The sequence below is a fragment of the Eubalaena glacialis genome, chromosome X, assembly GCF_028564815.1.
Source record: "Eubalaena glacialis isolate mEubGla1 chromosome X, mEubGla1.1.hap2.+ XY, whole genome shotgun sequence".
In the NCBI taxonomy this organism is placed as follows: domain Eukaryota; kingdom Metazoa; phylum Chordata; class Mammalia; order Artiodactyla; family Balaenidae; genus Eubalaena; species Eubalaena glacialis.
This window is the reverse complement of record NC_083736.1, coordinates 26,282,071-26,354,159: the sequence shown is the minus strand read 5'-3', so window position 1 is coordinate 26,354,159 and position 72,089 is coordinate 26,282,071. Positions and strand designations below refer to the sequence as shown.

Sequence of the window (72,089 nt, the reverse complement as noted above, 5' to 3'; positions counted from 1 at the left end):
TTAACAATGAGAAATATTTTCTTTCACTTAAACAACCAAGCCCACATCCAATTGTGACTGAGAAGCTAACATCTGCCTCATTTCACCAAGACATTAATGCTTTGTTTCGAGTGTGTACTATTTCTTAATCTGAGTCACGAATGTTTGGAAAATCTTGCTTTACTTTTCTTATTAGTAGCATGAAACATACAAAGAAATATTTAACACTTAAGTGTTTTAAATATTTAAGCAACAAGGAGCCTAGAAGGCCTTTAAAATACACCATGGAAGACTTCTACTTCTGGAATGGCAAGTATGAGGAGTTGCATAGTCTCACTCCCCAGGAAACAACCAGAACTGGTAAAAAATTATGAAAATGCACACAAAAACCAACTATTTAAATTTTCCTAAGGGCATACAGCAAATTATCTTAAGGGAATATAATACAGCAAATAAAAGAACACTTATTCAAGAAACTCTACTAAATCTCAATAAGAACAGGGACAGTGTGTGGCACTTGAGTTATCACCTGCTCCCTCCTTCCCTCCACCTTCCACATCTCAGCAAGATGATGGAAGCTCAAATCTGGGCAGGTGTTGCCAAAAAAGTAGGGCTCCCTCTCTCCCCAGATCTGAGTCAAGGGCTATGGTATCTTCCCAAGATGGGCAGGACACCAGCATTTCTCATCTGCTGCAGTTCCATGTTGCAGTGGCTAAATTCCTGATGAATGCAACTGAGAAAACGGGGTTCTCTTCCTCTACTCAGCCCCCACTCATAGGCAGAGGCCCTACTCCAGGTGTGATATGCTGAGAATACTGGAGTTGAGGCCTGATCATCCTCACCACATCTCATTCACAGGGCAGAGGTAAGCTAAGAAGACAGAGGCTGTAGATCCTGCTCATAAAGCAGGTGTGCCAGCCCAAGAGAATCAGCCTACTTCCCCTGTTCCCAGTTTGGAAGCAAAGACTCAGAGATTTTGCGCAAGGGAAGAATCAATCAATAAGAGAGACCCAGCATTCTCCACAGGAACAGACTTTATCTGAGAGTATGGGGGAGTTCAAGCCTAAGGGTACTCTTGAAAACAATGGAGAGTTTGGTGGTAAGCAATTAGGAGCAACAAGATAAACCACAGGATAGCTAGTTTACCAGAGAGAATCAAGGAAAGAGACAGCTAAAAGCCCTTCTGAGGTCAGGAATAATTCAAAGATGTGCCTCAAAAACTGCCTGGCAAAGGAGCATGAGTTTAATGGTATCAGATTGTGGAGTGATTTATACCCCCAGGTATCCTCCAAAACAATAGAGCAATCAGCAGACAATTAACGAAGCCAAAAAACTGGGCCTAACACCAGCAAAGGCAAACAGCCTAATAGAAAGATCAGGGAAAGAGAAAGTCAGAGAGCCTTCCTAAAACTTCTATCAACCCAGGGTGGCTATGTGCATGACTAAAGCTGCACCCCTGAGAAGTGGCATCAGAGGCTTCATACTGTGGGGGAAATACACTTCATTAAAACAGTTCAGCCAATCACAAAACAAATAAACAATGAAACAACAACAAGGATCCCCAGAGTGTATATGTGTGTGTGGGGGGTGGAATGTCACTATTCAGAGTTGCTATATTATCAAAAATGTCCAATTTTCAATGAGAAAATTATGAGACATGCAGAAAAACAGAAAAGTGTGTTCCATATAAAGGAAACAAAGCAGGCAACAGAAACTGCCTGTGTAAAGGAATAGATGGCAAATTTAACAAAGTACTCAAAGCAGCCATTATAAATATGTTCAAAACAATAAAGGAAAATATGTTTAAAAAAGTAGAGGGAGCTATGATGACAATGTTGCATCAATTAAAGATATCAATAAAGACAAAGAAATTAGCATAAACAACCAAATGAAAATTCTGGAGTTAAAAATTACAATAAATGAAATTAAAAATTTGCTAGAGTGAATCAATAGTAGGTTTGAACTGGCAGAAGAAAGAATCAATAAACTTTAAGTAGATCAACAGAGAATATGCAATCAGAAGAACAGAGAGAAAAACAAATGAAGAAAAATTAACAAAGCCTCAGAGAAAGTGGGGACACCATTAAGCACACAACATACATGTAGTGGAAGTATCAGAAGTAAAGGAAAGAGAGAAATAAAGGAGAAGAAAAAATATTTGAGGAAACAGTAGCTGAAACTGCCCAAATTTGATTTAAAAAATCAATGTACACATCCAAGAAACTCAACAAACTCCAAGAATGAAAAATACAGAGATCCACACCCAAACACATTATAGTAAAAATGCTAAAAGAGAAAATTTGAAACTAGCAAGAGGAAAATGACTCATCACTTACGAAGGAACTCCAATACATCAACAGTTCACATCTTAACAGAAACCACATAGGCCAGAAGGCATTGGGAAAACATATTTAAAGTGCTGAAAAAAGAAAGCATCAACCAAGAATCTTATATCCAGTAAAAATGTCTTTCAAAAATGATTAAATGTGTCTTCTCTCTTTCTGCCCTATTCCTGGGTATGGGGTAATGATTCTCCATGGAGCTGGTTGAGTATATGTCTTCCCCATTCACTCATCTTTCTATGGGTGGATCTCAAGGATCAGCAGGGCAGGCTGTAGGAAGCCAGACTGTGGCAGTAGTTTCAACATTACAGGGAAATAGGCCTATACAGTAACTTTGGCGTTTACATAGTAAAACATTACCAATGCCTGAAATCCTATCCCCAACTATCTACTTAAATATACATTTTTAAAAAGCATTGGATTTTTAAAAATCCAATAGGGATAAATGCCAAATTTGGGGGGAAATTTCATCATCTAAAGTGTTTACTAGGTTAAACTGAATGCATACAATTTTGGACTATGCATAGTTTATGCCGTCTGGACAGGAACTACCAGGATATTGTCAAGAATGTAAGCTCTATTACTCTGTTATACAGCACTACAATAACTACAAATCCAGCACTTACAGTAGGTCCCTGCTTATCCAAAGAGGATATGTTCCAAGACTGCCAGTGGATGCCTGAAACCATGGACAGTACTGAACCTTATACATACTATTTTTTCCTATACATACTTACAATAAAGCTTAATTTATAAATTAGACACAGTGAGAGATTATCAACAATAACTAATAGTAAAATAGAACAATTATAACAATATAAGCAAAGTTATATGAATGTGGTCTCCCTTGCTCTCTCAAAATATCTCATTGTACAAATTCAATGCCTTTTCCATCTTAACTAAGCAGTTATTATGCACTGTGGCCATAACTTTTGCAGTTTGAGGATGACAGCAAAACTAGAATGAATTTCTTTTTCCTTCTTCACAATTTCACAGACAGAAGATTCATTCCATCTGTGGATCTTAGTAACCTCAGCAGATGATTTTTTTTCTTTTCCTTATTAAGTCCAGAACTTTCACTTTATGACTTCTCTTTGGCATATCCGATTTGCCGGCATCACTGCTCTTCCTCTTTGGGCCTATTATTAAGTAAAAGAAGGGATACTTGAACACAAGCACTGTGATACTAGGACAGTCCATCTGATAACCCAGACAGTGCCATTAAGTGACTAATGGGCAGGATACACTGGACAAAGGCAAGACTGATGTCCTTGGCAGGATGGAGAGGGACAGCATGAGATTTCATCACCCTACTGAGAATAGCACACAATTTTAAAATTATGAATTATTTATTTCTGGAACTTTCCATTTAATATTTTCAGGCCACAGTTGACCATGAGTAACTGAAACCGTGAAAGGTGAAACCACAGGTAAGAGGGGGATTGCTGTACTTCCCTGGTTCACTAGAACTACCAAAGTCTGTCTTAGCTTTTTTTTCCCCCTTTTCTTCCTTTGGCCTTTCCATATTAGCTTCTCTCTTCCTACATTGATTCCAATATTCTAACTCACAGATCAAAATATAGTTGGGGAAAAAAAAAGTGGACAGTCGATCATATTGCATGCTCAGATAGGTAGGTATTTCCAGAAGAGCAGTGTAAGTGGGTGTAGAGAGGAGAATCTAGAACAGGGCATACTGGAGATCAATACTTCCATGTATAAAGCCTGTACAGAAAGTACAAAGATTGGTAAAATGCTTATACTTACTGAGATTTGCTTATGGGTATATGAGCCTTCATTCATTATTCTCTATTTTGTATATATTTCAAAATTTCCATAATAAAAGTTTAAGGTAAAATGTCTAAGTACAGAATGCTTCTGACTTTCTAGTACAGTTAGATGATATGGTAGTTTTATTTGGAGAAAACTCCACATGCATCCAAAAAGCAGCACTGGGTAAAGGCTGACTAGGCACCAGAAACGGGTTTGGATTGTGTACGTGAATCTCCACTCATGAAGACAAAGAAGAGAAGAAGGTCCAACCACACAAGCTGTTACCAAACGCTGGGCCTAAACACTGGGTCTTCGTATTTAAGGTTCAGGGAGCAGTATAAGAAGTTGCCTATAGAAATTTTCCTAATCAATATCAACACACTAATCCTGAAGCTTAGAAAGTGAACAGGTCTTTGGAATTTTTTCCACAGAAACCAGAGAGAATTTTAGAAAACATCCTGATGCCATTCATGAAATACTAAAATGAATGGACATGACAAAAGAATCTGGGGTCAAAGGAATCATAGTAAGAGGATAAAAATGAAGGTAAAAGTTAAGGGGAAGCTCATAGAAATAAAACAAAAATATGGTAAAAATCCTAAATGTAACTGATAAAAGGAAAAACATAATAGGGTTGTAAAGAGAATTTATGCAACATACAATCAAATCAGTATGAATTTTTATTGTTTGAAATTTTATTGCTTTTACTATTTCTTCACATTAAGCACACCTCGGAGTACCGCTGATTATTACTTTAAGAAATGTCTCCACATATTTTGTTTTTGATTTCCTTTGCAATATCCATCCTCTAGAATCTCACCATCTCATAACTGAATCATTGAGGCAACCATTTACCTGGTCTGAGACATTACTGTTTAATTATATACTACCTTGTAGTATTCTTTAACTGATTTATGTTTATCATTACACATAATTTTTCCAGAAGAAATTTCATTATGACACTCTTCAGTGTTAAGAAAAATTATCCAACTTGGAAACAAGGCCTTTGCAGGAAAACAGAATGCAGGCATAGCTATTCCGTGTCACTTCATAACGCCATTCAAGAAGTATTTAATTTTCTAGGAGAATATACCTGTGCTTGACTTTGCACTTTTACTGTTATAGTAAAAAATATTCGAATTACCTATAACCAATCAGGTAAATTGAAGTTTCCTTCTACAATTGAAATGCAGTTCCACATCACTGCCTTCAACTAACTCCAGTGCAATAACATTCTCATGTCTGAAAACATATTAATTCAATATGAATTACATACAAAAAACATACACAGCACAGACTACAGAATGGAAATAATTTTTCCTTATATCACATATCCCTCATATTCAGAATTTCTGCTATTAAATATCTAAACTTCAAAAGGGCTCAATTTTTGAAACTGAAAAAGTTCTAGTACTTGGCTATATCTGAATCCATAATGCTAAAGCTTTGTGCACAGATGAATTTGATTAACTTTCTTTTTATTTTTCTGGTATAGAGTTTAGCTTCAATTTTGAAATGACAACTGAAAAACAACCACACAATACTACCAACAAAAGGCACTACGGTGTCATATCCATTTTCTGAAGGCTAGTTTATAAATAAGATTTAAAATACATGAAATTATACAGTTCCTTCACTGGCAGAAGTAGATATAGCTTAACTACCTTCACTATATGACTTGTAATTGCAAGGATATCCATTAACTCATAACTTTAATGCGGTATATCATCACACCCTGCATCTGTTCAATTTAAAACAAGCATGCTCATTAGACCAGGTGCTATGATTTCCAAATTGATTAGTAAAAGCACTTTATAGTTTGGCACAGTGTTTTATAGTTGGTAAAACATTTTCAGAATTATTGCTCAATAGTTCAGTCAGTAGTAAATAAACGTTTACCTATAGTGTTTGTTAAGTATTATATTCTAGTAATAAAAATATTGTATTAATGAATAAAATTAAAAGTATGGACTACCTTTCTTCAGAGACTAAATTAAACCTGTACGTATTAAAAAGGAGCTGCCCTAGTAAAACATTTCAAATATACAATATAAGGACTTGACATATTTAACTCCATTATAAAAATATGGAACACACTCTGAAATAAGCCACTCTTTTACATTTCATCCTAAGTGAAAATAACCTTATATAATAGCTGTCTATTACAAATAGTTAATTTTTATAAGTAACCACTACCAAACTCATTTTAACAGTAATAGTTAATATACACTATATATTTAATTGAGAAATACCAATAATAGCAGGAGAATGCCAAGGAAACCTACAGCGGCTGACTGTGCGGAGGACACAGAAGAAGGTGGTGACTACAATTTACAGGGACATTACATTTCACAGTTGTATGGTTTTTCTGTGTCATTATTCAGCTTCCAGGGTGTAGGCCTGGACAAGTAAATAAATCCATTTGACTTGGGTTTACACAGACAGGTGCAAGTCCACATGATGGGAAAACACGGGCAACATTTTAGAAAATTTGTTTTGAAGTAGTTGCTCAAATGACAAAGATAACATAGAAAAAAGAACTTGAGACAGTGTCAAAGGCTTTGAGGAATGAAGGCTACCACCAGGAGGTTAGTACACCACAGCAACAAGGAAGAGAAGAGATGTGAAGAAATTCAAAGTAGAATGGGCTACTGCATGCTGGTGGGAAAGAAACCGAAAGGGCAGTGAATAAACCACAGCTCCCAGGCCATTTGAGGACAAGAAAGAATAATAGACGTACACATTATCAAACAGCCTCAGAAGGCGAGGACCGTAAACAACCACCGTTTCATCAGTTGAATATTTTGAAGTATTCCCTGCTTATAAAGAATCGACTTTACCTTTCCATACATCACCTTATTTTTACCCATGCTGGCAGGTCCAAAGATTTAATCATGTGTTACTTCTTTTAGCAAGTTTGGCAAAGTAATTTTACTTCATATTAAGGAACAAAAGCTCATACAGAATTTCATAAGTTTAGACTTGAAAAAAGTCTTTTATTTTTTCCTTACTATAAAATTCTACATTTGATTATATTTTAGCTTGTCCAAAATGTTTCTATAGTTTGTCTCCAAATTTTAAGTGTCTAGCATTTCTCTGAGTTCTAAAAAGTCTTTAATTGTTTTTCATATATTTACAATATCAGTTAGTAAATTTACTTTAATTAAATTTGGAAATTTTACATGATGTCTAGGAGTTGGTATTTTAAAAAAAAGATATCTCAACCTGATGAAAAAAGACAGTTTCCATAGTGATTAATCAAGATATTTAAAAATATATTTATATCATTTTCATCTTCCCTTGCCTAATTATTGTACAGTAATAATACAGGTGCTAGAATTCCTATATTAGGTTTACAAAAATGAAGTATTTTTAAAATGGCTTATTTTTAGATAAAACTCTTAAGTGTTTGTATTATATTTTATTTTTAAAACTAGTTTTTAATTTTGTTCATAATCTTAGATTCAAAACTTCAAACAAATTTAGTAAATATTTTCAAAATATGTTTAATTTAAATAGTTGTGTTGGTTGTCTTGGCACTGTACATGACATTAAAAAATTTAGAATGATGTTAACATCAGTCATGCAGACATATTTATCATGTATACTCAAAAGTAAGCAATTTATAACCACATTTACAAAGAAAATGTACACGCTGGGTAAAGCTGATCAAATTAAAGACATGGTTTTATAATGTTGGTCCAACTACTTCCAACAAAATTATAAATATGAAGAGAAAATTATTTTGGCCAAATACACTGATCATAATTTTGTATGCCTCATGCTATCCATATGATTAGATTTCATACTGAAATCAGTGATAAATGTTTGTAAGTGATTAACGATGCATACACTTTCTCTACATAGTTTTTATTGACAGGCTAAAGTATAACTGCCTGTGAATTTATTTAAACCTACCTCTGAAATATAGTCCGTCAAATGAAATCAATTTGACAAACACATATAGGAATTTCTCCTTTGTAAAAGGAACTTTACTTAGTACTGGGGATAACAACATGAATAAGACCACTGTCCAAGTCATCACATATTTCACAGTCTAGGAGAGGAAACAGCCAAGATATAATTGTTCAAGGCAAACAGTGCACCAGAAGAACAGGCAAAAAGCTGAGACAGCATAGAGAAGGGTATAGACAATTCTGACTTAAGGAATTGGGGCCTCTAAGCTGAAAGAACATTGTATTTTGAATGAGGAGAAGGAAAAGAAAAAAAAAGGAAAGGGGGGCTCTCTCTCAGTAGCATATGCTGAATAACTGTGATATAAAGTAGACTTGTAATGAGGACAAAAGTTATTTAAAAATGAGTATTTCAAACTTTCTCCCATTTCCGACTTTGATAGAGAAGAGCTTTGCTTGTAGCATCAGCTTATGAGTTTTCCTTTATTGTAAAAAACAAACCAAACAAAAAACTGAGTAATGAGTGAGGCAGACAAAATACAAAAGAAAACAGGCTAAATTTATTTACAACTAAAATGTTGAGGCAGGTAGAGTAGAAAAATAAAGCAATTACTGCAGAGTTTCAGAGAGTGGGAAGAGTTGCTGTGGAAGAGAGAATGAGAGACTGTCCTTCCAATCAAGATAGCACCCTGAGGAGACACGAATGGTGGGCAAGAATATTTAAGATGTTAGCTGTGAACTAATAATAGTTCCCCCTACCACCTTGGTGTTTCATTGTGAGATAGATGAAATAATTTTGAAATACTTTTATTTACTCTTTGAATGTCAGATGTTTCCAAGAACTTGATACCATTCAAAAATTGGGCTTCATGAAGCCTGGTGATTATAATGGGTTACATAGATTAGAGAGGCTACAAAGAGGAGGGACAGAGAAAAGGATGAACATGTATGTGTGGAACAGGTTGTACAATTTTGAATGCCTTTTCAAGAAGCTTATATTCTATATGCAATGGGAAATCATGAAAATTGTTTGAGCATTAGTAATCATATGACCAGATACGGGTTTTAAAAAGAGAAATCAAGCAGCAGTGTGTAAGATACTACAGAAATAAGAATGATAATGGAGGTAAATATTAGAAATAAAAGCTGATAGAGATTCTAGATACATTTTAGAGATATAAACAACTGGTTATAGTGACAGGTAAGACTTAGTTGATGAGGGAGAGAGGGAAATAAGAAATGACTATTTCAGTCTCTCCAGGAGTGGAATCTTGCTTTTAAAAATAATAATTAAATAGAAACCTTAATTTCCATTAATAATAGCTCTTGGTTATAGAAAATTATAGATTGAAACTTTAAATCTGGACATATTTCAACATATTCATTTCAGCCATTTCAAGTAGAAATAACTTTATCATGTAAGTTATCTATATGCCCCAACCCTCATGTTCAGAATTTCTAATTCTCAAGAGGTTAAAGACCTAGTTCTTATCAATCACAAAGGTTTCTTTGGTACCACCGGTTAGATTTCCTTCCCCTACTCTATATTAATAAATGTTTACTTTGCATTCTTCCATGCATTCATTTGCTCATTAATTCAGCAGACATTTAACTGCTAATATTTGACACCACCGTGGAGTGTTAGTCATCAAGAAGTCGTATAGTAATGGAAAGACATGTGAATAAATAAGTAAATGCAATTAATTGTGTGAACAAATTAAGAGATGGGATCATAAGATTTGGTGCCCAATTGAAGAGGTCAATGGTGGGGAAAATAAGAGAGACTGAAGTTAAAGAGATTATTAAAATATGCCCAGGATTATTGAGACTGAGAACTTTTAAAATTTTTTTTTTAATTGGGATGAATTATACCATTACCAATTTTCCTGTGATTTTAGGAGATAAATTAGGGTTGAAGTTTCCCAAAAGATATTAAAATCATTAATTTTAATTCTTTGTGAACTTTCAATGCAGAGTAAAACTGATGTAACCAAAATCAGTTTCAAGTTTTTGGGGCATTTCTAGAGAACATTTCTTTTTGAAGTTTATTCCTAAAAATGAAGTAGAATATGATGTAACACAATGAAAAATGAATATTTAAATATGAGAACTTTTTAAATTTTTTTAAAAATTTATTTATTTTTGGCTGCGTTGGGTCTTCGTTGCTGCGCACGGGCTTTCTCTAGTTGTGGCGAGTGGGGGCTGCTCTTTGTTGCAGTGCGCGGGCTTCTTATTGCGGAGCATGGGCTCTAGGTGTGCGGGCTCAGTAGTTGTGGCTCGCGGGCTCTAGAGCACAGGCTCAGTAGTTGTGGTGCACGGGCTTAGTTGCTCCACGGCATGTGGGATCTTCCCCGACCAGGGATCGAACCCGTGTCCCCTTAATTGGCAGGCGGATTCTTAACCACTGCACTACCAGGGAAGACCAAGACTGAGAACTTTTTAAGTGTATGGGTCATTTGTTAATAGATCCATGTTGCTGTAAATGGCACTATTTAGTTCTTTTTTATGGCTAAGTAATATTCCATTGTATATATGTACCACATCTTTATCCCAGAAGGACTTACTTTTGATTGTTATACTTATTAAAAATGAGTGTGTATATTCCTACTTGAATATGGCTTCATGGACTCAAAAAATTACAGCTATAATGAAATGTGCAATGGTTCTTAACTAGTCAAATGGTCAATTGCTTATTCATTCACATTTCCTATCAAGTCTGTAACTACTTTACTTCATCTGCCTCTTCCTTCTTCCATTTCAACAACTAGACATTAGTTTGAAGGTGCAATTCTGTATGGGAAGTTGAAGTATTCCAGTGTTTTTGCCTTTGAGATAAAACATCATCAAGTAACATTTAGATGACTTCTAGGTTTCCACGAACAAGGTAAGTTGCTACCAACAGAGCCATATGAAACTCAAGGGTATAACATACTAAAACCAGGAGTCAAACACCTTTGTTTTTCATGTTAGTTTCTTTTAAAAACCATTCATGCTGTTGGTGATAGGAAATGTTTAAATAACCCTCCCAAATCCATGAGCAGGTACATTGAGGTTTCATTTACACCATTCATGGAGTGGTAACTAGTGTCTTTTGATTTTGGTAGCTATTCTAATTAAAGGCAGAAGCTCAATACTAAAATCTTACCAAATTATGTAAAGGCATCCCAACATCATTCTTTCAACTGGATAATCAAGTTTTTAGATGCTTGATCTTTCCATTGAAATCCTAGAAGTTCACGTTCAAAAGCTTTATTATCTTTCCCCAAAAATGTTTATTCAGCAAGCTTCAGGTGATACTCTACTATTTCTTCAAAGATGTTTTGCTTTATCTTTTTACATTAAGAGCCACAAAAACTCTATATTTTTAGGTATGAATGAATCAGGTTGCCATTTATAGAAATGAAAGTTTCTTGTATTCTGAACCTGTTTTCTCCCATTTTATTTATTCTACATGTTTTCATTACAGTGAAGCTATTGCAGCTAACATTTTGGGTATTGCAGAGGTTCTAAAATACACAGAAAAATTCTGTTGGCTCTGGAGTTAATGTATAATAGCTGTCCTGGCTTTCCATCGTATAATATAATAATACAAGTACATTAACTTGAAAAAATATTTTCCAATATAAAATCTGCAGACTGTAAACCAACCATAGAGAAGAAGAAAAGGCAACCTAACCCTCATTAACATAAAACAAAAAAGACGGTAGCCTTTCATCACTGGGTTGCACAATGAAAACTTCCCTGGAGAAATTTTTTCATAAGTAAAGTTTCTGCCCTATCCCTGCTCTTCAAACAGTTCCTTAGCATCATTATTGATGTAAATACTTCACCCATCAAAACATTCATGGACACAATTTCTCTCATTCTAAAGTTTCCAGATTCAGGACTGGCCACTAGTAATATTCCAAGCCCTAAGGGTCTTGAGCAAATCAAAATATTAAAGGAGCTATCGACTGTCTTTTTGACAGGGACACAAACTATGAGTCAAAGGGAGTCACGTTCTGCCTAGAAAGTGGAACAGCTGTAGGAGACATATGGAGCTGCTGTGGAAGAGAAGCTGCCTGGTTCGTGGAGTGAGACCCTAATCAAAGTGATTGATGCTGGATAAGAATCTGCAGAAATTTAGCAGATTCTCTTCTGAGGAGAGTGGCTCTGCAGATAAGTACAAAATGTCCTAATGAATGGGACAGGCTGTAGTACCTAGAATGCCCCGGGATAAATGTTAATTTTACTTAAATGTTAAATTAGCCACAAATCATTTTCTTCTAGTACTAAACATGAAGCGCAAAGAAAAAATAATTTTTTTAAGTTTGCCATATTCAGAAATGTATACACAGAACTGCAATTCATAATGCTTTCATACAAATAGGCATTTCAATTACAGATGTGACACTGTACCTAGGAATGGTGTGAGTCTACTTTTATTTCATATTTTTACCATTAATATATCGGTAATTTTTCATGGACAGAACATGCTTAATAGCCAGCCACATTCAGGAAGACAATAATAAATATAGCTTAGAAGTACTGGTCATATATATACAATGACCCTGATTAACTAATACGCAATTGTATCAAAGCTAAATAGAGGGGACTTCCCTGGTGGCACAGTGGTTAAGAATCCGCCTGCCAATGCAGGGGACATGGGTTCGAGCCCTGGTCCGGGAAAATCCCACATGCCGCAGAGCAACTAAGCCCGTGCGCCACAACTACTGAGCCCACGTGCCACAACTACTGAGCACGCGTGCCACAACTACTGAAGCCCGCGCGCCTAGAGCCCGTGCTCCGCAACAAGAGGAGCCACTGCAATGAGAAGCCCACGAGCCACAACAAAGACCCAATGCAGCTAAAAATAAAAATAAAAAAAATAAATAAATTTATTGAAAAAACCTTAAATAGAGAATAGAGTTTTGAGAATTATCAGGTAACACCAAATGTTGATTCACAGTGTTTATTTTAAATATTTGTCGGGCTTCTACTCCTATTCCTAGAAGTTACCTCTGCTGATACTCTCCAACTCTCTATTCGAATCTAAGCCATTCTGAACTAGCCATCCAGCAAGGACCTGCTTAATAAATGTGAATCAGTCATAAAATTAGGCTAAACAAACACGATCTGCTTCAAACTATCATAATCCATTCCCAAGACTCTGGGTTTAGCCACTTCATTAGATTATATTGCTACCCTTGCAGTCCATTAGTATAGATTATCAAAAACTAAAAAGTATATAAGCCCAGGAGACTTGACTAAACTGCATTAGGCAAAAATAAGTTATAAATCAAAAGAGAAATGGATAACTGTGCTATGTGAATAACATGATGAGATCATCATTTTTATTTTAATCATTGGATCCTGAACAGATCTCAATAATGTGCCATCAATATCCTTAGACATAATAACCAAGAAATAAAATGAGAATCCTTTGGCACTTTAATTGTCCTAATATGCACACAGCTGTCAGGATAGAAATTACCCCCGGGTGTAATTTTTGGAACTTCAATTACCGTTTTCAGATCAGTAGGGTAACACCTCTTTATACTGACATGATCATTTAGGTAAATGAATCCTACCTGCCTGAAAGAGTTAATGTGATAATTTCATATAATTTATTTTTAAAATGCAAAATAGAACTTTCTACTCATGTGTTTGGCATTTTGGAAATACTTTCACAGCCTAAAAAGTAATGAGTTATTTTTAAGCTTCAAAGTGGTTAAACTGCCATGACTACTAATGTTTCCCCATGTCTGATAATGAAGAACAGGTCACAAAGAGAAGAAAAATTATTTAGTGGAAGTAATGTGCATTCTATTAACAGGTGATATAAACAGTTACTTTTCTGTTAATATAAGTGCCCAGCATTACTCAAAGAAACTTAGTATAAACGCCTATATTAGAAATTTAAACCAAATCAGAACTAGTATTTTATTGACCTGAAAGGTTGCAGTAACTACAAGCTATAGAAGAATGCACATGACAATGCACAAATCTCTTGTTAATATTATATACGACTATATAGATAACTATAGTCATACATAACACACATATTAGTGACAAGATGTCTCCCGTTCTGTCAGTCTGTGATTCAAGATCAACTATAAATTGACCCAAATTTTCAATAAGATTAATTATTCTCAGCTATGAGCCTGAAAAATATAGATAAAAGCAATTATTCTAAGTAGAGACTGATCAAAATTTCATTTCTAATGAACTCATGCCATAGACTCTAATACAGTACTCAATATACTAAAGACCTCGATTAACAGCAAAGAATGACACATAGCTTATCAACAGATTTTCTTCTGGATGGAAAGAAAAAAAGATCTAGGTCAAATGGCAATACAGAGTAGTAAAGGATTCCTTGAGACAAAGGTCTTATTTATGTGACCTAAATTAACTCCTTGAAACACCTAAATTAATTACTCAAGTGAGTTTACTCTAATTTGCCCAATGTAAATCATTTTATGATTAAATCTATCCTAAAACAGACATGGGGGTCATACACATGCATCTAAATTAGAACACCAATTTCCAGTAAGTTAAAAAGTCAATCTAATAGCACAATGATTTCTAAGCTACATATTGTGTGTATATAAAAATATAAGTCTTTAAGCTTAAAATATGTGTCATGTCAGTTTTATTATTTTTCTAATCTTAATCATGTACACAACTTTAAAAAATCATCCTCTTACAAATTTTAGTTGCTTTAAGAAAAGTGAAGAAAAACATGGAAAATATATTTTTCTACTCAAAACAGACTAGGGCATATCTTCGTTTTCTCACTTGTCTAGCCCATGTTTTTTTTTTTCTCCTATTGAATGAAATGACTATTTTTAGCATAGCACAGTCAATACTACATTGTGAAAGAATGTTACTATCAATCTAATACCATTAAGTGTTTTTGCAAGTTCTACTGATATGCATTTGACAATGATGACAGAAGCAAGTAACAGGAACATAGCTACACTTTCACTTCCAAATTTGCATGACATCCATGATAATGTGAACCATAGTCTTTGACAGAGAAAACACATTCTGGAAGATACTGAATTATATAGATAGTATTATAGGCCCTGATCTATACTATAGTTAGACTTTATAAATTAAAAAAAAAACAAGATTTCAAAACTGCGGTAAAATAGTTTTAAAAACTGCACTGAAGAGAATGTTCAATAAGAAAAAGAGATATTAGATCTAGAGAAAAAAACACAATTGATGAATAGTGAAAGTTCCATGTAGTTTCTCAAATGCCAAAGGAGTTAAAATAATTGACATCATTCCCTCCCATAGCACTAAATATTTATAGTTAGGGAATATGAAAATACGTTTGAAGACCAGATTTGAATATGTGTAAATATAAGCCATGCTATATATTCTACTGAAAGTTGATCTATACATGTGTTTGGCCTAGTCCAATTTAATGACAGTTTGTCTTTAAACTATATTCATTCAGTAAGTATTTATTGATCTCGTATATGTGTCATGTACAATTCTACACTTGGTGATAAAGGCAACAAAACGAACAGATGCATCTCTGCTTTCATGGAGCTTATATTCTAATGGGGAGAGACAGAAAATAAAATATGTTAGGTGGTGGCAGGTGATATGGAGACAACGTATAGGAATGACAGAGAGTGAGGAGTGGGTGGGAGGTGGTGGCCTTTGGTTTGAGGTAATCAAGAAGGGCCTCTCTGATGAGTGAAATAGGGAACAGAGGCCATGAAGAAAGTAAGGGAGCAAACCTTGAGGATGGGTATCTTGGAGAGGAGCATTTTGGAAAAGGAAAACAGTAATTTCAAAAGTGCTGAGTGGGAGAGTTATGGTGTGTTCAAATATAGCAAAGCGGGTGGTGTGGCTGGTGTGGAGAGAAGAAAGAGAAGAAATGATGCTGTCGGGTAGATAAAGGAAGAGAGATTTTCTATATTTGGCGTGGAATTTGGATTTTGATCTGAGTGAGATGAAGAGAGACATGATTTGACTTACATTTTAACAGAATCACCGTGGCTACTTACAGAGAACAGAACACAGTTTGGCAAAGCTGGACTCAGGCTAGGTAGAAAGTTCTTAAAATAATCCAAGAAAGAGAAGATGCTGGCTTGGACCAGAATGCTAGTAACAGAGATGTGAGAAGTGACAGGATTCTGGACATATTTTGGAGATAAAGCTAACGGGATTTGCTGATTTGGACGTGGTGCATGAGAGAAAGAGAGGAGTCAAGAATAAGCCTCAAGAGAGGCTTTTGCTCTGACTAACTGAGGAAATGGAATAACTTCTTTGACACAGAGCAGACTGTAGGAGAAGCAGGTTCAGCAGTGAGAAATAAGGAGTTTCAGTTGATTTTACAGAGCAGAAAAATAAACATGCTTGATTTGATATAATCCATCAAAAACATAGAATGAAAGCCTTGTGAAAGATTAATAAAGGGACTAGAATCCCATTTGAATTTGGACATATATTTCCTTCCCCTTGATATGAAGGGAACACAGGGCAGGTAGCTATAGAGTCTCATTCCTTTATAGACATAAAGATATGATTTTATACACATGCAATGAGAAATCCAGGCAAAGAAATAATGCTTTCCACTGCTTGGCATCACTGAGAGAAACCTAAAAATACGAACTGCTGGACAAGTGTCAGCTAATCACAACCACAGGCATTACAGCCACAGATGCAACATCACATGACACCAAGAAGGTGGCAGTTTTGAAAAATCTGAATCAAGCCTACTTACTGATCCTTCCAAAGTATTTTTTAACACTTCCAGCAGGAAGTCTGACTTCCAAATCTTTGAATGATGACAGAGGTTTGTAATCACAATCAGGTAGCTTAACATTAGAAAAACTCAGGATTTTAGAGTTGGAAAGCACAAAAAAACTCACCAAGTCAATATCCCACCCAATGAGGACATCTGCTGTGTGATCCCTGGCCAAACTGCTTTCTATCTCCAATTTGGGCATTTTCTTGTGATTTATGAAGTTTACCTTTCAATACTTTAGCTCAAGAGCATCAGTAGTCTCCTAAGAGAAAATATTCCCTTTGTTACATCTGAAAAATACTTTTCCAAGCATTATAGCCTTTTAGCAGAAAATTCTGTATTAATTGTACTATGTGATCTAGGACATAGCACCAAGGAAAGTGCCCTGCCCATAGCAGGAACTCAATCTATGTGAGATTAGAAATAAGCATGGCACTATTTACAATAGCAAAGACATGGAAGCAACCTAAGTGTCCATCGACAGATGAATGGATAAAGAGGATGTGGCACATATATACAATGGAATATTACTCAGCCAGAAAAAGAAATGAAATTGAGTTATTTGTAGTGAGGTGGATGGACCTAGAGATTGTCATACAGAGTGAAGTAAGTCAGAAAGAGAAAAACAAATACCGTATGCTAACACATATATATGGAATCTAAAAAAAAAAAAAAAAGGTTCTGAAGAACCTAGGGGCAGGACAGGAATAAAGATGCAGACGTAGAGAATGGACTTGAGGACACAGGGAGGGGGAAGTGTAAGCTGGGACGAAGTGAGAGAGTGGCATGGACATACATACACTACCAAATGTAAAACAGATAGCTAGTGGGAAGCAGCCACATAGCACAGGGAGATCATCTCGGTGCTCTGTGACCACCTAGAGGGGTGGGATAGGGAGGGGAGGAGGGAGACGCAAGAGGGAGGAGATATGGGGATATATGTGTATGTATAGCTGATTCACTTTGTTATACAGCAGAAACTAACACACCACTGTAAAGCAATTATACTCCAATAAAGATGTTAAAAAAATAAAAAATAGAATGTGAAAAAAATTTTTAAATAAAATAAAATAAAATAAAGAACTTAGCAGCAAAAATGGAAGCAGTTCATGCATATGAAGTACCAGTATCTCCATTATTGAAAGGTAGATGGTACTTCTCAGTTTACATTTTACAAAAATAAAAGTGCACAGAATGTTAAAAAAAGAAAAGAAAGAAGCATATCTAATTTTAAGTTGATAACACCATTCTGGAGTAATTTTTTTTCATGTTTTCCTCAATAAATGAACACATCTCATAGCTATTTTATTTTCCCTCAATTCTTACTCTAGAGAAAGGCATCCGCATTTTTATACACATGCTAACCTATAAGACATTTTCCAGTTTGAGAGGGAGGGATTTCCATTTAACATTACTGGCATAGAAATTCTGGTACTGCTAAATGCTAGAGTATGAGCTTCCAAAGAACATGCATAAGCATATGTACAGACAGAGTCTGCTAAAATAACATTTTTGGAATTTTCTCCAATGTTATTTTTTTTCTATAGCCTAACTCTGAGAGCCGTCTATTCCTAGAAATTTTAAAAGTTCATTTGGAAAGTGGCCTTATCCTTTTCATCAATTCCCAAACTTGCAGGGACTATTAGAGTACCCACGTTTTCCTCCTCTGTACATGGATTGCTTTGCAGAATTCACAGAGTACTGTCTCCCTACAAATAAGGCACGCAAACAGAGCGCCAGCACACTTCCTTTGAGAAGTGAGATAAAGGGTGGAATCAACAAAACCTATGATTTCAAATCTCCTTCAGGTTCACAGAATTGTGATTATGCAACTAAAAAATTAGACAGAGCCCCCTTCATAAAAAAATAATTGCAATACTAACAGCGAACATGGTCCAGAAACTTAGTAAACCCAAATAATGTGGTGGGCATCAGCATATTAAGTACAATTATTATTATTGTTTCACAGATAATCTGTGATTCACAGTAATCTGAAGCCAAAAAATACTAGAGAGATACTAAGGAAGTAACGATTCCAATTTATAAATCCTGACTCAATATAACATAGTGTTCATGAGTTCAGGGTTTGTAACAAGACTTTCTGCGTTCAAACCCAGACGCTCAAATTACTCAACTGTTCTCTGCCCCAGTCACCTCATCTCTAAAATAGAATCATAACAGTATCATCTTATAGGTTGAGAAAAGTGAATTAGTTACCCATAATCCCAGTCTAATCATGAGAAGAACAGCAGGCCAACCCAAAGTGAGGGACATTCTACAAAATACCCAATGAGTACTCTTCAAAATAGTCACAGTCATCATGCAAAACAAGGAAAGACTGAGAAACTGTCACTGATCAGAGGAGGTTAAGGAGACATGACAACTAAATGCAACTTGGTATCTTGGAATGGATCCTGGAACAGATAAAGGACATGAGTGAATAAACTTGTGAAATCCAAATGAAGTCTAGAACTTAATAGTAATGTATCAATGTTAATTTCTTAATTTCAACAAATGTACCACAGTTGTGTAAGATGTTAACATTTGGGGGAAATGGATGAAGGGTATATGAGAATTCTCTGTACTACATTTTCAACTCTGCTGTAAAACTAAAATTAATTGAAAAGATAAAGGCTATTTTTAAAGTAAATCAGTTAAATTGATTAATATGTGTGAACTATATTCAATATCTTATAATAACCTATAATTGAAAAGAATCTGAAAAAGGATATATATATATAACTGAACCACTTTGCTGTACAGCAGAAACATTGTAAATCAACTATACATACATATATATACATGTATATATATGAATGACAGAATATTGCCAGGCACATGACGATTGCTAAATATATATGAGCTAGTCATAGTAGTAGTGACAGTAGTGGTTGTAGTGGTGGTGGTGGTAGTAGTAGTAGTGGCAGTATATGCTAATCCGCTGCACCCATAGCAGAGATGAAGATAAATACGGGAGATAAAGGAGACAAGAAAGTAATGACAAAGGATCACAGGAGTAGGCTCGAGCAGTTTGCTGTCCTGCAATTGAAGGACTGAAGGTCAAATATGTGTAGAATGGACAACAGCAAGGCCAAGGCCCCCCATCTTCGCTGTCCTATTCCAACACACCCTTCTTACTTCACCCTTCTTATTCTAATTGCTGAGATTTGTACTCATACTCTCTTTGACTGCCATTAAAACGTAGGGGGAGTGTAAGAATATGTTTGTTTTGTTGCTAGCTAATTGAAAGTCATTATACTAATGTTGGTGAAAGTTTTTAATGTTTAAGAATATTTAACTTTCTGTGTACAACAAACTGCTTTGAGTAAGCCTGCCATAGTATAGGCCAAAGAATGCCACAAAAAGTACCTAATAAAAGATGTGAAAACTTCGTGGGATAGATGTTACCTTCTGGAAAGCTGTGGCAACGCACGCTTTAAGTTTGTATGTAAGAATCTGAGAGAGTGAACAGACCTTCACACATCCAGAAATTAGAGTTGCAGTGACAGGTCTTGCAAAGCACACTAGGCTTTAGACAGTTTCCTAGAAGAGTAAGTGTCATGAACACCCTGTGTATCTCCACCCTTCAAAAAAGAAGGTTATCAATGTTGAAAGTATAGAGCATTGAATACACACTATATAACTACTTACTGAAAAAATACCGTATTTCATCTATTCTAAGAACCACACATTTAATCCATTTTAATATCTCTGAAATCAAGATATAGCTTAAAATAACACACATTGTTTAATTTGGCAGCATTTTTTTCTTCCTCCATGGTTCATAAAATAGTGATGCATTTTGAAATCGATGGCATCTTACATTTGAAAAAAACTGGTGACCAATTCTTTGTGTTTTTCATATGTAAGTTGGTACTATTATATTTAGCACTAATACAGAACCACTTGGGAGAAAACAACTGATGCAAATTATACTGTGAATGACTTCCACTTTTGTCCTACACATGGGATTGGCATCCTTCCCTAATTTTCCCCTCTACCTGAATGTTAATAGAGCAGCAAAGTAGGAATTGGTAAGATATTATGTAGAATATATTCAAGAAATGCTATGAACACTCGATTCCCTTAACCAATAGGCTAAGTGACTTGACAGTAAGTAAAAGATCTGTATGCTAAAATTGGAATCACATTGAGAAGCATATGTAAAAGCCTGGGAAAGGCTCCCCGAGCACCAGGACACTAATATTCAACATCTGATACTTACACTTGGAGATTTTGGGTAATTATCATTGAAATAAATCATTGATGAGTGGAAGTTTTGGCATGAAATGCTAACAAAATATACAAAATATCTGGCCAGTAATTCTACCACCTTTATGCAAGAAAAAAAAAACCCATATTATTAGTAGGATGGTGATTTTGATTCAAACTAAAAAACTTAGGGTGGATGGCCTACTTTACTTGGTTCCATGTAGTGAGCTAAACTACATCATCCATTTAATTCACTCCTCATTAACTCATTTCTTCATTCATATAATGAGACACTAATATGAGACAGACCCATTAATATATAACAGTAATATGTGCTAGAGGCTGATGACACACACATATACACATAAAAATTGCATGAGCCCTTCCCTCATGGAAAATACAGTTTTCTTAAGGAATGGGGTAGAGAAGGGAGAGAGGAGTAAATGGGAAAGTATGATACATAAATAGTTCCAATACAAGGGAAGAATATGACAAATATGTAAAAAGATGCAGGGCACATTATGTAACAGATAAGAGGAGAAAAAATAAAAGAGGATGTCCAATTAAGTGAAGGGAAGAAGCTTTAGGAAAAAGGTTGGATTTATATTGAAAAAGGTTAAAATTAAAAGAGGGTGCCTTCATTAAACATGATTCAGGCTCGATGGTCACAAGTAGTGTCAGGTGTTCACTACTCACACCCTGTCTAGTTCAAGAAGTGTTAGCTAACTTTAGTCTTAATCCCAAATTCCTCCTTCCCATCAGAGACTGTTAGCAACAAATGTCCCTGCCATTTGGAAAATGCCAGTAATAGATGCATCTGTAACTCTCAAGTGGTTCATGCTAACAGATCGAGAGCAAATGAGAGGTTTTCATCCATAGCAGCATCTGACAATGTGCTATCTGTGTTATAACACTGTTATAGATCGTTAGTGCACTTTTTAGTCATAAGTACAAGACACGCCAGTGACTATCTAAAAACCTGTAAAGTCAATTAATTAGGAGTAGTGGCAGTTGTGTGATATCGTATTGTCATTCTTCAACCAGCTGTAGTTTGGCTTGAAAAAAACTTCCCTAAAAGGGTTTTTTGTTTTGTTTTGTTTTTCCCTGCCATTCTTCATTAACACATCATGTAGAAACAAGCCTTTACTTAGAATGTCCCTTTTGATGGATTAAGAATGTATCTGAAATGAAAGATATTCTGAAAAATATCCAACCAGTTTTTATTTTCTATTCAAAGGTATTATCAGCCAAGCAACAACTACAAGAGGCTCAGGCCATCTGGACAGGTGGGGATTACACGGCAGTTACCATCAGAGCATGTGGATTAAATTCCAGACTGTGCCACACAAAAGTTGTGTGTGCTTGAGTACACCCCTTGATATCCCTTAACTTCAGTGTGTTTTATAAACTGTGAAGGGATAGGTACTTCTCACCCCCAGCCCCTTATTTCTAAATAGCAGCAATTAGCACGACAGGATGTTGGCTGCGACCATTTTACCCATTCGAGCCTGTGAATGAATGTGAGTCTTCCGTCCACCACCAGCAAGCGTTCCTCCATTTTAGGACAACCAAAATCAAGGATGCTATAATTGCCTTGCTCCAAAGGTGGCGGTGAGACAGAGGATCTGGTGACACCAACTTCCATATCTGACAGTACTGAGCAAAGCTGAGGACAATCACTAGTTCTGGAACTGGAGGTGGAGGACAGGGTTGTGAGGTGACCTGACTCTGTCATCATCGTGCACAAATTCAGATCTCATTTCTGTGGTTATGTGATCCTGGTAAGTTACTTGGCTTCTTCAAGACTTGGTTTTGTCATCTATAAAACGGCGTGATTCGCTGGATTCTTGTTGTGAGAATTAAGTTACTAAGTGCCTGATCTGGCATATAATGAGTACCTGCTGCTGCTGCTGCCCTTTACGCCTGTTCACACCTCTTTCCATCAATACATTACTTCAAATCAAATGGCATGCCACTTGAGAGCAAATTTTTAAAATGACCAGAGGAGTAATTGTATTTCAGGAACATGATACACCAGTATGCAATAAATAGCAAGTTGAAAGCTAACCTTAAAAAAAAAAAAAAGGAAAAAAATCAGCTGGCCTATGGTTTTTAAATGTTTTTGCATATGAATATGCGCATGTAAAAGGAACATAATAAAGAAGAATATTTTTACTTGGCACTCACACACTCTTCCAACAAAAGAACTCGTATTTGTTGGTAATACTATATTTTCATTTATCCATTCAGTTACCATATTTTGAGAGCCTACAGTGAACTAAAAAGTACAGTGAATTTTGAACTAGGTGGCAGGCCCAGAGACCCTAGCAGTTAAAGTATCCAAGTTAAAACAAAACTTGAGCTTCTGTTGCTTCCGATATCCACTGTATGTGGCTATAGCAAAGGCTTTGAGCTCTACCTGCCCCATTGTGATCTGGTCCACTGTGAGACTAGGAGCCTAATGAGATGCCTTTGAACCATTCAAGTTCCCCTGCCAAAGTTTTACCTACCATCTTTCAATCCTTAACATTGAATGATAGTTTCTGCCTCTTCCCTTGAGCTGCCTCTAGAGGGCAAAATAGTCCCAATCTATCAAATACCTAAGTATTTTATTCTTGACATAGACACATCCGTACAGACAGTCTGATGCAAATTGGAAAACCACCATGTGTCAAATACAGTATAGGCAATCTTGTCATTCATGAGAAAAAATGTTCTAGCTAATCATTATGAAAAGTAACAGAGAGTAAGAGCTTTTCTGGTAACATTAGTTCATTTCCACTGCTAAACTTCCACTTTGAGTGTTAACAAGTTTCTAGACTTATTTTGTTTTCATTGCCCCATTTTTTTAAAACTCTATTACATGTGGGTATTGCCAAATACGGCCTACCTAGCCCCTTAGCATTCGTTATGAAGATTAATAAGACAATGCCAGGCAGCATTTTCTATTACTCTGAAGAAATAAGATCTGCAAATACAAAAGGACATTACTAATTTGCATATACCATGGTTTGGCTGAAAGAGTCTCTGTTATTGGCCGCATATTAAACTTGGTTAAAAAAGAGCAACAAGATCTTTCTGGGTTTTTACTTGAAATAGGAAAAGTCATCATTAATATCTTCTAAATGACTTCTGTAACAAAGCCTAACTTCTAAGTCTTTAGGAAAAAAAAAAGAAAGAAAATTCTTTCAAAGTTCCATCTGCTTGTTATTTTAATACCTTGTCTAATTCAGCTTATTCAATTGTCTGAACAGCACTGCATTGCTAAAACCCAGGGGAGCTGTCTGTCAGCAGACACATTCCAAGTTCCAGAAAGATAATACTTAAAACATGATACCCTCTGAGCTCCCCTGAGATGAGCATCCAGTTTGAGAGTTTACAAGATGTTTGGGTTTGTTTCCTCCGCTAACCCTGTCACAAAAACCAAGGGAAGCCTGAAATTAAATAAATAAAAGCCCTATTAAGGCCAAAGCACATCACTTTGAAAGACTAGGTTTTAAGATCCCACTGGGTGCCTTTACATTCATTTTCAATTAGCTATTTTTCCTTTAATGAATTTCAGGAGGGTTCAGATTTATAGATCAGCCAGGCTAATGAAGGCCATTGGCGTTCTGGCACAGTCATGTTTTCATGAGGTAGAGAAGAACACTTGGGGTGAATTTGTAATTCATGCCCAAATGGAGAGATGCCACATAGAGGGAAAGATTTAAAAATAGTGGCGAGCTTTGGCATCTCTGGGGATAGATTCTGGACAGGTAAGCTTTAGATGCATATTAAACAGGTGAAAAGTTCCAAGAGACTAGGTGGACTAGGAAAAAATAATAAGTGGCAACATGATGTGTTGGCCTTTCAAGACATTATTTGCAGGGTTTTAGGACCTGAAAGAAAAGAAGAGCGTATCTGGCCACACCCTTGGTAAGAGACATCGATTACGCTGAACAGATAAAAGAATGGATGGAGTTTGTAAACGAAATCCAGGAAATGTATTTTCAGAAGGGGGCAAAGGAAACTGATTTTACAGAGAAAGAGATCACAAGGTTAAAAAGATCCAAAGTCAATATAAAGCACCATGTCAGCCAGTGAGAAGCGTAAGTATTTTATGCATCATCACCAACAGTGCTGGTTCCCTAGAACAAGGGTTTTATTAGTACTTGGTAACCACCTCTGCTTCCTCTTAATATCATGCCCCTGACTGAATTGCTTTAGGGACAAGGACAGGTGTGTGACAGCCATAAGAATATTTATATCAATTTGCCTACTTCTACCAGGTGGGAAATATATCCTAAGGCAATTTTTCGTTTTAAATTATTCCTAAGCGGTCCTTTTTTTCTTTTTTTTTGCTTTTGCTTGGAATCAAAACACCAATTAAGGTATATTATTTCTGTAAGTTTTCACAGAAAGCTCAAGTAGTTAGTTATGAATTTTCTCCCTAATTTATTAACTTTTATACCTAACAGTAAGATAATCTGTGGAGAAATACCCATTTTTATGTGTCTTCCATAATATATACAAATCTAGAAAGGAAAAGGATAAAAGTCTTATGTCTCTTCTGTTGTTCTCCAGGTCAGTAAAATTTTTCCTGTAATAAAAACAATAATGCGATAATTACAAATATAATGAGGGCTGAAAATGCCCTGGTCACTTTACTAGGCACTATGTGTACATGAGCTCATTAAGTCCTGAAACAGTTCTATTCCCATGTTATAAATGAGAATCTGAGAAAAGAAAGTTTAGGAATCTTGCCTAAAGTTACAGAGTCACTGAACACATTTATGTTTGGCCTCAGAGTCAATATGACAAGAGTCATTCTTACAATGGAAGTTCCAATGGGAATTAGAGAATGGAGCCCAGTCACAGTCAAAAACCTTATGTGCATCATTGGTAGTTGTCTTCCTGCAGGATCAAGTGGAGAGGCAATGGTGTGACACCAAGTTCTATATGGCCTTAGACCCCAAACCCACTGGGTTTTTATGGAGTGAGAACAAGCTGAAACATCTAAATATAGTTTTTTTGCTCATGGCAGAAATGGCCATGTGGGTCTATGTTCTTAGTTCCAGCTATTACTGGTTAACCGGTAAAAGGTTATCTGCTTGGGGGGTGGGTGCGAGGGGGGAATTGGATATTCAATGAGAGACACTGCAAGTCGGGTTTACTTTTGAGACTATCCCAGAAAGTCACTTTAAGCTCCAGCTCATAGTTTTTCCCATCTCCCTTCTCTCTACTTCTTAGAGATTATTTCATAGACAGAAAACCAGAAATCACTTTTCAGCTCATTGCCTTTGGACAGGGAGGATATTATTATCTATTCTTACAAATGAGGGAACAGAATCTCAGTGTTTACGTAAACTGCTCACGGAGACAACATTTTGATACTGTACCTGGAACATACTGTTGTCATAAAACTATGATCTTTTTGGCTGAACCTAGTAGGTGCTCAGTAAATGTTTGAGGAAGGAGGGAAGCACTGATACAGTGTGTGGTTTATTAGAATTCCCAGCACCGCTATCCCAGTGTAGTTCATCTTCTCCTTCAGCACAATCTTTCTTACTTATTGCCTAACCTATACTGTTTCTGTCTTCTCTTTTTTTCCCAGAAATGTGCGTGAAGACAAAAGTGACAATGAATCTTGAAAGTATTTTAAAATATACACATATTATCAACTTTTAACTGGACAATTTTCTGCTCAGCTTCTTGTGTAAATTGAGACCAAATGGACTGCAAGCCCCTTAGGGGCAGGGTGAGAAAGCTCAGGCCTTTAAGGCTGTATCCACGGACACAGCACACTGCCTAGCATGAGTAGAGCCTAGCAAATGTTGAGAAATGTAGGCCGTCATCTACATGCAAATGAAGAATAGCAGATAGAAGTAATAAAGATGAGAGTAAATTCTCCCCAGTGGCTATTTCCCATGGGATCTCAGGGAAAGCAGATTAGGATTTGAAAAAGGTTTACAATTTTCGCTGCATTTATAGGCCTTTTTATAAGTGAAAAAAGAAAGAGAGTTTTTCCTCAGTACTCAAGGGTGCAGACATTCACTGGGCTGCATGAAGACAAACACAGTGACAACATTCACTAAAATATTTTTGCTTTTTGAGGAAACATGGGAACACAGTTATCTCTAAGAAGGATTCATACACTCTGCATTAGAATTCAGTCCAAAATTCACACTTCACTATAAAAGAAAGAATTCCTATCACACTAGAAATGCTGCACCAATGATAATACACTGAAAGAAAGGCAAAACACCCCCATGATGTCCACCATGCTTGTATAGTCATACTAATCAATCATCTACAACATCTACAATTAACAAATAACCCTGAAAAAAATAAGTCACGGGCATTTAGTGACTTGGGCCTTAAGGGGAGATGGATTGCGGGTGGCTAGCTCTATTAGGAATGTAGCTGATCTGATCTCCTCGATTACAGAGAGCTGACCCAGTTCCCGGTATTCACATGCAAAGAGCTGACACCATTAATGGTCTAGCGTGAATACGTCCCACCTCCATTTAAGGTGATTAAAGGGTTTACGTTTCTTTTCTTCTTCTTTCTTTTATTTCTTAGAGAAATAATTCGTGGATGGTAGCAAATAATTTTTAGCAGTTGTAAATGGAAAACAAATATCAGAGAGCACAGACCTAAGGTTTGAATGCCAAGAAGATGCAGCTGTTGAAAACTGGTGGATTAATGTTGCTTAAACTCTGGCTATGCAGAGTGAGCCCTGGACCAGCAGCAGCATCACCAAGGAGCTCACTGGAAATGCACACTCTCAGGCCCCACCTCAGACCTACTGAATCAGCATCTACATTTAACAACCTCTCCCACCCATCCCAGGGGATCCTTATGCACATTAATGTTTTGAGAAGCAGCTGCTTCAAGCAAGAGCCCTCCTTTGGATTCAGAGGGAACAGCAAAGAACCTTGGAGGACAGGCTGCCTGCCTGGTACCCATTCACTGAGCCGACCCCTTTTTTTCCCAAACAGATTTACATCAGAAGGTGTGTTTTTCAGTTTCTGCAATGACTTCATTTGCTGTTGTAGAAGAAATTCCAAACTAAAAGGCACATCCATATGTAAGAAGGAAAACATTTATCATTTAGAAACTCACTTTTCCAAAAATACAACTATGTTTCATATATTTATTCCAGCGACTTTTCAAACTTGGCTGAAAATTGTAATCACCCGTAATGTTTTAAAAACTAATTCCTTCATCTGGGCTCCTGCTCTGGAATATTCCAATTTGGTGATTGTGAGAGATGACCCAGGTTACTGTATTTTCAAAACTCAACAGTTGATTTTGATGTACAATTAGGATGGGGATTTATGGCTTGATTCTTTGGCTGTTAATATACAAGGTGTTGCAGAAGGGTGCCTCCTGAGGTAATGCTTGCCCTGGCAACTTCCATCTCTTGATTTGGTCTGGAAGCAGTGTCCATTAGACTGCCCCCAAGAATTTTTTTCTATAAGGTTTACGAATTCTGGAGCCCCCGCTAGAGTTGATGCTCACAGCTCATCCTGCTTAAGTTGAGCAGCAGCCTCTGAAAACACTCTGTGATAGATTGGGCAATTTACACCATTGAAAAACTAGGCAGGAAAAGAGGTAAAGCAGAGAAACAAGACTGAAGTGAGTTAATTCCCTGGTCTTGTCAGGCTGGTAAATCCCTGGGCAGTCGAGAAGTGACCCTCCTCCTTAATAAATAAGACATGTCAGAGGGCTAAAAATATCCATGGATTCCATTTTTATAGGAAGAAGAAATCAATTCATTCAGGAAGATGGCAATACAGTTGACCATTGAACAATGCAGGAGTTAGAGGCACGGACCCTCTGTGCAGTTGAAAATCCGAGTATAGCTTATAGTCTGCCCTCCATATCGGTGGCTCCCCCTTATCCACAAATTCAATCAACTTTGGATCATGTAATACTGTAATTTTTTACTACTGAAAAACTCTGCATGTAAGCGGACCTACACAGTTCAAATCTGTGTTGTTCAAGGGTCAACTGTATTCAACACGTGGTACTGACTGATTTTAAAACTGTATTTAACAGATGGTATTGACCTCAATCAAGGAAGCAGGTGAATAGAAAAGTAGAGCAAAGGCCAAGGAACTAGGAAGGACTTATCATGAACTCTCGGAAGGAGATTTTGAGATCAAGAATTTTTTTTATAATAGACTTTTTGGATTAAAGGACGTTTCTGTTTCCTCAACACAGTGTATGCTTCCTTATTAAGTCTACTTAATAAGTCTACTGTGTTTGTTCTAGAACCTATGTTTGCTGGTTTACTATATAATGTAATTATGAAATTACAAATTATGCAAAGGGATCAAATGTGAATGCAAAATAAAAAGGTTGTTTCTATAAAAACTAAGTTGAAAATTTTGAAAAGGCTGGAGTCTCTACATATTAGTGAAATCATACAGCAGTTGTCATTCTGCGTCTGGCTTATTTCACTTAGCATAATGTACTACAGGTCCATCCATGTTGTTGCAAATAACAGGATTTCCTTCTTTCTTAAGGTTGTATAACAATCCATGGTACGTATATACCATATTTTCTTTATCCATTCATCTGTCGATGGACATTTACATTTTTTCCACGTCATGGCTATTGTGAATACTTCTGCAAGGAACATGAGAATGCAGGTATCTCTTCAAAACTCTGATTTAAATTTTGCATAAATACCCACAAGTGGGATTGCTGGATCACATTACTAAGAGGATGTATCTCATGTTAAGTGTTTTTACCACACACCAAAAAAAATAATGATGAGGGTGGGAGGAAACTTCAGGAGGCCATGGATTTATTTATGGTCTTGATAGTTGTGAAGGTTTTATGAGTGTGTATTTATCCCCAAACTCATCAAATTGTATATACGTTAAATATTTACAGCTTTTTACATATCAACCATGCTTCAATAAAGGGTTGTTAAAGAATTAAAAATGTCCCTCATCATCTGACCACAAAAAATCCAAAGGTCACTAAAACAAAGTCCTGTTAAATTAGGTGTGGATGAGTCAACTCTTAAAGATAGGAGCAAATAAAAAATACAGGATGATTCTGTAGTTATACTGCTTCACAATTACATTTATGTTTTACTCCCTTTTAAAGAAACTGAAATTGGAAATTGTAGATGATGCACTAAGAATCGAGTTCTTGCCAAAAAGACTTAGATTTCAAATAAGGAAACTGATATTTAAGGAAAAGGTCTGGCCCTACATGGAAAGATTAATAAATGAATGTACTTGTATTTTTATTTTAAAAAATGTTTATTTCTTTTACATGTAGCTGTCCAGTTTTCCAAGCACCACTTATTGAAGAGGCTGTCTTTTCACCATTGTATATTCTTGCCTCCTTTATCAAAAATAAGGTGACCATATGTGCGTGGGTTTCTCTCTGGGCTTTCTATCCTGTTCCATTGATCTATATTTCTGTTTTTGTGCCAGTACCATACTGTCTTGATTACTGTAGCTTTCTAGTATAGTCTGAAGTCAGGGAGCCTGATTCCTCCAGCTCCGTTTTTCTTTCTCAAGATTGCTTTGGCTATTCGGGGTCTTTTGTGTTTAAGACCTAAATAGACATTTCTCCAAAGAAGACATACAGATTGCCAACAAACACATGAAAGAATGCTCAACATCATCAATCATTAGAGAAATGCAAATCAAAACTAAAATGAGATATCATCTCACACCGGTCAGAATGGCCATCGTCAAAAAATCTACAAACAACAAATGCCGGAGAGGGTGTGGAGAAAAGGGAACCCTCTTGCACTGTTGGTGGGAATGTAAATTGATACAGCCACTATGGAGAACAGTATGGAGGTTCCTTAAAAAACTAAAAATAGAACTACCATACGACCCAACAATCCCACTACTGGGCATATACCCTGAGAAAACCATAATTCAAAAAGAGTCACGTACCACAATGTTCACTGCAGCTCTATTTACAATAGCCAGGACATGGAAGCAACCTAAGTGCCCATCGACAGATGAATGGATAAAGAAGATGTGACACATATATACAATGGAATATTACTCAGCCATAAAAAGAAATGAAATTGAGTTATTTGTAGTGAGGTGGATGGTCCTAGAGTCTGTCATACAGAGTGAAGTAAGTCAGAAAGAGAAAAACAAATACCATATGCTAACACATATATATGGAATCTTAAAAAAAAAAAAAAAGGTCATGAAGAACCTAGGGGCAGGACGGGAATAATGATGCAGACCTACTAGAGAATGGACTTGAGGACACGGGGAGGGGGAAGGGTAAGCTGGGACGAAGTGAGAGAGTGGCATGGACATATATACACTACCAAACGTAAAATAGATAGCTAGTGGGAAGCAGCCGCATAGCACAGGGAGATCAGCTTGGTGCTTTGTGACCACCTAGAGGGGTGGGATAGGGAGGGTGGGAGGGAGACGCAAGAGGGAGGAGATATGGGGACATATGTATAACTGATTCACTTTGTTATAAAGCAGAAACTAACACACCATTGTAAAGCAATTATACTCCAATAAAGATGTTAAAAAATGTTTATATCAAGTGTATAATCTATTTTTATGGTACCTGCTTTAGCCTAATAACCATCTGTCTTGATTATGCCAGATAAGTCAACTCCACTTGGAAAAAGCTTCAACAACATGTTTTCAAACTCCATCTCCCCCCCACCCCCCGCAAAGATTGGTGCCAATGGCCCTCATTCCAGAAGCACAGTTTGTAGAGAGAGTATTACTGATAGGAATGTGCTGAGTCATGGGTATTGTGTTGAGGAATAAAACAGTGTTGAGAACCATTAATTTAAAGACAAATACATGCTTATTTCATGCATGCATTTTATAAAATTCTATTACTATCTGTACCAAATTTAAATACCAATATATGTTATAAAGCAGAAACTAACACACCATTGTAAAGCAATTATACTCCAATAAAGATGTCTAAAACTAAATAAATACCAACATATGTAGTTTACCATTTAATTGTGACACGCATCCAGAACATGTTTTCTAATTGCAGCTATTTAACTATATTTATGAGGACACACTCAGCAAATTACAAAATCTACAAAGAGTATATATAAAAGTGAACAGGTTTTCATCTAGACTTGTCTCATGCTGCCCACAAACATAGAGCTCTAGATTAAAATGTTACTTTCCATAAATTGTCACAAGAACCTCTCACCTGTATTACTTCAAATTTGTGTACCTGACAGGCCGTGAAGTCTCCAAGTATCTAAAACATTGCCCCTCTAAGAAAAAAAAGGCACCATGTGAACATCTTTTTTGCAGAGCAGCTCTGCCCGGATCTTGTGGAATGTGAACAGAGAGAAACTATCCTAGGGGCTGTCCTCCACTAACGGGGCCTGGGCTGAATTTGTGCACAAGCCAAAGGGAAGTCAGGGCACTAGGAGGCCAACTGCCTTTCTGAGATACCTTGATTTGAAACCTTGTTTATCAGAGATGTTTCATATTGGATCACGGAAAAGCGACCCAATTGTGTCTTCTTAATGGGAAGTGTCAGAGATAGATGAACAAGGAGAGCAGGGGTCACTTGAGCTCGTGTTATGTCCCAATAAGGCAGAGCTATAATTTCTAGTTCACACCTCTGATGTACATTCCTATATTAGAAAGACTATGCCTTTCTATCCCACAATCCTCAAGGCATACCATGTTAAAGCTAGTTTGTACACTACTCTTCCTTGTAGACAATGTGCCAAGCTGTTATAACATGAATATTATCCTTCATTTTGAACACATGTAAAACATACTTTAAAAAACATAGTGATTTCTATGAAGTAGTTACTATCTCATTCAGAGGTAAACTGATTCCCAAAATAGAGAAGGGGACTATATGTTATAATTTTTTACATGATTGTATTTTTAGCACAGGAAAACGCATAAAAGAAACTCGTAAGAAATTAGAAACAAGTTAAGCAAAAGAAAACTCCTGTGTTAATCCTTGTCTAGGGACTAGCCTTTCCCACAAAAAATGTTAAAAGTGGTGATAATCAAAACATATTAATATGAAAAACACTGACAGGAATTCATACTTTACTTATTAACTACATGCACAATGGTTAAAAGGAGGTAAGACCAGTGAGCTGCCTTTTAAATTAAATAATCAAACTTGAAATACCCTCTCTTAGATGGCATGGAATTACTTGACCTGGTCATATTTATTTGTGTTCATACATGAAGCACTGGATCTAAGCCACAGTATAAAGCTGAAGTAGAACAGATTTCTAGTTACAAAGCCATTCAGCATGGCTTCTTCAAGGGAATGTCCTCAATAAATAGCATTTAGATGAATTAATAGCAACAGCTACTACAACATGATGTACAGCTTTTCATACTGGATATTCTATATGGCTTTGCAGTAGCAGTTTCCAAATTATATTCAATTTAGTGCAACTTTCTCAAAAGATATCAATATATACTGTGTGCAAAATGCTTGTAGGACATGCTGGATGCTATGAACATCCCTTAGAGCATCAAAATACATTTTAGCAAATTAAAAGGTCTGAGAAATCCTGCAGGCATTTATTAAATTTACCTACAATGATTCCAATTTTTCCCAAAATTGTTCAACCATAGAACTATTTACCAAGGAATACTTACTAACATCTCATAGAAAATTGACATACTATGATATAGTTTGGCCCACTGTCATACGTATGTCTTTAATCAAACTCTGGTGGAGTAGGTAAGAGAATTCACATATTTTTGCAGGTAAGAAAACTAGGGGAATCATTAATTCCCAATGCTTACTCAAAGATTAAAAAATAAATAAATAAATGATTGCTACCTATACGGACTCCAAAATTTAATATGCTAAAGTTTGCATAAAGTTTGACAATATTTTCTAGCAGTAATTAAGAGATTTAAGAAACTCTAGAGTTAAAACAAATTGTTTTAAATAACTATTGTCTTTAAACACAAGAGAATTATAAGATTTTGCTTTCTATTTGTGTACTGATGGCTGGAAATGGCTTCAATTGCTCCGCTTTTGGGAATTAATTTATTATTGGCTGCAGATCCTTAAATATTTTATTTCAGAAATTCAGTGTTTTTGCTCTCTTTCTCAATTTCTGCAGAATTTCTTCTTTAATTTACAAGTGGAAACAGTATAAGAAGTTAATAATCATTCCTAGGTTTGTGAACACTGTGTAAAAAAAGGAAAGGAAAAGAGTATGCATTCTTTAAACATGATTTTCTTCAAATATAACTGGAGAAGATTATGTCTTTTGACTAAATTGTGATACGTTTCACAGCCACCTAGATGCCAAAGATGAAGTGTTGACAGCTTCTGTCTCAAGTCTTCTTGAAGCTAATAAGAGAGTTGATGCCAACTTGGCAGCATCAATGCCCTGTTGGATAGGCGACTCAAGTCCCGGAGTCTGGGTGAGAAATTTGGCCTGGCAGCTGGGGGAATTTCTATAGAAAGCAATCAAAGGCAGAAAAAGGAGCCACATTTTGAATTGTTAAAACAAACAAAAAAAAATCACCTAAATATGACAGGTATATTACAGTTAAGATTAGAATTTCCAAAAAAAAAAAAAAAAAAAAAAAAAGATTAGAATTTCCACCATGGACTGTTGGCATTCTTGGATTTAATATTAGTAATTCAACTATTTAATGACAACCTTTAAAGCTTATGATATAGTTAAATCCATTTGTCTTTTTCCAGTATGGCTTTCTTCCTTTATGGTTATATTTTTAAAAGCATTTTCTATCCCAATGTCACATAAATATTCATCTAAAATTTTCTCTAGTAAAGTTTCAATTTTATATTTATATCTTTAATCCGCCTAATGTTAATTTTGGTGTATGCTACACAGTAAGGATCCAACTTCTTTCTTTTCAAATGATAAAACTTTCCCAAATGTAATTCGAAAAATAAACCTTTTGGGGGGCCATTATTTGAAATAAATATTTTAAAGTGCTACATTTGTATTTAAACTTGTGTACTCATTATTCTGCTCCATAGTTGTATCTGATGTGTCTGTCTATCCCTACAACAATAATACCTTTACAAAAATTATTGGAGCTTTAATATGTATTTTAATATTGGAATGTAAAATTGATCATTTTATTCTTGAAAAAAATTGAACATTTTGCACAGATTTGTTCTAGGATATTTTTCTTACTACATCTTGGGAATTGGAAGCACTGGTGAAGAAGTTCCTCTAATAAAAGCCTGGGCTTCAATAATTTTACCAGCAAACACTGGGAAATTTTCCAGCATCAAAAGATTCCAAAGCCAATGAAATTACTGCAAAGCACTAAAAGGATGAACTCCCAACTTATTTTGTAAAACTAGTGTAAATGTTATACTAAAAGATGACATGAAAAGTAGATCAGTCTCATGTCAAAAATATTAAATAAAGACCTATTAAAGGCATTTGATTAAATTCATTGTATATTCTGAGGATTCAAAGCAAACTAAGAGTACAGGTATCCATTCTTTATCAAATAAAGATAATCTAAAATATGCTACTAAGAGAAAGACAAATACTGTATGATCTAACTTATATGTAGAATCTAAAAAAGCAGAACTCATAGAAACAGAGACTAGAATGGTGGTTATCAGGGGCTGGGGGTGGGCAGACGTTGGTCAAACTGTACAAACCTCCAATTATAGGATGAATAAGTTCTGGATGTACAGCATGGTGACTATAGTTAATAATACTGTATTTTGTTCTGGAAAGTTGCTAAGAGAGGAGTAGGCTTTAAATGTTACCACCACCAAAAAAAATATTGGTAATTATGTGACATGAGAGAGGTGTTAGCTAAGGCTATGGTGGTAAACATTTTGCAATACATAAGTGTATCAAATCAACATTTTGTACACCTTAAACTTACACAACGTTATATGTCAATTATGCCTCAAAAAAATCCTATTTAATGGTAAAAGACTAAGTTAAAAACAAGTAACCAGATCTTATGGCTATTATTTAATATTACTTTAGAAGTTCTAGCTAATGACATGAGTCAAGAAAAATAAGTATATAAGTCTTGGAAAGAGGACTGCCTGAAAAAATACGAAATACTAACTGAAAAACAATTAGGACTAATTAGAGAACTCAGTATAAAAATAAAAATATTAAAATAAATCAATAAATTTCCTTCATATCAACATTAGTAAGCAAAATAGAAAAATCCATAAATACCTAAAAATCTATACACAAATAAAATACTTTGAGACACAAAAGACAACATGCATAAATAGAAAAACAGGTTAAATTTTCAAGTGAAAACAGTCAATATTTTGATGTGTGTGTTCATTTTTGTCGTAAAGTGTTTTAGGGAACAAAATAAAGGGTTGCTGCAGTTTCCAAAATAGCCTTGCTTGATTTATTCAGAATAAATTTACATTATTTTTGCAGGTATTTTCATTTCTTTTTATGTTATATATCCATTAGTTAATCCAGTTATCTTTTGAGTATGTGTGTATCCCCCTCTCCCTACCTTTCTTTCCTTTTCTTTCTATTCTCACTGGCACTGCCCTAGTTCAGCACCTAACTTTTCCACAAGACTTCACCAGTAGCGGCTTTGAAACATCTTCTATGTCCTGAGTTTGGAAGGATAGTTTTGCACCTCCTTTGCCCAACTGCTATTTCACAATCTTGCTAATATTCTGAATACCCACATAAATGGAGTTTCTATTTCCTAATTCTTATACCATGAATATATTCTACATACGGCTAAAGTAACTTTTCTAAGATACAGATCAGCTGATGTCACTGCCTTCCTCAAAAATCTTTACTAGTTCTCAACTGCCTACAACATGTCATCTGAAGGCTTTGTGGGTTGTCATTTGATACCTCTAAGATCAAGATCCAATCCCCCTTTCAGCCACATTCCCCTAAACTCTCCATTCTGTATCTATTCCCCAGCAAAACTAGGCTTCCCTTTCTCCATAACCATATTTTCACCATCCTTGAAGTCCCAGACTAAACACTACCTACCTCCTTCATGAAAGCTGACCTCACCCCTGTCTGAAATTAAAATTCTTTGTCCTCTGTGTTCTGATAACAGTTTGTTTGCAAATCTACACCAGCATTTATTCTATCATTCCATTATGAAATATTTATTATATGTGGTTATTTGTGTACTGTATAAATGGTAAGGTCCTTCAGGGCAGAGCTCGTGAAATATTTATACTTATGTTCCCTACCGCACCACAGGCACAGTATCTTGTATTTAGTAAGTAATCAATAAATGTTTGATGAATTTATTAAAATTAGTAACTTTATGGAATATAAGGGGGTACATATTACTCTCTTCAATTTAATTATAGCTATCATTTTCAGATGTTCAGCATGTTCCACATAATATGCTAAGCAACTTCCATTTTATTCTCACAGCTTGATGAAATAGGTATTATTAGCCTCATTTGTCACACGATATACTAAGCACCTTACATTTCATTCCATTTTATTCTCATATAACCCTACGAACTAGGTATTTAGTGGCCTCATTTTTCAGTTAACCAAGAGAGTGTATCTTGCCTAAAAGTGGTAGACCCGCAGTTCAAACCTAATTTGACTCTAAGCCTCTGAGTGTGTGTGTGTGCGTCTCTGTGCACGCGCATGCATGCGCACATGCAAACTAGTAGAAGTAAAGATAGATATCAAGCCCTAAGGATGAAGGAGTGTGATGAAAGTTCCAGAAGAAACATGTACAAGACAATGTGTACAAACATTTGCTACTTTGAAGTCACAAAGAATCACAAAGAAAGAAAAGGGTGGGGGCACTTCTTTTTTTGTTTTCCTCTGGCAAAGGGCACTAAACTAGGGAACCAAGAGAGCAATGGTTCAGTATAATTAAGAAAGACTTGGGCAGCGTTGCTGCGCGGCGGCACCATGCTGGTCACCCTGAAGACCCTCCAGCAGCAGACCTTCAAGATCGATATCGACCCAGACGAGATGGTAAGAGTACTGAATGAGAAGACTGAATCTGAAAAGGGTAAAGATGCCTTTCCTGTAGCAGGTCAAAAATTAATTTAGCAGGCAACATCCTCAATGATGATACTGCTCCAAAAGAATATAAAACTGATGAGAAAAACTTCATGGTAGTTATGGTGACAAGACCCAAAGCAGTGACACCACCAGCACCAGTTACAACTCAGCAACCTAATTCTGCCACCACTACCACAGTTAGCTCCTCCACAGCACCAGCTGTGGCTCAGGCCCCAATCCCTGCCCCCAATTTGGCCCGCACTCTGTCCCCCACTCCCACACCTGCATCTGTCACTCCAGCATCAACGACAGCGTCTTCTGAACCTGCACCTGCTAGGGCAATGAAACAAGAGAAACCTGCAGAAAAGCCAGCAGAAACACCAGTGGCTGCTAGCCCAACATCAACTGACAGTACATCAGGTGATTCTTCTCGGTCAAACCTTTTTGAAGATGCAACAAGTGCACTCGTGACAAGTCAGTCTTAGGAGAATATGGTAACTGAGATCATGTCAATGGGCTATGAACGAGAGCAAGTAATTGCAGCCCTGAGAGCCCGTTTCAACAACCCTGACAGAGCAGTGGAGTGTCTTTTAATGGGAATTCCCGGAGATAGAGAAAGTCAGGCCATGGTTGACCCCCCTCCAGCAGCGAGTACTGGGGCTCCTCAGTCTTCAGTGGCTGCAGCTGCAGCAACTACGACAGCAATGACTACAACAACAAGTTCTGGAGGACACCCTCTTGCATTTTTACGGAATCAGCCTCAGTTTCAACAGAGGAGACAAATTATTCAACAGAATCCTTCCCTGCTTCCAGCATCGCTACAACAGATAGGTCGAGAAAATCCTCAGTTACTGCAGCAAATTAGCCACCATCAGGAGCATTTTACTCAGATGTTATATTGAACCAGTTCAAGAAGCGGGTGGTCAAGGAGGAGGGGGTGGAAGTGGCAGTGGAGGAATTGCAGAAGCTGGAAGTGGTCATATGAACTACATTCAAGTAACGCCTCAGGAAGAAGAAGCTATAGAATGGTTAAAGGCATTAGGATTTCCTGAAGGACTTGTGATACAAGCATATTTTGCTTGTGAGAGGAATGAGAACTTGGCTGCCAATTTTCTTCTACAGCAAAACTTTGATGAAGATTGAAAGGGACTTTTTTTCATCTCACACTTCACACCAGTGCATTACACTAACTCTGTTCACTGGATCGTCTGGGATGACTTGGGCTCATGTCCACATACTTGGTATAAGGTAGTGGATTGTTGGGGGTGGGAAGGGGGGATCTAGGATGCAGGGCGGGGATGAATACCGTGCATGTCTGCTTCAATTAGCAGATGCCACAAATCCACACAGCGTGTAAAATATTGTACAACCAAAAGTCAGCTTTTGCATGTCTTTATTTCTTCTATAAAACAGTAGGTAACTTTTTCTAGGTTTCACTCTTTTTAGTGTATTAGATCCAGAAATTTAGTGTAATGCCCTGCTTTATATTTCTTTGAGTTAACATTGGTTTCAGAAAGAGTCTTTGCTACCTAGAATCTACGGTCCCTATTCTATGGCAACACTGGATAATGGCTTTGTGAAATTGAAAAAAAAAATTGGAGCAACGGTAAACAGAAATGCCAAATTACTGATGGTTATTGTTGCTGCTTCAAATAGGTATAAATTTATGTGTAAGAAAGCCTATTCTTTCATGATAAATACTTGGGGTTGAGGGAGGAGAAGGGGAATCTTTTCTTAAAATGAAAATAATTACTGCTACTTTAAATTTCTTGATCATTGAATGTGAGACCCTTCTAACATGATTTGAGAAGCTGTACAAGTATAGGCAGAGTTATTTTCCTGTTTACATTTTTTTTGCTTTGTTTTGGGGGAAAATTGGTAGGTGTCTAATTACTGTTTACTTCATTGTTATATTGCAGTAAAAAGTTTTAAAACCACAGTTGCATGTTTGCTTTTGATTTATCCCTTTGTGGAATTAGCACTTTGCGGCCAATGGAGAAATGCAGCATTCACCATCCCTGTCTTCCCCTTCCCTCACCAGAAATGTGTTTGTCAGCAAGTCGTGAATTCCAACTGCTGCCTTTTTAAAAACACACAAAATGCTGATTTAGTTCAAAATTAATGCAAGTGTCTCAAAACTGAGTTTCTGATATTTGTAAATGTTTTTCATTATTAGGTAAGAATGTATGACTATTAAAGTCATTTAGGATTATTTGCTTTCGAAAAGAGAAGGTGGACAGAACTATAATCTAGCATCTTTTATTGCATTGGACAGACAGGAGAAATCTTTTAGAAGGGTTGGGAGATGCGGCTGGAAAAGTACTTTGGAAAATGTACAATCAAGACATCTCATGGAATATTAAAAGAAAAATCTTAATAGCAAAAAAAAAGAAAAGAAAAGAAAAGAAAGACTTGGGCAAAATAGGTAAATTGTATGGTATGTGAATTATATCACAATACAGCTATTAAAATAATTATTTGAGGAGCTGTTTAAAGCACAGATCTATGTGTTCTACCTCAAGGAATTCTGCTTATGCAGATCAGGAGAGGGACACAGGAATCTGCATATTTAGAAATCACTTCTAGTTAATTCTGATGCAAGAGTTTTTAACTGCTCACATTTTCAGAATCACTGGCATAGAGGGTTAAAAATGCAAAGTCATTATGTTGAGTTTTTCAGGTCACACATCTTCAGTGGTGCCATTCATATTATATGCTACATGAATGTCACCCTATGAAGTTGTCCAGTGCGCAACATGTACGGATGTGAGCAACATCCCCTTAAAAGTACAAGGTACGATGGGAGAAGAGAGGACTAACATTTCCTCGGTACCTATGATCTGCCAGTTACTGTGCTATGTAAGATAGAGAGATTGATATATAACTTATATAAGCTATATCTATCTATCTTACTAACATCTTTAAAGTTAGGTATTATCACCTCTGTTGTACATATGAAGAAACTTACATTCAGAGAACTTTAACATTCCCCATGTTACACAGCTAGAAATTATTCCTTCATCCATTCGATTTATAAACAGCAATTAATGTTTACTGTAAGCCTGGCACCAAGAGAACTAAAACCAAACAATCAAAGAAAAGTTATTGGAAGAACAGTACCACTGAAAGAATTCCAGCCTGGTACTCTATAGGGCAATGAGAACTCTATATGGTAAACAGACTGAAGTAGTCACCTGTGATGAGGTGGTACTTTGTATTGATACTGGAACTAGGAACATCATAAAAGGATCCATATGAATATATCACAGTATGCTCTCACCATAAATGTCATCTTCTTGCAGCAATGACCAAGAAAGCCATCAAATAGCATTTCGGTTTTTTTAAACCCACAAACATTCACTGAGTAAACACTCTGTCAAACCCTTGATAAGGATAACAAGAAAGTGCCCTGCGCTTTTGATGCAACCTCAAAGGAACCCACTTGTAAATTAGGACACCCTTCCAAATGGTTTGATGAAAATCACAAGGCCATTAAAATGTTCATTTTTCCTAAAAATCTAACTGATCGAAGTGGCCACTCTTCTTCTCCATCTTCCTGGGCGAAGATATTGCATCCTCCTCCACTCAGTCTTCATGTCATTAAGTAAATATAATACCTAAAAAAGAAAACTATCCTCTAAAGACACAGAGTGCCAAGGGCTTATTATGGTAGCTTTTAAGGATACTTAAAAGATTTCTTGATTTGGAGTAGAACTGGCAATGATTGTGCTGAACCACTTCTCTGAAATGGTTAGTAAAATTAGAAAAGGAAAATAACTAACTGAATTCTTATATCCAACCGGCATTACCAGAAAAAAACAAGAAAATACAGTTCTGCTTTAGCCTCATAGTGTTTTCCTGTTTTCATAAAGTAAATGCTATTACCTTCATTAAAGGTAAACCATTAATAATCAGGATTTTAAAAAGTACACGTAAATATGCTATGAGCTCAAAATAGAATATCAGGAAGTGTTATTCTTGCAAAACCAAAGTGAATTAATTATCAGCTTTAAACATATCACTTAACAAGCTAGCACTAAGCAAAAAAAGTTATACAAGATGATGAAAAGGGAAGAAAATATGATGGTACAGTTGAGAAAGAATTTAAGACAGTCTGTTACCCAGAAGGACCCAAGTATCATTTTCAATCTCGTCAGTACTTTAATATGATATTCAATTTGTCTTTGGCCTTCTCACAAACTTTGCTCTTCTTTGGAACACCCAGTAGGACATTTTTGCTCTTCAAATAGGAGTATTTCAAGATCTCAATGGAATTATCATTACACTCAGTCTGGTCTCTTCACCAACGCTCTTTATCACCAAACCACCACATGCAACTTTTACATTTAAAGCTCCTAGTAGGTGCTTTGAAATTGGAAATTCAAAATATCAATGTTCTATTTGACCTTCTGCTCCATCCTTGCCAAAAAAATAATATCACAAAGGCAAAAACAGAAAATATTTTAACACATTACTATGTAAAAAGTCAAGCATATACAAAAATAGAGAAAGGAGTAAAATGAACACCCATGTATACATTACACAGCCTCAAAAAATAAGCTATAGACAATCTTGTTTCCTCTCCATTCCCATTCACCCTCCCCTCATATTATTTTTATACAAATTCCATATAAGTATCTTTCATACATAAACTAGTTCAGTTTATATTTCTAAAAATTAAGAAGGCCATTTTGTGCTAGTACCATACTGTTATGATTACTGTAGCTTTGTAGTATAGTCTGAAGTCAAGGAGTGTGATACCTACAGTTCTGATCTTCTTCCTCAAGATTATTTCGGCTATTCAGGATCTTTTTTGTTTCCACGCAAACTTTGAAATTATTTGCTCTGGTTCTGTGAAAAATGCCATTGGTATTTTGATAAGGATTGCACTGAATCTATAGACTGCCTTGGGTAGTATGGTCATTTTAACAATATCAATTCTTCCAATCCAACAACACAGTATATCTTTCCATCTGTTTGTGTTGTCTTCAATCTCTTTCATCAGTGTCTTATACTTTTCTGGGGTCTTTTACCTCCTTAGGTAGTTTTATCCCTAGGTATTTTATGCTTTTTGATGTGATGGTAAGTGGGACTGTTTCCTTAATTTCTCTTTCTGATAGTTTGTTGTTGGTATATAGAAATGCAACAGATTTCTATTTATTAATTTTGTATCCTGCAACTTTACTGAATTCACTGATAAGTTCTAGTAGTTTTCTGGTGGTGTCTTTAGGATTTTCTGTGTATAATATCATGTCATCTGCAAACAGTGACAGTTTTATTTCTTCCTTTCCAATCTGGATTCCTTTTATTTCTTTTTCTTCTCTGACTGCTGTGGCTAGGACTTTAAAAACTGTGTTGAAAAAAAGTGGCAAGAGTGGACATCCTTGTCTTGTTCCTAATCTGAGACAAAATGCTTTCAGCTTTTTACCACTGAGTATGACGTTAGCTGTGGGTTTGTCATATATGGCCTTTATTATGTTAAGGTATGTTCACTCTATGCCCATTTTCTGGAGAGTTCTTATCATAACTGGATGTTGAATCATATGAAAAGCTTTTTCTCTATCTATTGAGATGATCATATGATTTTTATTCTTCAATTCATTAATATGGTGTATCAAAAACACACATAGATCAATGTAACAGAATACAGAGCCCCAAAATAAACCCACACACTTATCAAGGTCAATTAATCTATGACAAAGGAGGCGAGAGTATACAATGGAGAAAAGACAGCCTCTTCAATAAGTGGTGCTGGGACAACTGGACAGCTACATGTAAAAGAATGAAATTAGAACACTCTCTAACACCATACACAAAAATAAACTCAAAATGGATTAAAGACCTAAATGTAAGAGCAGATACTATAAAACTCCTAGAAGAAAACATAGGCAGAACACTCTTTGACATAAATCACAGCAATATTGTTTTGGATCCATCTCCTAGAGTAATGGAAATAAAAACAAAAATAAACAAATGGGACCTAATTAAATTTAAAAGCTTCTGCACAGCAAAGGAAACCACTGATGAAATGAAAAGACAACATATTAAATGGAAGAAGATATTTTCAAATGATATAACTGATAAGGCGTTAGTACCCAACATATATTCATTGATTAGCTCATACACTAATCAATGAATTTGGTAAAGTAGCAGAATACTAAATTAATGCACAGAAATCTCTTCCATTCCTATACACTAATGATGAAAAATCTGAAAGTGAAATTAAGAAAACACTCCCATTTACCATTGCAACAAAAAGAATAAAATATCTAGGAATAAACCTACCTAAGGAGACAAAAGACCTGTCTGCAGAAAATTATAAGACACTGATGAAAGAAATTAAAGATGATACAAATAGATGGAGAGATATACCATGTTCTTGGATTGGAAGGATCAACATTGTGAAAATGACTCTACTACCCAAAGCAATGCACAGATTCGCTGCAATCCCTATCTAACTACCAATGACATTTTTCACAGAAATACAACAAAAAATTTCACAATTTGTATGGAAACACAAAAGACCCCGAATAGCCAAAGCAATCTTGAGAAAGAAAAACAGAGCTGGAGGAATCAGGCTCCCAGACTTCAGACTATACTACAAAGCTACAGTAATCAAGACAGTATGGTACGGGCACAAAAACAGAAATATAGATCAATGGAACAGGATAGAAAGCCCAGAGATAAACCCACACACATATGGTCACCTTATCTTTGATAAAGGAGGCAAGAATATACAATGGAGAAAAGACAGCCTCTTCAATAAGTGGTGCTGGGAAAACTGAACAGCTACATGTAAAAGAATGAAATTAGAACACTCCCTAACACCATACACAAAAATAAACTCAAAATGGATTAAAGACCTCAATGTAAGGCCAGACACTATCAAACTCTTAGAGGAAAACATAGGCAGAACACTCTATGACATAAATCACAGGAAGATCCTTTTTGACCCACCTCCTAGAGAAATGGAAATAAAAACAAAAATAAACAAATGGGACCTAATGAAACTTAAAAGCTTTTGCACAGCAAAGGAAGCCATAAACAAGATGAAAAGACAACCCTCAGAATGGGAGAAAATATTTGCAAATGAAGCAACTGACAAAGGATTAATCTCCAAAATTTACAAGCAGCTCGTGCAGCTCAATATAAAAAAACAAACAAACAACCCAATCCAAAAATGGGCAGAAGACCTAAATAGACATTTCTCCAAAGAAGATATACAGATTGCCAACAAACACATGAAAGAATGCTCAACATCATTAATCATTAGAGAAATGAAAATCAAAACTACAATGAGATATCATCTCACACCAGTCAGAATGGCCATCATCAAAAAATCTACAAACAAGAAATTCTGGAGAGAGTGTGGAGAAAAGGGAACCCTCTTGCACTGTTGGTGGGAATGTAAATTGATACAGCCACTATGGAGAAAAGTTTGGAGGTTCCTTAAAAAACTAAAAATAGAACTACCATACGACCCAGCAATCCCACTACTGGGCATATACCCTGAGAAAACCATAATTCAAAAAGAGTCATGTACCACAATGTTCATTGCAGCTCTATTTACAATAGTCAGGACATGGAAGCACCCTAAGTGTCCATCGACAGATGAATGGGTAAAGAAGATGTGGCACATATATACAATGGAATATTACTCAGCCATAAAAAGAAACGAAATTGAGTTATTTGTAGTGAGGTGGATGGACCTAGAGTCTGTCATACAGAGGGAAGTAAGTCAGAAAGAGAAAAACAAATACCATATGCTAACACATATATATGGAATCTAAAAAAAAAATGAAGTAAAAATGGTCATGAAGAACCTAGGGGCAAGACAGGAATAAAGACACAGACCTACTAGAGAATGGACTTGAGGATACGGGGAGGGGGAAGGGTAAGCTGGGACAAAGTGAGAGAGTGGCATGGACATATATACACTACCAAACGTAAAATAGATAGCTAGTGGGAAGCAGCCACATAGCACAGGGAGATCAGCTCGGTGCTTTGTGTCGACCTAGAGGGGTGGGATAGGGAGGGTGGGAGGGAGGGAGACGCAAGAGAGAAGAGATATGGGGACATACGTATATGTATAACTGACCCACTTTGTTATAAAGCAGAAACTAACACACCATTGTAAAGCAATTGTACTCCAATAAAGATGTTTAAAAATAAAAAAATAAATAAACAGCTCATACAACTCAACATCAAAAAACAAAAACAAAAAACCAAGCCAATTAAAAAATGAGTAGAAGAACTGAACAGACATTTTTCCAAAGAGGAAATGCAGATGGCCAACAGGCACATGAAAAGATGCTCAACATCACTAATCATCAGGGAAATGCAAATCAAAATCACAATGAGATATGACCTCACACCAGTTAGAATGGCTATTATCAAAAAGAACACAAATTACAAATGTTGGTGAGGAATGCTGATAAAAGGGAACCCTAGTACACTGTTGTTGGGAATATAAATTGGTGGAAAACAGTATGGAGGTTTCTCAAAAAACTGAAAACAGAAATACCATATGACCCAGCAATTCTACTCCTGGGTATGTATCCAAAAAAAATGAAAACCTAATTCAGAAAAGTACATGCACCCCAATGTTCAAAGCAGCATTACTCACAATTGCCAAGGTATGGAGGCAACCTAAGTATCCATCAACAGAAGAACTGACAAAGAAGATGTGGTACATAGATAAACAATGGAATACTACTCAATCATAAAAAGAATGAAATTTTGCCATTTGCAGCAAGATGCTGGGTTTGGAGGACATTATGCTAAGTGAGGTAAGTCAGACAGAGAAAGGCAAACACTGTATGATATCACTTATATGTGGAATCTAAAAAATACAACAAACTACTGAATAACACAAAAAAGAAGCAGATTCACAGATGCAGAGAACAAACTAGTGGTTACCAGTGGGGAGGGGGGAGAGGGGAGGGACAATATAGGGGTGGGGTAAAAAGGGTTATTATGAGATTACATGAAATCATTTGTGTGAAACTTCTGAAAACTGTAAAACACTATAAAATGTAAAGAATCTTTCATTCAATAAAAAAGAGAAAAATAAATTTTAAAAAGGCCATTTTAAAACATAACCATTATCTCACTTAAAAATAAATCATGAATATAATCAAATATTCATGTATGATCAAATTACTCTGATAAAATAAAAACTATTTGATGACATATGTAAGCTATAATAATAATTACACTTACACAAATAAAACTGCAGTACTGTAATTTTCAATAAGCTTTGAAAAACAAGTCTTGCTGGGGATTAATGACTTTTAGAATCTGGCACAGAAGAAAAGAAGTTTATCATGTCTTCTGATAATCAAATGATTTCAGTAGTCACACTACCTATCATTTGCTTCATTTATTTAATTTAAAGTTAAAGTACTAGAGCTATCATCAATAACATTAGAGCATTTGGTTTTAACCAAAAAGATGAGAGAGGATGAAAACTTAATCAGGAAACTAGGGCCAAATGTGATCACAGGGCCTTCTAACCTTCTTTCACCCACTTCTTACATTTATTTCCCTTGGTAAAGGTAAAATTTTAAATTAGCTTATTAATTTTCCTGTGATTTTCTGTTAAGTTTGAACTTATATTCAACAGACATTTAGCACCTTTAGAAGAAGTGTTGTGATTTTGGTTACTTACTGCGTCTCAATGTTTTGACATGTAAGATAGAAATGAGTAATTTGCCATGCCCCTCTCAAAGGGATGTTGGAAAGTTAATATAAAATAAGTATCTCTATAAGGAGAGATGTAAACACGACACATTACTATTATTCCACGATTCAGAATAACTTGCCAACAATACAACTTAGAAAGTCATGTAGCTGAGTGTCTTTTCATATTTATCTTTACTCCTAGGCACCATGGTGTAATGAAAAATAGACTAAAGGAGGAATGTATTTTTTATTATCAAAGCACATACAGAATTTATTTTGATTTTAGTAGTAATTTATTTTAATGGGGCCTGATTTCAAGGATGATGCATGGTGGTGCTACTTATAATTGTTCAGTATTTCTATGTTGAGACACTATTCTTCCAATTCTTTCTTCCAGGAATTATTAACTCCTTGTGCTGGCAACACACACTATAAAGAAAGTTAAGGTTCTGCTGCAGATTCTCATGGTTTAGTGGCAAAGGCAAACAAATAGTCTATTATAATGGAATATGTTGTAGGCTATGATGTGTGTTTGAAGAACCCTTGCAGCACATTTGGTCCCATCCAAAATGTCCATAAGACATTTGGTCCACACCAAAAGGTCCTTGGTATTTTGTCTTATTTAGTCCAAGCCAAAAGGTCCTCGATATTTGGTCCTGTCCAAAACCATTTGGCATGGACCACATATGTTCATGGACGTTTTGGATAGGACCAAATATCAAGGACCTTTTGGTGCAGACCAAATGTCTTATGGACATTTGGATAGAACCATATGTCTGCTAACCTTGAAGAACATGTTATGAGTCAGTTGAGAACACACATCTAAATCTGAAGGGTATGAGGATTAGGGTAGAGACCTGTGTCTGAGAAGATTTCTCATAGAAGGTAATGCTTCAGTTGAAGGTAATGTTTAAAAAACATGGAGGTGTTAGCACACTGAAGGTAGAAAAAAGGACAAAGGCATACGCTAGAATGAAGAGGGTGAATGACAAAATGGTAAAATGTTAATGCAAAATTAGGATATAAAGATCCATCTGGTAGAATGTGGCCTACGCCAAAGCAGAGATCTTTATCTTGGTTGTTCAGAGTTGATTTCCCAAACAACAGAAGAGCCACTGAAGGCCATGAATGTGAGATTAACATGATCATATTTAAGATTCAGAAAGATCACCCTGGCAACAGTGTAAAAACATTCATGAATGAGCCAGGCCAGAAGCTGGAAGACCAAGTAGGCCACAGTGGTTCTCATAAGATACAATCAGGCTGTCAACCCAACTATTCCACTCCTAGGTATACACCCAAGAAAAATTGAAACGTGTTCATGCTCGTACATGAATGTTCATAGCAGCATTACTTACTCATAATGGCCAAAAACTGGAAATAACCCAAACGAATATAACTGATAAACAGATAAATAAAATTTGGTATAGTCACACAATGCAATATTTTTCAGCAAGAAAAGGAATCAAGTATGGATACACACTACCACATGAAAGAACTTTGAAATATTATGCTAGGTAAAATATCCAGGCAAAAAAGACCTCATGTTATGTAATTGCATTTATAGGAAATGCCCAGAATAGGCAAATCCATAGAGACAGAAAGTAGATGACTTGTTACCTAGGGCTGGGCAGGGAGAGGAGGGATATGGGTACAGTATCTCTTTTAGGAAGAACCAAATTGTTCTAAGATTAGATTGTGGTGATGTTTGCACAACCCTGTGAATATATTAAAACCATTGAGTCGTACACTGTAAATAGGTGAACTGGATGCTATTTGAATTCTATCACAATAAAGCTGTTGAGAGAGAGAGAGAAAGAGACAGAGAATGAATGAATGGGAATGAATCAAGGTAGGGATGGGTAGAAAATGTGGAAAGTGGAAGATATATTCTCATTCATGATAAGAAATACATTCTCATTCATGATAAGAAATACATGAGCTGGAGACACTGATTCTTAAAATGGTAAGCCATAGCTGCCATTCACTAAGCAGTTACAATTTTGCAGGCCTTGTCTCAATTGCTTTACATTTTTACAACATTTATTATTCATAACAACACAAGTATGCTTATTTTACAGGTCATTAGACTGAAGCATAGAACAGTTAAGTAACTTGCCTACAGTCACACATCTACAAAGCGTCACCGTCATAATTTGAACCCAGGCAGCTGGTGTCCAGAATCTGTGCTGTTAATCACTATGCGATTCAACCTATCATGTTCGGTATACAAGAATTGCCAATTACAACTCTAAAAAATATAGGATTTCACGAAAGCAGAGACCTCATGCCTAATTAAGGTGTTTTAATGACTTAGGTAAACACACCTGACATCTTTCAAAGTAAAATCTAAGATTTTCCTTGAGCAAATGCTCTAAGAGGCAGTGTAACCCACTGCATAATAGCTGAGATTTCTGAGCCAGGCAGACTTGAGTTCAAATCCAAGTTTTATGACTTACTAGCTGTGTGGTCTTAAGAAGGGCATTTAATTTATCAGTATGATAATACATACCTCATAGTGTTCCTCAACAGATTACATGAGACAACATACAGTATCTGACACAGATATAAACCCAATAAATAGTGAATTATTATTATTTATTATTATTTCGGCAATCAGCCTTTGTATCGCCTGGAGTTTAACTATTTTCACGGTTATGCTTCTGATTTGTTAATTCTTTGAGAGTAACTGTTACTGAATTGCTAGATAAACAGAGTACATTGCTAATATATTGGTTTTAACTAGAAATCCTACAAAGGAGAAATCTAATGCCACTAGATTTTGTAGGAAAATCTGATGGACATAAAACATTGTCATATAACACATTAACATTCATTTGAATATTCACCTAATTAATATAGATAACTCATAGATTCTCCATAGAAAGATATCAAGGCATAAGTGGCAATTTAAGTCAAATAATAGATGCTATAAATGCAATTCCATTTCACATCCACTATAAGTAATATCCCTCTTTTGCATAACACATCAGCGACAGCATCTAAAATTAAAATAACTATTTAAAGGTTCTAAAGAAAGCTTTTCAAGATCCAAGTTTTTTATTTGTCTAGGAAAAGAACAGTTGGATGTTCTGTTATTTCCTATTTGCAGATGCACAAAGCAATCACTTTAGAAAATGAACTCTTTGTTAAATTTATAGCTGGTGAGTTCTCATTTAGTCTAATCTATGCTGGCTCAGTTTAACTACCGCATTGTCAGTGCCTGTCTTACTAAGCACACCCAGCAAATTTCACAATGGCCAACATTGTAATAATGCATTATATATATTTTCCAAACATTACAATGTAACTGCACATTTTATGGAAAGGGAACAACAGGAGAAAATTTAAAAGGAAGAAAGATGCAATAAAGATGAATTTCCATTAAAAGCCAGGCACCCGAACACTGACGTGGTTACTTATTTTTCCTCACTTGTAGATTAATGACAGTGTTTACCCCCTTGATATTGACAAGCACATAATACATCTTGACAAATGACTAAAGAGGTTGCAGTAGAGTTTATTTCTTGGTAGTGTCAACCGCCCTTCCTTTGGCATGATATGAAAAGCTTACCTCAGCTGTAATTTTTAGTAACACCCTTCTGTGGGGTTTTCTTACAACTTTGTAATACAAGTGTGATAAATTGATTATGCTAACAAGTGTGGGCTGCAGTGAGTGGTTTACTGGAGATTCCATCTGGTTTTTAAATCAGAAGAATGATGACAATGTTACACATTAAAATCAATAGTTATTTAATATTCCTATAAAGCCTAAAGGTTTGTGATACAGGGTTAAACATAATCCACTCTGCCTTGTAATACTTGTTTAAGCAAGACTACTGCATTAAATTACTGCTCAATCAGGAAACAAGTAATCAAATGAGGTGCAGTTTTGGGTGTTACGTGAGAAAGAATAATGGCAGCTTTAAGCATAAGCCCTCAAAGAAGAAATTTGAATTTTTGTTTTTAATTTCAAAATGGGATTTCTAAGCTAATTTAGGACTCTGAGAACTCTGATAAACATTTAACATTATTGTGGCAGATGTGCATTTCAAAACTATTTGGACAATGTTTGGAACTAAAAAAGAGAATTGCAAAAGAATTTTTATTTTCTCAATGTTCACTTTTTATTATGCTTTTCTACACCCTGATCAATTGAATTCTGTATTTGAAATAATATTTTCTTGGTGCACATTAATGACATGTGTTGAGGCTACCTCTCTATCAAGCAAGAAATCTACTTATCTATCAAATACAGCTTTAAGCATATCAAATTTAAAGTTACAGTAGGAATGATAAGTGAAAGTATTTAGGTGAAAGTGAGAGAGAGCAGACAGGGTCTAGTAGGAGGCAGAGACTAGGGAGGGATATACGTTGCAAAACTGGTGACACAGAGGTGGTGAGAAGTGTCTTGAGAAAGGTGGGGGTGAAAAGGGAGAATAGCACAGAGGGTAAAAGCTGTCGCCTCGTGTATACAAACATCGGAAGGGAGGAATGAAGAGAACCACTAAAGGAGCTGGTGGAGGTGCCAGTGGAATAAAGAGAAAGAATCAGGACATCGGGCAGGTAAGAAATTCCAGAAAGAAATCCAAAAAGTGGAAAAAGGGGTAATTAACCATCTCTACTTTTGCCTGAATTTCAGGGAGAATGAAGATTATCAAATGCCACTAGACTGATAATAGAGATCGCTGCACTTCAAAAGCACAGTTTAATGAACAGTTGAGGGCAGTGAGTGAAGGAGTCAGTATATACGTATTAAAAAAAAATAAGGGGGCTTCCCTGGTGGCGCAGTGGTTAAGAATCCACCTGCCAATGAAGGGGACACGGGTTCGAGCCCTGGTCCAGGAAGATCCCACATGCTGTGGAGCAACTAAGCCCGTGCGCCACAGCTACTGAGCCTGCGCTCTAGAGCCCGCGAGCCACAACTACTGAAGTCTGCATGCCTAGAGACCGTGCTCTGCAACAAGAGAAGCCACTGCTATGAGAAGCCCACACACCGCAACAAAGAGTAGCCCCCGCTCTCGGCAACCAGAGAAAGCCCGCGTGCAGCAACAAAGACCCAACGCAGCCAAAAATAAATAAATTAAATAAATTTTTTTTAAAAAGAGGAACGATAGTTGTAGACCTAATTCTGGAATTCTCCATCCTTAAAGGAAGGAAAAGGAAGATGGAAATATATGAAGGGTTTAAATAAAACTTGTTGCTGTTGTCACACAAAACAGAAAGACAGCCCCCTGCTTTTAGTCACAGGCAAGGAAGACACTGAGTAAAACTGATTATTAACTTTTGAATGATAGAGAAAAAGGAGGGATCCAGGGAAGAATCAAAGAAGAAGAAAGCACACAGTAGGAAAGGGAAAAGGGATCTTTCTCAATGACAGAAATGCTGGTAGAAATGTGTGCTTCAACAGTGCATAATGAAATGTTTTTAAATGTCAGTATGTATAGCTTGTATAACAAATACCTGTGGAACTTTTATTTCTAGGATTTAAGGCAGAGATTTACCAAGAATAGAGAATGGGATGAATAAAACAGACCACTGCAGAATTACTAACGATGGAAATGTCATCAACTTGTGATGTCTCTTACAGATATGACAGCACTAAAGTCCCAGGTTTTATCAGTCAATTCTAAAAAAAAAAAAAAAAGATTGATATGTGAATTTAACCTCCAACTACAGGGTTAAGTGGAATACAGAGAAGCATGGCATTTTGAATGGATGACCTGTTAACGACCTCTAAATTACATAAATTAAGAAATGAAATGATCAGAAACTTGGGGGCAGTTTAATTCTGGTATCATGGGAGAATTAAAAATTGGTTAAATAGGATTCCTGAATAGCATCATAGGAATTCTTATTTAGGAGAAGAATGACTTGATATTGGAAAAGTAGTATTCAAACTTCTTCCAGAGTCCTCCTATGTTCTCAGTCCCTCTCTCCTTTACCACCCACATTTCCTAGGAGTATAGTCCACACCCATTGCCTTCCCCTCCTCCCCTCTTACTTCACTAGTCATCCTTGAAATTCAACTTACTAAGGTCACCTAAGCCCTCCTAATTGCCAAATCCAATGGATAAGTTTGTTTCATCTTACCGAATTTACCTCTTGATTATGAAATGTTTGATCATTCTATCATTCCTGAAATTCTTCCACTGGTTTCCTTGAAATCACATTCATTTGCTTATTTATTCATTTACTAAATAAATAATAACTTTAAAACAGTGATTTGCCAAGAGTCTTTCCTCCAGTTGGTTTTCATTCTTTATTTGAGCATTTTGGTACTGTACTTCCCTCTCTGACCCCTTAAATGTTCTCCTCACTTGACATAAAACTCTAGGTAACCGTACCTAACCTCATGGTTTTAACTATCACCGATACCAATAATTTCTAAGAAGGACATGGGGAGCACAGACAGAAATACCCTATGGAACACATTAACATCTCTGATAGGCAGGCCTTTATAAACTATAATTCTCCACATGGTAGATTCTAATATACCCTATTTCTGGAATGAGAATCACTGGCATGCCAAGAGGGATGCCACTAATGAAATTCTGTTGTACTTCTGGAATACATGGAGGCAGAAAAATTGGGGGAGCTACTGAAACTCTAGGATAGGTGTTACCAAATTTATATCTATGGAGTAGGCCAACCACCAGTTCAAGTGGATGCTACACAGACCTCAAACTCTCTACATCTGAAATCAACACCACCTACCCCCAATATCACTACCCCTCCCAGCCAACAATGTCCCCTTCTCTGGTAGCCTCCATTATATTTTGTAGCACAATCATCTACCCAGTCACCAAAGCATGAAACTTGTAAATCTTCTCAGGTATTTCCATCTCTCTCCATTTTTCATTCACCACTAAGGCCTTTTTAAATGACAGCTCTTTTGAGGCATAAATCACACACCACAAAATTCACTCTTGTGAAGTGTACAATTCACTGGTCTTTAGCATATTCACAATATTTAGTATATTCACAAGTCACCAAATTCCAGAACATTTTCATTATAATTTTGGTAATCATTCCTGGAGTCCAAATCCTCATTTGCATCCCTGCTTCTCTGGACTATTCTGATGATCTCCTAACATATCACTGTGACACATAGCCAGTAGATTCATCTAAAGTATAAATCTGACCAGATCACTCTCCTGCTTAAAACTCCTCAGTGGTTAATAATCACCCACAGATGATGTCCAAGTTCTTTAACATGATTTAAAAGCCACTCCATGATCTGACCCCTGCCTAACTGTCCTGAGTCTCTTTTGACATCAAATGCCTCATGCTTTAATATCTGCCAACACTAAATTTCTAATAGTTCCCTGCAAGCACAATGCTGCTCTTCCCCCTTTGTGTTTGCTCAAGTCCCTTCATCTCAGAATATTCTCCTTACCAGGCCAACATTCACTTGTCCTTTAAGACCCAGCCTTTGATTACTCATGAAGCTTTTCCTGACACCCTAGGATAAGATGTTCCTCCCAAATGTTTCCAGAATATTCCATGAAGATGCATATTACTGCATTTATCACATTGTTTTATAATTATCTGCCTAAGTATCTCTTGCCCTCACTATACTGTGCAGTCTTTGGGATGACAAGACCAAGTAGTCATTTCTATTTCTCAAGTTCTCTGTAGAATTCTTACAATATGGTAGGCCTTCCAAATGTATTTGCAAATGCATGAATGAATGAGTGCATCAATGGATTAATATATAAACACACTGAGGAATGATTAATTGAATGACCTTAAACATTACTAGACATCCTATAAAAAACTGGTCTGGTCCATAAAGCAATAAAACATTAAGACACAGATCAACTGCTGGAGGAAAAGTATGAAACAATCAGAGTAGAAATTTGGAAATTAGCACAGTGTGAATTTTCTTTAATCAGAAAATTTCAATGTAAGCATTGATAATCATGAATTGGAGATGGTGAAAGGGGCAAATGAAACTGAGAACTGAGTCAGATTTAATGATTTCCATGACCATGCAAATGAGGATTCTATTATTTTATTATGGAACAATAATAAATGATATGTCTATGTAGATACAGACAACTTTGCATTGAGAAAATGGAATGTAATAAGTGTCAAGGCAAATTACTGACTTGGACAATCAACAAGGTCATAATTAGAAGAAAGGAGATTTAATATATTTTAAAGCATATCAACTGTTTTTAAAATGAGCTACACACCTACCATCACTGGTGTGATGATAAGTATAGATCTTCCAAATAATATTTTGTCAGAGAAAACTGCAACCCTGTATGAATACTATACTTCTTCAAGCATCCAAAACTGTCCATTATATGCATGTAGTGATGGTCATCCTTAATAAATAGATTGAGATTCTTTTTAAAGTCTGGCTTTTTTTTCTCCTGCATGTACTTAAGGTTCCTTCCCTTCAACATCCACCACGACTATGGTGAAGTTCTAGAAAATCCTAACACAGCCTTCAGGCCTACCTTTGTAAACCTCTGTTGCAATGGAAAATAAAGCAGAGGTATTAAAACCTTATAAAAGAAAGTCCCTTTTTGCTATGGTAATGTCTATTTCCTAAAGGCTCAAAGAAAGAACTCTTTGATTCACCTGGGTCCTATTTTTGCATTGGTGATATTTAGATGATTAAAGGTTTTTGAGAGAGAATCATTTGCTGTAAGCAAGTAGAGACTCGACTGTCATTTTTAGTCTATCGAAGCAGATTGTGGGCACACAAATCCACCTTCAATTAATTCATGGAGGCAATATGCAATGTGTGGTAGTGATTCACCACTCATTCAGAATGCTCCTTCCATGTTTTCTTTCCTCTTAAAATGTCCTAGTACAATTAAACACTATACCTTTTTCCATTATTCAATTTGCTTCTAACATTTTCACACTGAATCATATCATGTGGTCAGAGTTTATAGGGAAGAGTTATATTCAATAACAATGTTCAAAATAAAGAAAAAAGTGAAGCACTGATTTACTATTAAATATAATCCATAATCCCAATTTTTAAAAATAATAAAATATAATAGTTTTTCTTGTTTGCAATTCACCATTGGTTTTTGTTCAATAACATATGACTCTAGGAAATATATAACTTTCAGACCCCTATTGGAAATACATATGTATCTGTGTATGTGCATATGTGTATATGTATTATTCTGTTTAAAAACATTTTCCAAATTTCACAATTAAGTCCATAAAAATGGCTTAAAACTTGAAATGCTTTACAGTTACTATACTGATGCTATACTAAGACACATACACACAATGTCTGAATACCTGGTATGTAAAAACCTCCATAGCAAATGACACACTGGCACACTGAAAAGACAATTGTCCAAATGTACTTTCTGCTTCTTTTCTGTATGGATATACATATAAAGCCTCTTAGGTACCTAGAAATTCAAACTACAATGATATTTAAAATAAGATGTTTCATTTTTAATTACTTTGAAGAGTGTACAAAAGCTGATCTGCAGTAATAAATATTGGTAAAATTCAAGAAGAAATACATTAAATTTACTTATGGTGTTTTTACCCATTTGAGCCCATTGGGTTAAATATCTATACATGTTTCCTTGAAAGAGGAACAATAATGTAACAAGGCGGCACATTTTGAATTATTCCCTCTATTGTACTGCTTGTTTTGCAAACACACCCTATACAACAGTGAAAGCCACTAGAAAGAAGTTCCTCAAGAACACCTGTTCACAAAAAGAACAAGATGCCGATGCTTCTTCCTCTACGCTCCCTGTGAACCTTCTAGTATAGATTTTACCATTCTATACTGTTTGTGCTTACCTTCCACTTTATACTGTGAGCTCTTTGAGACCAGGGATCATACTTTAGGCATTTTGATCTTCCCAGCAATGGAGCCAGGCTATAAATAGTTACTGAATTAATAAATGGTAATAAATGCATAGCACTTATCACAATTTACTGTGTATTATTATCAGTTAGGTACATGTCTAATGACCACTTCCTCTATCCACTGAATAATAAAATGCTTGAGAAATGCAGGTCTGTTCTATACCTATCTGGATACCTTTTTCCCTGGCACACTACTTAGATGTCTAGTAAATATTAAATTTTAATTAGAGATGTGTGAAGTTTAGGAGTAATAAAAGTACAAATCACAAAACTTCCTATCATTGTTTCAATGGCTTTTTTTTTTTTTCAATGGCTTTTTAAGACAGTAACAATGATTCCCTTTTCTGTATTTTCTTCTGAGTTACAGTGGAGAAATTTTGCCCTCCACAGGCATAAGGCTTCTGATATACATGGTTCTAGTTTCCAAGATGAGCTGCTTTCTGAAAATAATATTTCTTGTCCTTTCTTTGGGAGATGGATTTGAGGCGCCTTACAAGTACAATGGATACTGCTCTATCCTGAAACCTCAGGACTATTCCCCAAATAGACTACAAGTCCACTGGTATCAGTAGAGATTTAAGTCTAATATAAGGTCTTTCTTAGTACTCACCTTTAATTATCCTGTTGAGAAATTTTCTTTTAATAATACACCTTACAACTGAACCATCCTGGCTCTACCATCAGTAGAATACTTCTATAATATAGTTCAAATTTTAAACAGAATTTTATACAGTTCACTGTGCTATTAAAAAAAGTGTTTTAAAATAGAGTAATATGACCAGTACGAAATTTCATAGTCAAAGCTGCAATGTCATACTGACCTTTGAAACTTAGGAGACTTATTTATAAAAGAACATTATTACCATCATAAAGTTAAAATAACAGCAACCATTAAATTATTTTAGAATTCATATTGGATTACCAATATGTAATTCCTGAGAATAATAAAGGCTTCAGATATTCAGACACCAATCTGACATTGTTAGCTATGTTTAAAATCAAACAAAGCATTTTATTTCGAGTTCAAAACTCACAAAGCCTTGTGAACAGGTCAAGCAGACTCTAATATACTACATCTGCTCCTGTGGTTGCTCCACTTTTTTAGATAAAATGTCATTCAAACAGTGTTTTTGCTATTCTCACATGAATTCTCAGACTATTCAGAAAACTCACGAGGAGAAAGATTACTTATTCACGAAAGCAGGGTTTCTTTGGCCATCTTAGATTTGATTGGCATTATCAGCAACTATGTCTGACTCCAAAGATTTAAATATTCATTATAGCATAATCATGGCATTTAAATATCTAAGCATTAGAAGTTTCAAAGTAATTCTCATTTTGGAATAAATGTAGCCTATTTTACATAGATGACCTAACATAATGACAAAGCATCACATTCCTGATAACTTTACTGTTTGGCAGACTAAAATATAGAATATTCAGAATTCTGTTAAAATACCCTACCAAAGGTTGCTTATTATTAGCCAGTTTTATCCAAAAACTGATAAATAAAAACATAAGAAATGGCTCCTTACAATAACTGTATGCATATGCCTCCCTTTGAATGAATGAAGTCTCCTTATAATATATGCATAAATTAAAATTTCATGACTCAATCGCTGTATGTAAAATCGAGGATGATTCAAATCACTCTAGGAGAATACTTTCATAAACTGCTCGCCTCTTCAAAGAACTGCAGTGTAGATATACATGTGGGATTGAAGATGTACACACACAAATAAATATTTCCATGAACTGAACTTGCTGAAATCCATACATAATAGACAAAACATACTCAACTGAAATACTGCAATATAAAATAGCACTCTCTCTAGTTTCTAATTTATTACTGGGCATTAATAATCTTTTACAGAGTATAGGACATCTTTTGACAGTGACCCTAAGCTGAAGTTTAAATTTTAGCGATAAAACTCCAATTGAGCTCACTATTAAAAACAAGCAATAAAACAACCCAAGAAAAGGTTAAATTTTTATATCAATTTAGTTTATGGAAGAAATGTATTTTTATTTTTTTAAGGATTTATTTATTTATTATTTATTTATTTAATTTATCTTTGGCTGCATTGGGTCTTAGTTGCAGCACATGGGATCTTCGTTGAGGCGTGCAGGATCTTTCGTTGCGGCGTGTGGGCTCTTCGTTGTGGCGCATGGGCTTCTCTCTAGTTGTGGTGTGAGGGTTTTCTCTTCTCTAGTTGTGGCATGCAGGCTCCAGGGCACGTGGGGGATCCAGAGCGCGTGGGCTCTGTAGTTTGTGGCACATGGGCTCTAGTTGAGGCACGCAAGCTCAGTAGTTGTGGCACGCAGGCTTAATTGCCCCATGGCACATAGGATCTTAGTTCCCCGACCTGGAGTCTAACCAGCGAACCCTGCATTGTAAGGTGGATTCTCTACCACTGGACCACCAGGGAAGTCCCTGTATTTTTTAAAATAGCCTTGTTGACCTTTAATTGTCATACAAGTATAAATGCCATTCATATTTAATGGGTAGAATTTGATAAGTTTTAGCATATGTATATACCCAGGAAACCATCACCACAATAAAAATAATGAACATATATATCACACCCAACATCCTCCTCAAGCCCCTTTGTAACTGCTCCCTTTCCACCCCACCTCCGCTGTCTTTAAGTAACCATTGGTCTGTTGTCTCTCACTATAAATTAGTTTGCATTTTCTAAAATTTCATAGAAATGGAATCACACAGCGTGTACTCTTTTTCTATATGGCTTCTTTCACTCAGCATGATCATGTTGAGATTCACCCATGCTGTTAAACGTATCAACAGTTCGTTCCTTTTTATTACTGAGTTGTACTCCACATATGGAATAACCACCGTTTTAAAAAATCAACTCACCTGTTCATAAACATCTGGCCTGTTTCCAGTTTTTAGCTATTACAAATAAAGTTGATGTGTTCATTCATGTACAACTCTGCATGGACATATGTTTTCATTTCTCATGAGTAAACACCCAGGAGTAAAAAGGCTGGGTTATATAACAGGTGTATTTTTAACTTCTTAAGAAACGTACACACTGTTTTCTAACATGGCTATACTATTTTACATCCCTGCAAGTAGTTGGTCCCTATAGGCTCTGTGTTCATTTAGTCAGACAGCACAAGGGCTATATGTACATTTATTAGGACAGAAGCATCCCTCCTGTAGTCAATGCAGACTATATATGATGAAGTCCATTTATTGGAACTGAAACAAAAGTTGACTATTCTAAATAATAATAAAAGTGGATTTTTCCTCCCTTCTCACAAGTAAGAGATTGTGATGAAGTACATAAATAAGAACAGCTAACACTTGAGTGCTTACCACGTACCGGTCTCTAAGTGGTTAATATGTATTATACCATATAACCCTACAATAACCCTATGAGGAAAGGTACTAAAATTGAATCCATCTTATAGATGAGGAAACTGAAGGGATAAATAAGTTGCCCCTGGTCACAAAACTAAGTAGCAGAGCCAGGCTTTGAGCCTGGCATTCTGAGCTCAGATTTTCGGCTCTTAATCACAATGTGACACTGACTCCCATCATGTACACATCACTAAACAGTTGTAATTTATACTACAAAGCTATGAACTATCCCTCAGATGACTACATGACTTTGGTGAATTTGCAAAGTGCTAAATTGATTCTTCTCATTAATTCTGTCCAGCTTTATTATTACTTTTGGGGGGGAAAGGGTTCATTGATCTTCATACCTGACCAATAGCCAAAAATCTTGTCTCTAAAAATGTATTTCTGAACACTTAGCTTTTATTAATCATTTTCTTTCTTTAGTCATTACTTTCAAAATTTATATACGTTTGTTCTACTAGAAAATTTGTCAGTGATCTTGATTTGTTTAAAGTGTACAACTCAAAACTGCTGAACATAAATCCCAGATATTTACCTAAAAGTATTTTACGAGTATAATTCTTTAGTAAAACTCATACCAATTACTACAGAGTCAAATTCCAAACTTTGAAATGACCCACACAAAACATTTTAAAAAGCAGCAAAATGAATGGTCTTCCTTTAAAACCACTCCTCAACTACTTGATATATATTTTATTATGACTAAAAATGAATGAACGTAGGCATTTTATAAATACATAAATGATATAAATTTAAAATCTCAGTGTATTTGGAACTGACCTCCAATTGTCACTTTAAGATTTTCAAAGCCGATTAGAAGAAGTAGATTCCAGATATTTTCCTGTTTCCAGGAAACAAACAGCATCATTGAACCGAGAAATTTGAAGAGAGTTTAATTTTAAAATATGGTATTGTCAATATTGTCAAGACAAATCAAAGGGATGGAACAGGCATCAGAACCCAGTGATAGAGGGTGAGTTGAGTAGAGAGGGCTTTCTGACAGGAGCTGTGATTTTGGATCTGATCACCAGTTCACTTCAAAAACCACCCTGAAGAAAGGGAGCTAGAAAAACAAATATCCCACACTCAGTATTCTTCTCCCTCTCAATGAACTCCTTCTGGTGTTCCTTACTGACTACACCCACGTGGAAGAGTGAGGACAGGGAGGCGCTGATGCATTCGTTACAGGTCTTCCTCCCAGGGTATTATAGCATGTTGGACAAGACTACAGATGGATCTGGGGAGACAAACTAGAGATATCTAAGACATTGCCTCTGAGTTTACAGCTGAAACATGACTTTCATCTCTTTTTTAACACATACACATTTATAAGTAAGATTTCTTTAAAAGAGTATATTGTAAATATATTTGTTAAATTACAGTCCATTTACAAGATTTTATTTTAGTAAATTAGATTTTCCAAAATGTTAACATCAAGACATATAATTGAGTGTTTCTATGTTTCTACCTTGTTGTAACTATGTACATTTACAACCAGAAGGGGAAGTATGATGATTACGAAGCATACTAAAGCATTTGGTCCTTTATTGTGATTTTCCCATATTTGTTTTAGTTGTGTATTTAAAACATTTTAATTAAGATATGTCTTTATTCACAAACATGGACAAATCCAAATGGGGAGAAATGTCGACCATTTTTTCCCCTAAGAATTTGGTTTTAAAAGTAGCATCTGGTAAAATAATGGTCAAACATCTTTCTTGCTGCTACAAGAAGAATGAATTGAATTTCACCACGCTATCTATAATGAAAACTCTAGAGCTATATAAGTACTTTCTGTAATTGCTTTTATGGATTTCTCAACATGCAAAGTTTACTATTTTTAAAAGAAGAGATAAAACATGACACAAAGACTCATTTTATAAGGCCTTGGAGGAACATATACTCAATTTTGCCAGAATTAGGTGTGCTAAAATTTCAAATGGGAGGAAAAAAACCCACCTAATTCTAATCTCATATATTCTATACTAATATATACAGTACACATTTAGCTTCACTTTTTTTCTTTTTTAAAAAACTGAAGTATAGTTGATTTACAATGTTCTGTTAGTTTCAGGTATACAGCAAAGTGATTCAGTTATACATATGTATTTCTTTACAGATTCTTTTCCCATACAGGTTATTACAGAATATTGAGTAGAGACTTCCCTGTGCTATACAGTAGGTCCTTGTTGTTTATCTGTTTTTTATATAGTAGTGTGCATCTGTTAATCCCAAGCTCCTAATTTATCACTCCCCAACCCTTTCCCCTTTGGTAACCATAAATTTGTTTTCTATAAAGTCTGTGAATCTGTTTCTTTTTTGTAAATAAGTTCAATTGTATCATTTTCCTAGATTACACATATAACTGATATCATATATTTGTCTCTCTCTGACTTACTTCATTTAGTATGACAAACTCTAGGTCCATCCATGTTGCTGCAAATGGTAAAATTCCATTCTTTTTTTTTTAACATCTTTATTGGAGCATAACATTCTTTTTTATGGTTGAGTAATATTCCATCATATATATATACCACATCTTCTTTATCCCTCATCTGTCCACGGACACTTAGGTTGCTTCCATGTCTTGGCTATTGTAAATATTGCTGCTAATTAACATTGGGATGCATGTCTCTTTTTGAATTAGAGTTTTCATCTTTTCCAGATATATGCCCAGGACTGGGATTGCTGGATCATATGGTAACTCTATTTTTACCTTTTTTAAGGAACCTCCATACTGTTCTCCATAGTGGCTGCACCAATTTACATTCCCACCAACAGTGTAGGAGGGTTCCCTTTTCTCAACACCCTCTCCAGCATTTATTACTTATAGACGTTTTAATGACGGCCATTCTGACTGGTGTGAGGTGATACCTCATTGTAGTTTTGATTTGCATTTCTCTAATAATTAGCGATGATAAACATCTTTTCATGTGCCTGTTGGCCATCTGTATGTCTTCTTTGGAGAAATGTCTATTTAGGTCTTCGCCCACTTTTGATTGGGTTGTGTGTTTTTTCGATATTGAGCTGTATGAGCTGTTTGTATATTTTGGAAATTAATCCCTTGTCAGTTGCACTGTTTGTGTATATTTTCTCCCATTCCACAGGTTGTCTTTTCATTTTGTTTATGGTTTCCTTGCTGTGCAAAAGCTTATAAGTTTGACTAGGTCCCATTTGTTTATTTATGCTTTTATTTCTTTTGACTTGGGAGACAGATCTAAGAAAGTATTGCTACGATTTATGTCAGAGAATATTTTCTCTATGTTCTCTTCTAGGAGTTTTAGGGTGTCATGTCTTATATTTAAGCCTTTAAGCCATTTTGAGTTTATTTTTGTGTATGGTGTGAGGGAGTGTTCTAACTTCAGTGATTTACATGCAGCTGTCCAGCTTTCCCAACAGGAAAGATTAATTGACTGTAGGTGTATAGGTTTATTTCTGGGGTCTATATTCTGTGCCATTGATCCATATGTTTGTTTTCATGCCAATACCACACTGTTTTGATTACTGTAGCTTTGTAGTCCTGTCTAAAGTCTGGGAGGGTTATGCCTCCTGCTTTGCTCTTTTTCCTCAGGATAGCTCTAGCATATTTGACTCTTTTGTGGTTCCATATAATTTTTAGGATTATTTATTCTAGTTCTGTGAAAAACGTCATGGGTAATTTCATTGGGATCACATTAAATCTGTAGATTGCTTTGGGTAATATGGCCATATAAACAATATTAATTCTTCCAATCCAAGAGCATGGGATATCTTTCCATTTCTTTGAATCATCTTCTATTTTCTTTACCAGTGTTTTATAGTTCTCAGCATATAAGTCTTTCACCTCCTTGGTCAGGTTTATTCCTGGGTATTTTTTTCACATGATTTTAAAAGCGATTTTTTTTTAACTTTCTCTTTCTGATATTTCATTGTTAGTGTAAAGAAATGGAATATTTTCTGTGTTAATCTTGTATCCTGCTACCTTGCTGAATTCATTTATCAGTTCTAGTAGTTTTTGTGTGGAGTTTTTAAGGTTTTCTATATAGAGTATCATGTCATCTGCATATAATGATAACTTTATCTCTTTCCTGTACCCTTTATTTCTTTTTCTTGTCTGACTGCTATGGCTAGGACTTCCAAAACTGTGTTGAATAGAAAGGTGAGAGTGGGCATCCTTGTCCTGTCCCAGAATTCAGTGGGAAGGTTTTCAACTTTTCTCTGTGGACTATTTTTTTTTTTTTTGGCTGTGTTGGGTCTTCATTGCTGTGCGCGGGCTTTCTCTAGTTGCGGCGAGCAGGGGCTACTCTTCATTGTGGTGCACAGGCTTCTCATTGTGGGGCTTCTCTTGTTGTGGAGCATGGGCTCTAGGCACATGGGCTTCAGTAGTTGTGGCTCGCAGGCTCTAGAGAGCAGGCTCAGTAGTTCTGGCGCACGGGCTTAGTTGCTCTGCGGCATGTAGGATCTTCCTGGACCAGGGCTCGAACCCGCGTCCCTGCCATTGGCAGGCGGATTCTTAACCACTGTGCCACCAGGGAAGTCCCTCTCTGTGGACTATTATGTTGGCTGTGGGTCTGTCATAAATAGCTTTTATTATGTTGAGATGTGTACCCTCTATACACACTTTGGTGAGAGTTTTTATCATGAATGATGTTGAATTTTATCAAATGTTTTTTTCTGCATCTATTGAGATGGTCATGTGATTTTTGTCTTTTCTTTTGTTGATGTGGTGTAGCACACTGATTGATTTGCATATGTTGAACCATCTTTGTGATCCTGGGATGAATCCAACTTGATTATGGAGTATGATCCTTTTTATGTGTTGTTTGATTCGGTTCACTAATATTTTGCTGAGGATTTTTGCATCTATATTCATCAAAGATATTGGTCTGTAATTTTCTTTTTCGGTAGTCTCTTTGTCTGGTTTTGGTATCAGGGTGATGGTGGCTTCATAGAATGACTTTGACAGTGTTGCCTCCTCTTGAATCTTTTGGAAGATTTTGAGAAGGATGGGTATAAGTTCTTTTTTGTATGTTTGGTAGAATTCCCCAGTGAGGCCATCCAGTCCTGGACATTTGTTTGCAGGGAGTTTATTTTATTAGAGATTCTATTTCACTTCTAGTGATTGGTCTGTTCAAATTACCTATTTCTTGGGAATTCCCTGCTGGTCCAGTGGTTAGGATTCCATGCTTCCACTGCAGGGGGCACAGGTTCAATCCCTGGTTGGGGAACTAAGATCCCGCAAGATGTGCGGCACGGCCAAAAAAAAATTATCTATTTCTTCTTGACTCAGTTTTGGTGGGATATATGTTTCTAGAAACTTGTCGATTTCTTCTAGGTTGTCCAATTTGTTGGCATATAACTGTTCATAGTTTTATATTGTGATTTTTTTTTGTATTTCAACAGTATAGGTTGTTAATTCTCCTCTTTCAATTCTTATTTTGTTTACTTGGGTCCCCTCTCTCTTCTTCTTGGTGAGCCCAGTGAGAGGTTTGCCGACTTTTTTATCCTTTCAAAAAACCAGCTCTTGATTTTATTGATCTTTTCTATTGTTTTCATCTCTCATCTTTATTACTTCCTTCTGCTGACTTTAGGTTTTGTTTGTTCTTCTTTTTCTAATCATTTTGGGTGGTAGTTTATGCTATTTATATGAAACTTTTATTGCTTTTTTGAGGAAGGTCTATATCACTGTGAACTTCCCTCTTACGATTGCTTTCCCTGCATCCCATAGGTTTTTTTTTAAGGTTGTGTGTTCATTGTTGTTTGCCTCATGGTATTTCCTGGTTTCCTCTTTGATTTCATCGTTGACCCATTGGTTTTATAGTAGCGTGTTGTTTAGTCTCCATGTGATGATTTTTTTTCTCACTTCTCTTTCCACAGTTGATTTCTAGTTTCATGCTGTTGTGGTCAGAAAACGTGCTTGAAATAATTGCTATCCTCTTACATGTGCTGAGGCTTCTTTTGTGTCCTAGTATGTGGTCTATCCTAGAGAATGTTCCATGTGCACTTGAAAAGAATGTGCATTCTGGGTTTTTTCGGATGTAGTGCCCCGAAGATATCAATTAAGTGTAACTCTTCTATTGTGTCATTTAGGATCTCTGTTGCCTTACTGACTTTCTGTCTGAAAGATCTCTCCAATTATGTCAGTCAGGTGTTAAGGTCTCTAACCATTACTGTTATTCCTCTCAATTTCTCCCTTTATGTCTGTTAGTATTTGTTTTATGCATTTAGGTGCTCCTATATTGGATGCATATATGTTAAGGAATGCAACACCCTCTTCTTTTATCATTATATAGTGTCCTTCTTTATCGCCTTTGTTTTAAAGTCTATTTTGTCTGATATGAGTATTCCTACCCCTGCTTTCTTGTCATTTCCATTTGCATGAAATATGTTTTTCTATCCCCTCACTTTCAATCTATGTGTGTCCTTCACTGCAAAGTGGGTCTCTTATAGGCAGCATATTGTAGGCTCTTATTTTATGATCCAATCTGCCTTTTGATTGGAGCATTTAGTCCACTGACATTTAAGGTAATTATTGATAGATATATATTTATTGCCATTTTAAACCTTGTTTTCCAGTTGATTTTGTATTTTTCTTTGTTCCTTTCTTTTTGTTTTTCCTTTTGTGGCTTGATGGTTTTCTTTTGTATTATGTTTGTGCTCTCTTCTTTTTCGTTTTTGTAATTGTATGTTTTTGATTTGTGGTTACCCTGGTTTTCAAGTATGTTAACCCATTACTTTATCTACATGCTTTAGACTGGGAGTCTAAACCATTCTAAAAGATCTACATTTTCTTACTCCCTCCCCCACATTTTGTGATTCTGATGTCTTCTTTCACATCTTCATATTTATCCTTTTGCTGTTCATTGTAGTTATTATCGCTTTCACAAGAATTTTTTGATTGTATTTTTTAACCTATGTACTGGCTTATTTAAGCTATCTGCAATCCTTTTATATATTTACCTTTCCTGTTTTGATTCTCCCTTTACTATAGATTCTTGCTTCTTTTCTATTTAAAGAAGACCTTTCAATATTTCTTTTAGGATAGGCTTAATATTGCTGTATTCTTTTAGTTTTTGCTTGTCTGAGAAATTCTTTCTCTCTCCTTCTATTCTAAATGATAATCTTGTGGGGTAGACTATCCTACGTTTCAGGCTTTTCTCTTTCAGGACTTTGAATGTATCCTGCTACTCACTTCTGGCCTGCAATGTTTCTGTAGAGAAATCAACTGATAGCCTTATGAGTGTTCCCTTGTCACTGACTCTGTTATTCTCTTGCTGCCTTTAGAATCCTCTAACTTTTGCCATTTTAATTATGAAATGTCTCAGTGTAGGTCTGTTTGGGTTCTTCTTGTTTGGGAACTTCTGTGCTTCCTGTACCTGGATATCTGTTTCCTTCTTTACGTTTGGGAAGTTTTCAGCCATAATTTCTTCAAATACATTTTCGATCCCCTTTTCTCTTTCTTTTCCTTCTGGGATCTCTAATAAGCATAGATTGGCACACTTTATATTATTCCATAGGTCTCATATGTTGCTTTCGTTTTTTCATTTGTCTTTCTGTCTGCTGTTCTGAGTTGGTGATTTCCATTATTCTATCTTCTAGATCACTTAATTCAATCTTCATTATTTAGTTTGTTATTTATTACCTTTAGCTTGGTATTCAACTCAGCAATTGAGCTGTCTAATTTTGACTGGCTCCTCTTTATAGTTTCTAGTTGTAATGATCTGCATTTCTATTGATAGTCTGTTTTAATTCCTACAGCATTTTTATTACCTCCTTTTTTGAATGTGGGGTCTGTTACACTAGAGAGGTCTGTTTCATTGTTTGTTCTTTCAGTTAATTTCTCTTGTTCTTTTAATTGGGAGTGGTTTCTCTGCTTTTTCATTTTACTTATATTTCTCTGACTCTATGAATTTAGGAGAAACAGTTATCTACTGTGTTCTTGAAGGGCTGTTTTTATGTGGGAACATCCCTGTGTAGCCTGCATGAGTCCAATATTTTTGGTGCAAGGGCTGTTTTTGGTATGGGTGCCTGTCACATCTTTCCTCAGGGTGTGCTGGCTGTTTTCCCCTTAATAGTGTGATTGGTGTTGTGGTGACCAGAGCCTGTGCTGGGTGTTGAGCAGGGCCTCCACTTTGCTCTGTGGTTGTCACATCCCTGTTGAGGGCAGGGTCTGCTCACCAGTTGTTGGAAATAGAAGCCCCCAGATCCGGTTCTAAGCTGCAGTGTGAGATAGGTGGGACTGGAGTGATCCTGCTGGGAAAGAAGCCGTTGCATGTTCCTCCCCAAGAGCTGTCCATCTGGACATGCACTCTGTGACATCACCTGCCACTGGGTGCGTGCATCCACAAAGTACAATGTTGGTGGCACCGCCCTTGGCCCCGCCTTTGCTGTGGGAATGCCATTAATCAGCTTGGTTGTCCATCAGGTGCTGTGCTCACAAAGCCGCCAACGTAAAACTGCCAAAGCCATGCACCCCCACCCACTGTGGCAGCACCAGGAATCAACTCAGATCTCAGCCCCACTTCTGCGTATGCACACCTGCAAAGCCTGCTTCTGCTGCCACTGGACCTGCCTCAGCTGCGGGAGCACCAGTAATCAGCTCGGATGTCCCCTAGGGTCAGTGCTTACAAAACAGCCAGCATAAACCCACGGAAGCCACGCACCACACCCAAGGTGGAAGCACCAGGAATCAGCTGAGATTTTTAGCCTCCACACGTGGACAACTTGCCTGTGTGTGTGTGCTCCCATAGTTTGAAGAGGCAGAGCTGCACCCGCTGTGAGCATGCTGAGGATGAGGCTGCTATGGCAGGGCCACACCCTTCCCTTTGCACACGTGTTAACAACAGGGCTCCTATGGCAGAACCAGGCTCTGTCCTGTGTACACCTCCAGTTGCAGTACAGACCACACTCCAGGACCTCTGGGCTGTCTCCATGCAGCCAAACCAAGTCCTCTCCCTGGGTCTGTCCACTGTAGCCCGAGTTTCACCACCCAGCCACCATGAACACCAGCAGGCAGGTGTCTCAGGCTGGGAAGTGTAGCAACGTGGCAATGACCATCTGTGCTGGTTTCTCTCTGTCCTGCCTGCTGCAAGCCGAATGCTGTACTCTCTGAGCTTCTGAGGCTCCCTATCTGTCCCAGCTGAGCTCCCAGCCGGTGAAGGAGGTTCCCAGGGTGAGGGAATCTTTCTTCTTTCACAGCTCCCTCCCAGGGGCACAAGTCCCATCCCAATTCTTTTTTTTTTTTTCCCTTTCATCCTACCCTGTTACATGGTGATCTTTCTTGCAGGTTTGGTTGTATTAGATATTTAGCCAGTGTTCAGTGGGTATTCTGTGAGAACTGTTCCACATGTAGATGTATTTTTGATGTATCTGTGGGAGGAGGTGAGCTCCATGTCCTTTATTCTACCACCTTGATCTCCACCTCCCAGCTTCACTTTAAGAAATGCAGTGTGTGTGTGTGTGTGTATACACACACACACACACACACATATATATGTATATATATAATATACATATATGTTTGTATATGCAGATACGCACACAACACATTATAACTTCGGTGTTTTATCCCATTTGTTTTACAATATTCCTAATTACTGGCAAACTTGAGGGAAATTTTTACTACAGTGTTTAAAAGAAAAAAGCCATGTAAAACACCAACAATAACACACTGTTAAACAGATCCTGTGAGTAAACACTTCATTTTTACATAATTAGTTTTAAGGTAGTTTAGTCTACCAAATTTCTTAAGTGCATGCTATTCATAATCTTTAAGTTGGTTTTCTCCATATTAATAAAGTTCAAAAACTCAATTTCAGATGGATCATATTAATTCACAGTTCAAAACACTATTAATAGCTCTATTTTCCATGTTTTTAAACAAGTTCAAAATGTCAGGTGGAATCCATTAAACAACATGATTTGGCTCACTTCAATATTTCAAAAGGTCAGCAAGACCCTGTACCTGTCACTACCACAAGCAGTAGCCACAATGGGAGCTGACTAGGAATTTTCTCTTTATGTTCAGTATATACCTGATGAGAGTTGTAAGAATCTTCCCAAAGATTTTCACTAAAATTGAAACTGTGTTTGTTAGTAATGCTTTGTGGGTTATTTATTTTACCCCTTTATGAAGCCTTCCTGGTGTTTCTACCAAATACTCAAAGATAATTTATTTTCTATTAATCTCCTCTTTGGTAAGACTTAGATCACACTCCTTATGTGTTCACTGCCAAAGAAAACTAGTTTTCTCCAGATAAATATATTGTAAGATATTGAGTATATTTTATACGTCAAGTCCTTTACCTACTCTGCCTAATTTTCAGCATTTGCAGAATACCTCAAATCAGTTTTTTCCTTTCTACTTTGAGTACACACATGAAACTAATACATTTTCTATAAAGACTTTGATTTCAAAGATATGCTATCATTTAAAAAATCTGTTAAAATATTTAATGAACATATACATCTTTGTTTTCAAAAACGATGATATACATTCATCATATGCATTAATTAAACCAAGTATACCTTACATATATAACATAGGGACTTCTTTCAGAATACAGTTTCGTTTTTCCTCATTTCCCAAATTAATAGGTATTATGAGACCTCTGATCTACAATGCTATCAAATTAGCATATATGTTATCAGCTTATTATCAAGTATACTTTCATTTTCAAGTAACTGAACAAAATAACATGTACTGAGACTGTGGAAATGAATAAAATTGCCAGAGTTCCAATCTGTATTGGACCTCATGCAAACTTAGTAAAATTTGAGAAGAACCAGGATCCCTTTAAAAGCATTTCCCCATTATGTCTGACATGCCATGTACCAATACCTGGAAAATAAAACCTCAGAAATCACCCACAGTGGCTTCCCTGCCACTTTTCATCCACTTCCTATCAAAACACGAGTTCCACCAATTTTATTGTCTAAATGTCTTTCAGATGTACCCTGATCACTGCAATCATATAACCCTTCCCTTGTTTAAAGCCTTCTTAAAAAGTCTTTCTGCTTTCAGGTACTCATCATTTTGCTATCCCTCCCTTGATTCAAATCTCTCACAATCTCCAAGTCCCTGATTAAATACAGCCCAAACTCTTTAATAAATCATGCTTGATGATATGACCCCTACCTCTCTATAAATCCACCCTCACATACCCACTTGTAGTACACGGAAGAGTCTATGCTATTTCTCACCTCCAAAGTTTGTCACACAGAGTACTTTACACTGGGAATGCCTTTC

The 72,089-nt window shown here is 36.2% G+C and overlaps 1 pseudogene; it reads left to right on the top strand.

The window, feature by feature from the left end:
- Positions 1–37,827: 37,827 nt before the first annotated feature.
- LOC133082249 (UV excision repair protein RAD23 homolog B-like) lies at positions 37,828–39,141 on the top strand (annotated as a pseudogene).
- The last annotated feature ends 32,948 nt before the right edge of the window (positions 39,142–72,089 follow it).